The following is a 71,442-nucleotide window of genomic DNA, read 5'->3' on the forward strand; positions in this document are numbered from 1 at the left end:
GGCAATGTGATGCAGTGTCTATGGACTCGGGTTGGGGCAATGTGATGCAGTGCCTTTGGACTAGGTTTGGGGCAATGTGATGAAGTGTCTGTGGACTAGGTTTTGGGCAATGTGATGCAGTGTCTGTGGACTAGTTTTGGGGCAATGTGATGCAGTGTCTGTGGACTAGGGTTGGGGCAATGTGATGTAGTGTCTGTCGACTAGGGTTGGGGCAATGTGATGCAGTGTCTGTGGACTAGGGTTGGAGCAATGTGATGCAGTGTCTGTGGAGTAGGGTTGGGGCAATGTGATGCAGTGTCTGTGGAGTAGGGTTGGGGCAATGTGATGCAGGGTCTGTGGAGTATGGTTGGGGCAATGTGATGCAGTGTCTGTGGACTAGGGTTGGGGCAATGTGATGCTGTGTCTGTGGACTAGGGTTGGGGCAATGTGATGCAGTGTCTGTGGACTAGGGATGGAGCAATGTGATGCAGTGTCTGTGGACTAGGGTTGGGGCAATGTGATGCAGTGTCTGTGGACTAGGGTTGGGGCAATGTGATGTAGTGTCTGTCGACTAGTGTTGGGGCAATGTGATGCAGTGTCTGTGGACTAGGGTTGGAGCAATGTGATGCAGTGTCTGTGGACTCGGGTTGGTGCAATGTGATGCAGTGTCTGTGGACTAGGGATGGAGCAATGTGATGCAGTGTCTGTGGACTAGGGTTGGGGCAATGTGATGCAGTGTCTGTGGACTATGGTTGGGGCAATGTGATGCAGTGTCTGTGGACTCGGGTTGGGGCAATGTGATGCAGTGTCTGTGGACTAGGGTTGGGGCAATGTGATGCAGTGTCTGTGGATTAGGGTTGGGCAATGTGATGCAGTGTCTGTGGACTCGGTTTGGGGCAATGTGATGCAGTGTCTGTGGACTAGTGTTGGGGCAATGTGATGCAGTGTCTATGGAGACTCGGGTTGGGGCAATGTGATGCAGTGTCTGTGGAGACTCGGGTTGGTGCAATGTGATGCAGTGTCTGTGGACTAGGGATGGGGCAATGTGATGCACTGTCTGTGGACTCGGGTTGGAGCAATGTGATGCAGTGTCTGTGGAGACTCGGGTTGGGGCAATGTGATGCAGTGTCTGTGGAGACTCGGGTTGGGGCACTATGATGCAGTGTCTGAGGAGACTCGGGTTGGAGCAATGTAATGCAGTGTCTGTGGAGACTCCGGTTGGGGCAATGTGATGCAGTGTCTGTGGACTAGGTTTGGGGCAATGTGATGTAGTGTCTGTGGACTCGGGTTGGGGCAATGTGATGCAGTGTGTGTGGACTCGGGTTAGGGCAATGTGATGAAGTGTCTGTGGACTCGGGTTGGGGCAATGTGATGCAGTGTCTGTGGACTAGGGTTGGGGCAATGTGATGCAGTGTCTGTGGACTCGGGTTGGGGCAATGTGATGCAGTGTCTATGGAGACTCGGGTTGGAGCAATGTGATGCAGTGTCTGTGGACTAGGTTTGGGGCAATGTGATGCAGTGTCTGTGGACTAAGGTTGGGGCAATGTGATGTAGTGTCTGTGGACTAGGTTTGGGGCAATGTGATGCAGTCTCTGTGGACTAGGGTTGGGGCAATGCGATGTAGTGTCTGTGGACTCGGGTTGGAGCAATGTGATGCAGTGTGTGTGGACTCGGGTTGGGGCAATGAGATGCAGTGTCTGTGGACTAGGGTTGGTGCAATGTGATGCAGTGTCTGTGGACTAGGGTTGGGGCAATGTGATGCAGTGTCTGTGGAGACTCGGGTTGGGGCATTGTGATGCAGTGTCTGTGGACTAGGGTTGGGGGAATTTGATGTAGTGTCTGTGGACTCGGGTTGGGGCAATGTGATGCAGTGTCTGTGGAGTAGGTTTGGGGCTATGTGATGTAGTGTCTGTGGACTAGGGTTGGGGCAATGTGATGAAGTGTCTATGGACTAGGGTTGGGGCAATGTGATGCTGTGTCTGTGGATTAGGTTTGGGGCAATGTGTTGCAGTGTCTGTGGAGACTCGGGTTGGGGCAATGTGTTGCAGTTTCTGTGGACTCGGGTTGGGGCAATGTGTTGCAGTGTCTGTGGACTAGGGTTGGAGGAATGTGATACAGTGTCTGTGGACTAGGGTTGGGGCAATGTGATGCAGTGTCTGTGGAGACTCGGGTTGGGGGAATGTGATGCCATGTCTGTGGAGACTCGGGTTGGGGCAATGTGATGCAGTGTCTGTGGAGACTCGGGTTGGGGCAATGTGATGCTGTGTCTGTGGACTAGGGATGGAGCAATGTGATGCAGTGTCTGTGGACTCGGGTTGGGGCAATGTGATTCAGTGTCTGTGGAGACTCGGGTTGGGCAATGTGATGCAGTGTCTTTGGACTAGGGTTGGGGCTATGTGATGCAGTGTCTGTGGACGAGGGTTGGGGCAATGTGATGCAGTGTCTGTGTACTAGGGTTGGAGCAATGTGATGCAGTGTCTGTGGTCTCGGGTTGGGGTAATGTGATGTAGTGTGTGTGGAGACTCGGGTTGGGGCAATGTGATGCAGTGTCTGTGGACTAGGGTTGGGGCAATGTGATGCAGTTTCTGTGGACTAGCGTTGGGGCAATGTGATGCAGTGTCTGTGGACTAGGGTTGGGGCAATGTGATGCAGTGTCTGTGGACTAAAGTTGGAGCAATGTGATGCAGTGTCTGTGGACTCGGGTTGGGGCAATGTGATGCAGTGTCTGTGGACTAGGTTTGGGGCAATGTGATGCAGTGTCTGTGGACTCGGGTTGGAGCAATGTGATGCAGTGTCTGTGGACTCGGGTTGGGGCAATGTGATGCAGTGTCTGTGGACTCGGTTTGGGCCAATGTGATGCAGTGTCTGTGGACTCGGGTTGGGGCAATGTGATGCAGTGTCTGTGGGCTAGTGTTGGGGCAATGTGATGCAGTGTGTGTGGACTAGGGTTGGGGCAATGTGATGCAGTGTCTGTGGACTCGGGTTCGGGCAATGTGATGCAGTGTCTATGGACTAGGGTTGGGGCAATGTGATGCAGTGTCTGTGGAGACTCGGGTTGGGGCAATGTGATGCAGTGTCTGTGTACTAGGGTTGGGGCAATGTGATGCAGTGTCTGTGGACTAGGGTTGGGGCAATGTGATGCAGTGTCTGTGGACTAGGGTTGGGGCAATGTGATGCAGTGTCTGTGGAGACACTGGTTGGAGCAATGTGATGCAGTGTCTGTGGACTCGGGTTGGAGCAATGTGATGCAGTGTCTGTGGAGTCTCTGGTTGGAGCAATGTGATGCAGTGTCTGTGGACTAGTGTTGGGGCAATGTGATGCAGTGTCTGTGGACTAGTGTTGGGGCAATGTGATGCAGTGTCTGTGGACTAATGTTGGGGCAATGTGATGCAGTGTCTGTGGACTAGTGTTGGGGCAATGTGATGCAGTGTCTGTGGACTAGGGTTGGGGCAATGTGATGCAGTGTCTGTGGAGACTCTGGTTGGAGCAATGTGATGCAGTGTCTCTGGACTCGGGTTGGAGCAATGTGATGCAGTGTCTGTCGACTCGGGTTGGAGCAATGTGATGCAGTGTCTGTGGACTCGGGTTGGGGCAATGTGATGCAGTGTCCCTGGACTAGGGTTGGAGCAATGTGATGCAGTGTGTGTGAACTAAGATTGGGGTAATGTGATGCAGTGTCTGTGGACTAGGGTTTGGGCAATGTGATGCAGTGTGTGTGGACTAAGGTTGGGGCAATGTGATGCAGTGTCTGTGGACTAGGGTTGAGGCAATGTGATGCAGTGTCTATGGACTCGGGTTGGAGCAATGTGATGCAGTGTCTGTGGACTAGGGTTGGGGCAATGTGATGCAGTGCCTGTGGACTAGGATTGGGGCAATGTGATGCAGTTTCTGTGGACTAGCTTTTGGGCAATGTGATGCAGTGTCTGTGGACTAGGTTTGGGGCAATGTGATGCAGAGTCTGTGGACTCGGGTTGGGGCAACGTGATGCAGTGTCTGTGGAGACACTGGTTGGAGCAATGTGATGCAGTGTCTGTGGACTCGGGTTGGAGCAATGTGATGCAGTGTCTGTGGAGTCTCTGGTTGGAGCAATGTGATGCAGTGTCTGTGGACTAGTGTTGGGGCAATGTGATGCAGTGTCTGTGGACTAGTGTTGGGGCAATGTGATGCAGTGTCTGTGGACTAGTGTTGGGGCAATGTGATGCAGTGTCTGTGGACTAGTGTTGGGGCAATGTGATGCAGTGTCTGTGGACTAGGGTTGGGGCAATGTGATGCAGTGTCTGTGGAGACTCTGGTTGGAGCAATGTGATGCAGTGTCTCTGGACTCGGGTTGGAGCAATGTGATGCAGTGTCTGTCGACTCGGGTTGGAGCAATGTGATGCAGTGTCTGTGGACTCGGGTTGGGGCAATGTGATGCAGTGTCCCTGGACTAGGGTTGGAGCAATGTGATGCAGTGTGTGTGAACTAAGATTGGGGTAATGTGATGCAGTGTCTGTGGACTAGGGTTTGGGCAATGTGATGCAGTGTGTGTGGACTAAGGTTGGGGCAATGTGATGCAGTGTCTGTGGACTAGGGTTGAGGCAATGTGATGCAGTGTCTATGGACTCGGGTTGGAGCAATGTGATGCAGTGTCTGTGGACTAGGGTTGGGGCAATGTGATGCAGTGCCTGTGGACTAGGTTTGGGGCAATGTGATGCAGTTTCTGTGGACTAGCTTTTGGGCAATGTGATGCAGTGTCTGTGGACTAGGTTTGGGGCAATGTGATGCAGTGTCTGTGGACTAGGGTTGGGGCAATGTGATGTAGTGTCTGTCGACCAGGGTTGGCCAATGTGATGCAGTGTCTGTGGACTAGGGTTGGAGCAATGTGATGCAGTGTCTGTGGACTAGGGTTGGGGCAATGTGATGCAGTGTCTGTGGAGTAGGGTTGGGGCAATGTGATGCAGTGTCTGTGGAGACTCGGGTTGGGGCAATGTGATGCAGTGTCTGTGGACTAGGGTTGGAGCAATGTGATGCAGTGTCTGTGGACTAGGGTTGGGGCAATGTGATGCAGTGTCTGTGGACTAGGGTTGGGGCAATGTGATGCAGTGTCTGTGGACTAGGGTTGGGGCAATGTGATGCAGTGTCTGTGGACTAGGGTTGGGGCAATGTGATGCAGTGTCTGTGGATTAGGGTTGGGCAATGTGATGCAGTGTCTGTGGACTCGGTTTGGGGCAATGTGATGCAGTGTCTGTGGAGACTCGGGTTGGAGCAATGTGATGCAGTGTCTGTGGACTAGGGTTGAGACAATGTGATGCAGTGTCTTTGAACTCGGGTTGGAGCAATGTGATGCAGTGTCTGTGGACTCGGGTTGGAGCAATGTGATGCAGTGTCTATGGAGACTCGGGTTGGGGCAATGTGATGCAGTGTCTGTGGAGACTCGGGTTGGTGCAATGTGATGCAGTGTCTGTGGACTAGGTTTTGGGCAATGTGATGCAGTGTCTGTGGACTAGGTTTGGGGCAATGTAATGCAGTGTCTGTGGACTAGGTTTGGGCAATGTGATGTCGTGTCTGTCGACTAGGGTTGGGGCAATGTGATGCAGTGTCTGTGGACTAGGGTTGAGGCAATGTGATGCAGTGTCTATGGACTCGGGTTGGAGCAATGTGATGCAGTGTCTGTGGACTAGGTTTGGGGCAATGTGATGCAGTGTCTGTGGACTAGGTATGGGGCAATGTGATGCAGTGTCTGTGGACTAGGTTTGGGGCAATGTAATGCAGTGTCTGTGGACTAGGGTTGGGCAATGTGATGTCGTGTCTGTCGACTAGGGTTGGGGCAATGTGATGCAGTGTCTGTGGACTAGGGTTGGAGCAATGTGATGCAGTGTCTGTGGAGTAGGGTTGGGGCAATGTGATGCAGGGTCTGTGGAGTATGGTTGGGGCAATGTGATGCAGTGTCTGTGGACTAGGTTTGGGGCAATGTGATGCAGTGTCTGTGGACTAGTGTTGGGGCAATGTGATGCAGTGTCTGTGGACTAGGGTTGGAGCAATGTGATGCAGTGTCTGTGGACTAGGGTTGGGGCAATGTGATGCAGTGTCTGTGGACTAGGGTTGGGGCAATGTGATGCAGTGTCTGTGGACTCGGGTTGGGGCAATGTGATGCAGTGTCTGTGGAGACTCGGGTTGGTGCAATGTGATGCAGTGTCTGTGGACTAGGGATGGGGCAATGTGATGCACTGTCTGTGGACTCGGGTTGGAGCAATGTGATGCAGTGTCTGTGGAGACTCGGGTTGGGGCAATGTGATGCAGTGTCTGTGGAGACTCGGGTTGGGGCAATATGATGCAGTGTCTGTGGAGACTCGGGTTGGAGCAATGTAATGCAGTGTCTGTGGAGACTCCGGTTGGGGCAATGTGATGCAGTGTCTGTGGACTAGGTTTGGGGCAATGTGATGTAGTGTCTGTGGACTCGGGTTGGAGCAATGTGATGCAGTGTGTGTGGACTCGGGTTAGGGCAATGTGATGCAGTGTCTGTGGACTCGGGTTGGGGCAATGTGATGCAGTGTCTGTGGACTAGGGTTGGGGCAATGTGATGCAGTGTCTGTGGACTAGGGTTGGGGCAATGTGATGCAGTGTCTATGGAGACTCGGGTTGGAGCAATCTGATGCAGTGTCTGTGGACTAGGTTTGGGGCAATGTGATGCAGTGTCTGTGGACTAAGGTTGGGGCAATGTGATGTAGTGTCTGTGGACTAGGTTTTAGGGCAATGTGATGCAGTGTCTGTGGACTAGGGTTCGGGCAATGCGATGTAGTGTCTGTGGACTCGGGTTGGAGCAATGTGATGCAGTGTGTGTGGACTCGGGTTGGGGCAATGAGATGCAGTGTCTGTGGACTAGGGTTGGTGCAATGTGATGCAGTGTCTGTGGACTAGGGTTGGGGCAATGTGATGCAGTGTCTGTGGAGACTCGGGTTGGGGCATTGTGATGCAGTGTCTGTGGACTAGGGTTGGGGGAATTTGATGTAGTGTCTGTGGTCTCGGGTTGGGGCAATGTGATGCAGTGTCTGTGGAGTAGGGTTGGTGCAATGTGATGCAGTGTCTGTGGACGAGGGTTGGGGCAATGTGATGCAGTGTCTGTGGAGACTCGGGTTGGGACATTGTGATGCAGTGTCTGTGGACTAGGGTTGGGGGAATTTGATGTAGTGTCTGTGGTCTAGGGTTGGGGCAATGTGATGCAGTGTCTGTGGAGTAGGTTTGGGGCTATGTGATGTAGTGTCTGTGGACTAGGGTTGGGGCAATGTGATGCAGTGTCTATGGACTAGGGTTGGGGCAATGTGATGCTGTGTCTGTGGATTAGGTTTGGGGCAATGTGATGTACTGTCTGTGGAATAGGTTTCGGGCAATGTGATGCAGTGTCTGTGGACTAGGGTTGGGGCAATGTGATGCTGTGTCTGTGGACTAGGTTTGGGGCAATTTGATGCAGTGTCTGTGGACTCGGTTTGGGGCAATGTGATGCAGTGTCTGTGGACTAGGTTTGTGGCAATGTGATGCAGTGTCTGTGGACTCGGGTTGGGGCAATGTGATGCAGTGTCTGTGGACTAGGGTTGGGGCAAAGTGATGCAGTGTCTGTGGACTAGGGTTGGAGCAATGTGATGCAGTGTCTGTGGAGACTCCGGTTGGGGCAATGTGATGCAGTGTCTGTGGTTTAGTTTTGGGGCAATGTGATGCAGTGTCTGTGGACTAGGGTTGGGGCAATGTGATGTAGTGTCTGTGGACTCAGGTTGGAGCAATGTGATGCAGTGTCTGTGGACTCGGGTTGGAGCAATGTGATGCAGTGTCTGTGGACTAGGTTTGGGGCAATGTGATGCAGTGTCTGTAGACTAAGGTTGGGGCAATGTGATGTAGAGTCTGTGGACTAGGTATGGGGCAATGTGATGCAGTGTCTGTGGACTAGGGTTGGGGCAATGTGATGCAGTGTCTGTGGACTCGGGTTGGGGCAATGTGATGCAGTGTCTGTGGACTAGGGTTGGGGCAATGTGATGCAGTGTCTGTGGACTAGGGTTGGGGCAATGTGATGCAGTGTCTGTGGAGACTCGGGTTGGAGCAATGTGATGCAGTGTCTGTGGACTACAGTTGGAGCAATGTGATGCAGTGTCTGTGGAGACTCGGGTTGGGGCAATGTGATGCAGTGTCTGTGGACTCGGGTTGGGGCAATGTGATGCAGTGTCTGTGGACTAGGGTTGGGGCAATGTGATGCAGTGTCTGTGGAGACTCGGGTTGGAGCAATGTGATGCAGTGTCTGTGGACTAGGTTTGGGGCAATGTGATGCAGTGTCTGTGGACTAGTTTTGGGGCAATGTGATGCAGTGTCTGTGGACTAGGGTTGGGGCAATGTGATGCAGTGTCTGTGGACTCGGGTTGGGGCATTGTGATGCAGTGTCTGTGGACTAGGGTTGGGGCAATGTGATGCAGTGTCTGTGGAGACTCGGGTTGGGGCAATGTGATGCAGTGTCTGTGGAGTAGGTTTGGGGCTATGTGATGTAGTATCTGTGGACTAGGGTTGGGGCAATGTGATGCAGTGTCTATGGACTAGGGTTGGGGCAATGTGATGCTGTGTCTGTGGATTAAGTTTGGGGCAATGTGATGTTCTGTCTGTGGAATAGGTTTCGGGCAATGTGATGCAGTGTCTGTGGACTAGGGTTGGGGCAATGTGATGCTGTGTCTGTGGACTAGGTTTGGGGCAATTTGATGCAGTGTCTGTGTACTCGGTTTGGGGCAATGTGATGCAGTGTCTGTGGACTAGGTTTGTGGCAATGTGATGCAGTGTCTGTGGACTCGGGTTGGGGCAATGTGATGCAGTGTCTGTGGACTAGGGTTGGGGCAATGTGATGCAGTGTCTGTGGACTAGGTTTGGAGCAATGTGATGCAGTGTCTGTGGCGACTCCGGTGGGGGCAATGTGATGCAGTGTCTGTGGACTAGTTTTGGGGCAATGTGATGCAGTGTCTGTGGACTCGGGTTGGAGCAATGTGATGCAGTGTCTGTGGACTAGGTATGGGGCAATGTGATGCAGTGTCTGTGGACTAGGGTTGGGGCAATGTGAAGTCGTGTCTGTGGACTCGGGTTGGGGCAATGTGATGCAGTGTCTGTGGACTAGGGTTGGGGCAATGTGATGCAGTGTCTGTGGACTAGGGTTGGGGCAATGTGATGCAGTGTCTGTGGACTAGGGTTGGGGCAATGTGATGCAGTGTCTGTGGACTAGGGTTGGGGCAATGTGATGCAGTGTCTGTGGACTAGGGTTGGGGCAATGTGATGCAGTGTCTGTGGACTAGGGTTGGGGCAATGTGATGCAGTGTCTGTGGACTAGGGTTGGGGCAATGTGATGCAGTGTCTGTGGACTAGGGTTGGGGCAATGTGATGCAGTGTCTGTGGAGACTCGGGTTGGGGCAATGTGATGCAGTGTCTGTGGAGACTCGGGTTGGAGCAATGTGATGCAGTGTCTGTGGACTAGGTTTGGGGCAATGTGATGCAGTGTCTGTGGACTAGTTTTGGGGCAATATGATGCAGTGTCTGTGGACTAGGGTTGGGGCAATGTGATGTAGTGTCTGTGGACTCGGGTTGGGGCAATGTGATGCAGTGTCTGTGGACTAGGTTTGGGGCAATGTGATGCAGTGTCTGTGGACTATGGTTGGGGCAATGTGATGCAGTGTCTGTGGACTGGGATTGGGGCAATGTGATGCACTGTCTGTGGAGACTCTGGTTGGAGCAATGTGATGCAGTATCTGTGGACTAGGGTTGGGGCAAGGTGATGCAGTGTCTGTGGAGACTCTGGTTGGAGCATTGTGATGCAGTGTCTGTGGACTAGGGTTGGGGCAATGTGATGTAGTGTCTGTGGACTCGGGTTGGGGCAATGTGATGCAGTGTCTGTGGACTAGGTTTGGGGCAATGTGATGCAGTGTCTGTGGACTAGGTTTGGGGCAATGTGATGCAGTGTCTGTGGAGACTCGGGTTGGGGCAATGTGCTGCAGTGTCTGTGGACTATGGTTGGGGCAATGTGATGCAGTGTCTGTGGACTAGGGTTGGGGCAATGTGATGTAGTGTTTGTGGACTCGGGTTAGGGCAATGTGATGTAGTGTCTGTGGACTATGGTTGGGGCAATGTGATGCAGTGTCTGTGGACTGGGGTTGGGGCAATGTGATGCACTGTCTGTGGAGACTCTGGTTGGAGCAATGTGATGCAGTGTCTGTGGACGAGTGTTGGGGCAATGTGATGCAGTGTCTGTGGACTAGTGTTGGGGCAATGTGATGCAGTGTCTGTGGACTAGGATTGGGGCAATGTGAAGCAGTGTGTGTGGAGACTCTGGTTGGAGCAATGTGATGCAGTGTCTATGGACTCGGGTTGGGGCAATGTGATGCAGTGTCCGTGGACTCGGGTTGGAGCAATGTGATGCAGTGTGTGTGGACTAAGGTTGGGGCAATGTGATGCAGTGTCTGTGGACTAGGGTTGAGACAATGTGATGCAGTGTCTGTGGACTCGGGTTGGAGCAATGTGATGCAGTGTCTGTGGATTCGGGTTGGAGCAATGTGATGCAGTGTCTGTGGACTAGGGTTGGGGCAATGTGATGCAGTGTCTGTGGACTCGGGTTGGGGTAATGTGATGCAGTGTCTGTGGACTACAGTTGGAGCAATGTGATGCAGTATGTGTGGACTAAGGTTGGGGCAATGTGATGCAGTGTCTATGGACTCGGCTTGGTGCAATGTGATGCAGTGTCTGTGGACGAGGGTTGGGGCAATGTGATGCAGTGTCTGTGGAGACTCGGGTTGGGACATTGTGATGCAGTGTCTGTGGACTAGGGTTGGGGGAATTTGATGTAGTGTCTGTGGTCTAGGGTTGGGGCAATGTGATGCAGTGTCTGTGGAGTAGGTTTGGGGCTATGTGATGTAGTGTCTGTGGACTAGGGTTGGGGCAATGTGATGCAGTGTCTATGGACTAGGGTTGGGGCAATGTGATGCTGTGTCTGTGGATTAGGTTTGGGGCAATGTGATGTACTGTCTGTGGAATAGGTTTCGGGCAATGTGATGCAGTGTCTGTGGACTAGGGTTGGGGCAATGTGATGCTGTGTCTGTGGACTAGGTTTGGGGCAATTTGATGCAGTGTCTGTGGACTCGGTTTGGGGCAATGTGATGCAGTGTCTGTGGACTAGGTTTGTGGCAATGTGATGCAGTGTCTGTGGACTCGGGTTGGGGCAATGTGATGCAGTGTCTGTGGACTAGGGTTGGGGCAAAGTGATGCAGTGTCTGTGGACTAGGGTTGGAGCAATGTGATGCAGTGTCTGTGGAGACTCCGGTTGGGGCAATGTGATGCAGTGTCTGTGGTTTAGTTTTGGGGCAATGTGATGCAGTGTCTGTGGACTAGGGTTGGGGCAATGTGATGTAGTGTCTGTGGACTCAGGTTGGAGCAATGTGATGCAGTGTCTGTGGACTCGGGTTGGAGCAATGTGATGCAGTGTCTGTGGACTAGGTTTGGGGCAATGTGATGCAGTGTCTGTAGACTAAGGTTGGGGCAATGTGATGTAGAGTCTGTGGACTAGGTATGGGGCAATGTGATGCAGTGTCTGTGGACTAGGGTTGGGGCAATGTGATGCAGTGTCTGTGGACTCGGGTTGGGGCAATGTGATGCAGTGTCTGTGGACTAGGGTTGGGGCAATGTGATGCAGTGTCTGTGGACTAGGGTTGGGGCAATGTGATGCAGTGTCTGTGGAGACTCGGGTTGGAGCAATGTGATGCAGTGTCTGTGGACTACAGTTGGAGCAATGTGATGCAGTGTCTGTGGAGACTCGGGTTGGGGCAATGTGATGCAGTGTCTGTGGACTCGGGTTGGGGCAATGTGATGCAGTGTCTGTGGACTAGGGTTGGGGCAATGTGATGCAGTGTCTGTGGAGACTCGGGTTGGAGCAATGTGATGCAGTGTCTGTGGACTAGGTTTGGGGCAATGTGATGCAGTGTCTGTGGACTAGTTTTGGGGCAATGTGATGCAGTGTCTGTGGACTAGGGTTGGGGCAATGTGATGCAGTGTCTGTGGACTCGGGTTGGGGCATTGTGATGCAGTGTCTGTGGACTAGGGTTGGGGCAATGTGATGCAGTGTCTGTGGAGACTCGGGTTGGGGCAATGTGATGCAGTGTCTGTGGAGTAGGTTTGGGGCTATGTGATGTAGTATCTGTGGACTAGGGTTGGGGCAATGTGATGCAGTGTCTATGGACTAGGGTTGGGGCAATGTGATGCTGTGTCTGTGGATTAAGTTTGGGGCAATGTGATGTTCTGTCTGTGGAATAGGTTTCGGGCAATGTGATGCAGTGTCTGTGGACTAGGGTTGGGGCAATGTGATGCTGTGTCTGTGGACTAGGTTTGGGGCAATTTGATGCAGTGTCTGTGTACTCGGTTTGGGGCAATGTGATGCAGTGTCTGTGGACTAGGTTTGTGGCAATGTGATGCAGTGTCTGTGGACTCGGGTTGGGGCAATGTGATGCAGTGTCTGTGGACTAGGGTTGGGGCAATGTGATGCAGTGTCTGTGGACTAGGTTTGGAGCAATGTGATGCAGTGTCTGTGGCGACTCCGGTGGGGGCAATGTGATGCAGTGTCTGTGGACTAGTTTTGGGGCAATGTGATGCAGTGTCTGTGGACTCGGGTTGGAGCAATGTGATGCAGTGTCTGTGGACTAGGTATGGGGCAATGTGATGCAGTGTCTGTGGACTAGGGTTGGGGCAATGTGAAGTCGTGTCTGTGGACTCGGGTTGGGGCAATGTGATGCAGTGTCTGTGGACTAGGGTTGGGGCAATGTGATGCAGTGTCTGTGGACTAGGGTTGGGGCAATGTGATGCAGTGTCTGTGGACTAGGGTTGGGGCAATGTGATGCAGTGTCTGTGGACTAGGGTTGGGGCAATGTGATGCAGTGTCTGTGGACTAGGGTTGGGGCAATGTGATGCAGTGTCTGTGGACTAGGGTTGGGGCAATGTGATGCAGTGTCTGTGGACTAGGGTTGGGGCAATGTGATGCAGTGTCTGTGGACTAGGGTTGGGGCAATGTGATGCAGTGTCTGTGGAGACTCGGGTTGGGGCAATGTGATGCAGTGTCTGTGGAGACTCGGGTTGGAGCAATGTGATGCAGTGTCTGTGGACTAGGTTTGGGGCAATGTGATGCAGTGTCTGTGGACTAGTTTTGGGGCAATATGATGCAGTGTCTGTGGACTAGGGTTGGGGCAATGTGATGTAGTGTCTGTGGACTCGGGTTGGGGCAATGTGATGCAGTGTCTGTGGACTAGGTTTGGGGCAATGTGATGCAGTGTCTGTGGACTATGGTTGGGGCAATGTGATGCAGTGTCTGTGGACTGGGATTGGGGCAATGTGATGCACTGTCTGTGGAGACTCTGGTTGGAGCAATGTGATGCAGTATCTGTGGACTAGGGTTGGGGCAAGGTGATGCAGTGTCTGTGGAGACTCTGGTTGGAGCATTGTGATGCAGTGTCTGTGGACTAGGGTTGGGGCAATGTGATGTAGTGTCTGTGGACTCGGGTTGGGGCAATGTGATGCAGTGTCTGTGGACTAGGTTTGGGGCAATGTGATGCAGTGTCTGTGGACTAGGTTTGGGGCAATGTGATGCAGTGTCTGTGGAGACTCGGGTTGGGGCAATGTGCTGCAGTGTCTGTGGACTATGGTTGGGGCAATGTGATGCAGTGTCTGTGGACTAGGGTTGGGGCAATGTGATGTAGTGTTTGTGGACTCGGGTTAGGGCAATGTGATGTAGTGTCTGTGGACTATGGTTGGGGCAATGTGATGCAGTGTCTGTGGACTGGGGTTGGGGCAATGTGATGCACTGTCTGTGGAGACTCTGGTTGGAGCAATGTGATGCAGTGTCTGTGGACGAGTGTTGGGGCAATGTGATGCAGTGTCTGTGGACTAGTGTTGGGGCAATGTGATGCAGTGTCTGTGGACTAGGATTGGGGCAATGTGAAGCAGTGTGTGTGGAGACTCTGGTTGGAGCAATGTGATGCAGTGTCTATGGACTCGGGTTGGGGCAATGTGATGCAGTGTCCGTGGACTCGGGTTGGAGCAATGTGATGCAGTGTGTGTGGACTAAGGTTGGGGCAATGTGATGCAGTGTCTGTGGACTAGGGTTGAGACAATGTGATGCAGTGTCTGTGGACTCGGGTTGGAGCAATGTGATGCAGTGTCTGTGGATTCGGGTTGGAGCAATGTGATGCAGTGTCTGTGGACTCGGGTTGGGGCAATGTGATGCAGTGTCTGTGGACTAGGTTTGGGGCAATGTGATGCAGTGTCTGTGGACTAGGTTTGGGGCAATGTGATGCAGTGTCTGTGGACTAGTGTTGGGGCAATGTGATGCAGTGTCTGTTGACTAGGTTTGGGGCAATGTGATGCAGTGTCTGTGGAGACTCTGGTTGGAGCAGTGTGATGCAGTGTCCGTGGACTCGGGTTGGAGCAATGTGATGCAGTGTCTGTGGACTCGGGTTGGAGCAATGTGATGCAGTGTCCGTGGACTCGGGTTGGAGCAATGTGATGCAGTGTCTGTGGACTCGGGTTGGGGCAATGTGATGCAGTGTCTGTGGACTCGGGTTGGAGCAATGTGATGCAGTGTCTGTGGACTCGGGTTGGAGCAATGTGATGCAGTATGTGTGGACTAAGGTTGGAGCAATGTGATGCAGTGTCTGTGGACTCGGGTTGGAGCAATGTGATGCAGTATGTGTGGACTAAGGTTGGGGCAATGTGATGCAGTGTCTATGGACTCGGCTTGGAGCAATGTGATGCAGTGTCTGTGGACTCGGGTTGGGGCAATGTGATGTAGTGTCTGTGGACTAGGGTTGGAGCAACGTGATGCTGTGTCTGTGGAGTAGGGTTGGGGCAATGTGATGCAGTGTCTGTGGAGTAGGGTTGGGGCAATGTGATGCAGTGTCTGTGGACTAGGGTTGGAGCAATGTGATGCAGTGTCTGTGGACTAGGGTTGGGGCAATGTGATGCAGTGTCTGTGGACTAGGGTTGGGGCAATGTGATGCAGTGTCTGTGGAGACTCCGGTTGGGGCAATGTGATGCAGTGTCTGTGGACTAGGGTTGGAGCAATGTGATGCAGTGTCTGTGGACTAGGGTTGGGGCAATGTGATGCAGTGTCTGTGGACTAGGGTTGGGGCAATGTGATGCAGTGTCTGTGGACTAGGGTTGGGGCAATGTGATGCAGTGTCTGTGGACTAGGGTTGGGGCAATGTGATGCAGTGTCTGTGGACTAGGGTTGGGGCAATGTGATGCAGTGTCTGTGGACTAGGGTTGGGGCAATGTGATGCTGTGTCTGTGGACTAGGTTTGGGGCAATTTGATGCAGTGTCTGTGGACTCGGTTTGGGGCAATGTGATGCAGTGTCTGTGGACTCGGGTTGGGGCAATGTGATGCAGTGTCTGTGGACTAGGGTTGGGGCAATGTGATGCAGTGTCTGTGGACTAGGGTTGGAGCAATGTGATGCAGTGTCTGTGGAGACTCCGGTTGGGGCAATGTGATGTAGTGTCTGTGGACTAGTTTTGGGGCAATGTGATGCAGTGTCTGTGGACTAAGGTTGGGGCAATGTGATGTAGTGTCTGTGGACTCGGGTTGGAGCAATGTGAAGCAGTGTGTATGGACTCGGGTTGCGGCAATGTGATGCAGTGTATGTGGACTAGGGTTGGGGCAATGTGATGCAGTGTCTGTGGACTAGGGTTGGGGCAATGTGATGCAGTGTCTGTGGACTAGGGTCGGGGCAATGTGATGCAGTGTCTGTAGACTAAGTTTGGGGCAATGTGATGCGGTGTCTGTGGACTAGGGTTGGGGCAATGTGATGCAGTGTCTGTGGAGACTCGGGTTGGGGCAATGTGATGCAGTGTCTGTGGAATACATTTGGAGCAATGTGATGCAGTGTCTGTGGACTAGGGTTGGGGCAATGTGATGCAGTGTCTGTGGACTCGGGTTGGGGTAATGTGATGCAGTGTCTGTGGACTACAGTTGGAGCAATGTGATGCAGTATGTGTGGACTAAGGTTGGGGCAATGTGATGCAGTGTCTATGGACTCGGCTTGGAGCAATGTGATGCAGTGTCTGTGGAGACTCCGGTTGGGGCAATGGGATGCAGTGTCTGTGGACTAGGGTTGGAGCAATGTGATGCAGTGTCTGTGGAGACTCCGGTTGGGGCAATGTGATGCAGTGTCTGTGGACTAGGGTTGGGGCAATGTGATGTAGTGTCTGTGGACTCGGGTTGGAGCAATGTGAAGCAGTGTCTGTGGACTAGGGTTGGGGCAATGTGATGCAGTGTCTGTGGACTAAGGTTGGGGCAATGTGATGCAGTGTCTGTGGACTAGGGTTGGGGCAATGTGATGCAGTGTCTGTGGACTAGGGTTGGAGCAATGTGATGCAGTGTCTGTGGACTAAGGTTGGGGCAATGTGATGCAGTGTCTGTGGACTAAGGTTGGGGCAATGTGAAGCAGTGTCTGTGGACTAGGGTTGGGGCAATGTGATGCAGTGTCTGTGGACTAAGGTTGGGGCAATGTGATGCAGTGTCTGTGGACTAGGGTTGGAGCAATGTGATGCAGTGTCTGTGGAGACTCGGGTTGGGGCAATGTGATGCAGTGTCTGTGGAATACATTTGGAGCAATGTGATGCAGTGTCTGTGGACTAGGGTTGGGGCAATGTGATGTAGTGTCTGTGGACTCGGGTTGGGGCAATGTGATGCGGTGTCTGTGGACTAGGGTTGGGGCAATGTGATGCAGTGTCTGTGGACTACAGTTGGAGCAATGTGATGCAGTATGTGTGGACTAAGGTTGGGGCAATGTGATGCAGTGTCTGTGGAGACTCGGGTTGGGGCAATGTGATGCAGTGTCTGTGGACTAGGGTTGGGGCAATGTGATGTAGTGTCTGTGGACTAGGGTTGGAGCAATGTGATGCAGTGTCTGTGGAGTAGGGTTGGAGCAATGTGATGCAGTGTCTGTGGAGTAGGGTTGGGGCAATGTGATGCAGTGTCTGTGGACTAGGGTTGGAGCAATGTGATGCAGTGTCTGTGGAGTAGGGTTGGAGCAATGTGATGCAGTGTCTGTGGAGTAGGGTTGGGGCAATGTGATGCAGTGTCTGTGGACTAGGGTTGGAGCAATGTGATGCAGTGTCTGTGGAGTAGGGTTGGAGCAATGTGATGCAGTGTCTGTGGAGTAGGGTTGGGGCAATGTGATGCAGTGTCTGTGGACTAGGGTTGGAGCAATGTGATGCAGTGTCTGTGGACTAGGGTTGGGGCAATGTGATGCAGTGTCTGTGGACTCGGGTTGGGGCAATGTGATGCAGTGTCTGTGGACTACAGTTGGAGCAATGTGATGCAGTATGTGTGGACTAAGGTTGGGGCAATGTGATGCAGTGTCTGTGGAGACTCGGGTTGGGGCAATGTGATGCAGTGTCTGTGGACTAGGGTTGGGGCAATGTGATGTAGTGTCTGTGGACTAGGGTTGGAGCAATGTGATGCAGTGTCTGTGGAGTAGGGTTGGAGCAATGTGATGCAGTGTCTGTGGAGTAGGGTTGGGGCAATGTGATGCAGTGTCTGTGGACTAGGGTTGGAGCAATGTGATGCAGTGTCTGTGGAGTAGGGTTGGAGCAATGTGATGCAGTGTCTGTGGAGTAGGGTTGGGGCAATGTGATGCAGTGTCTGTGGACTAGGGTTGGAGCAATGTGATGCAGTGTCTGTGGACTAGGGTTGGGGCAATGTGATGCAGTGTCTGTGGACTCGGGTTGGGGCAATGTGATGCAGTGTCTGTGGAGACTCCGGTTGGGGCAATGGGATGCAGTGTCTGTGGACTAGGGTTGGGGCAATGTGATGCAGTGTCTGTGGATTAGGATTGGGCAATGTGATGCAGTGTCTGTGGACTAGGTTTGTGGCAATGTGATGCAGTGTCTGTGGACTCGGGTTGGGGCAATGTGATGCAGTGTCTGTGGACTAGGGTTCGGGCAATGTGATGCAGTGTCTGTGGACTAGGGTTGGAGCAATGTGATGCAGTGTCTGTGGAGACTCCGGTTGGGGCAATGTGATGCAGTGTCTGTGGACTAGTTTTGGGGCAATGTGATGCAGTGTCTGTGGACTAGGGTTGGGGCAATGTGATGCAGTGTCTGTGGACTAGGGTTGGGGCAATGTGATGCAGTGTCTGTGGACTAGGGTTGGGGCAATGTGATGCAGTGTCTGTGGACTAGGGTTGGGGCAATGTGATGCAGTGTCTGTGGACTAGGGTTGGGGCAATGTGATGCAGTGTCTGTGGACTAGGGTTGGGGCAATGTGATGAAGTGTCTGTGGAGACTCGGGTTGGAGCAATGTGATGCTGTGTCTGTGGACTAGGTTTGGGGCAATTTGATGCAGTGTCTGTGGACTCAGTTTGGGGCAATGTGATGCAGTGTCTGTGGACTAGGTTTGTGGCAATGTGATGCAGTGTCTGTGGACTCGGGTTGGGGCAATGTGATGCAGTGTCTGTGGACTAGGGTTGGGGCAATGTGATGCAGTGTCTGTGGACTAGGGTTGGAGCAATGTGATGCAGTGTCTGTGGAGACTCCGGTTGGGGCAATGTGATGTAGTGTCTGTGGACTAGTTTTGGGGCAATGTGATGCAGTGTCTGTGGACTAAGGTTGGGGCAATGTGATGTAGTGTCTGTGGACTCGGGTTGGAGCAATGTGAAGCAGTGTGTATGGACTCGGGTTGCGGCAATGTGATGCAGTGTCTGTGGACTAGGGTTGGGGCAATGTGATGCAGTGTCTGTGGACTAGGTTTGGGGCAATGTGATGCAGTGTCTGTGGAGACTCGGGTTGGAGCAATGTGATGCAGTGTCTGTGGACTAGGTTTGGGGCAATGTGAGGCAGTGTATGTGGACTCGGGTTGGAGCAATGTGATGCAGTGTCTATGGACTAGGGTTGGGGCAATGTGATGCTGTGTCTGTGGATTAGGTTTGGGGCAATGTGATGTACTGTCTGTGGAATAGGTTTCGGGCAATGTGATGCAGTGTCTGTGGACTAGGGTTGGGGCAATGTGATGCTGTGTCTGTGGACTAGGTTTGGGGCAATTTGATGCAGTGTCTGTGGACTCGGTTTGGGGCAATGTGATGCAGTGTCTGTGGACTAGGTTTGTGGCAATGTGATGCAGTGTCTGTGGACTCGGGTTGGGGCAATGTGATGCAGTGTCTGTGGACTAGGGTTGGGGCAAAGTGATGCAGTGTCTGTGGACTAGGGTTGGAGCAATGTGATGCAGTGTCTGTGGAGACTCCGGTTGGGGCAATGTGATGCAGTGTCTGTGGTTTAGTTTTGGGGCAATGTGATGCAGTGTCTGTGGACTAGGGTTGGGGCAATGTGATGTAGTGTCTGTGGACTCAGGTTGGAGCAATGTGATGCAGTGTCTGTGGACTCGGGTTGGAGCAATGTGATGCAGTGTCTGTGGACTAGGTTTGGGGCAATGTGATGCAGTGTCTGTAGACTAAGGTTGGGGCAATGTGATGTAGAGTCTGTGGACTAGGTATGGGGCAATGTGATGCAGTGTCTGTGGACTAGGGTTGGGGCAATGTGATGCAGTGTCTGTGGACTCGGGTTGGGGCAATGTGATGCAGTGTCTGTGGACTAGGGTTGGGGCAATGTGATGCAGTGTCTGTGGACTAGGGTTGGGGCAATGTGATGCAGTGTCTGTGGAGACTCGGGTTGGAGCAATGTGATGCAGTGTCTGTGGACTACAGTTGGAGCAATGTGATGCAGTGTCTGTGGAGACTCGGGTTGGGGCAATGTGATGCAGTGTCTGTGGACTCGGGTTGGGGCAATGTGATGCAGTGTCTGTGGACTAGGGTTGGGGCAATGTGATGCAGTGTCTGTGGAGACTCGGGTTGGAGCAATGTGATGCAGTGTCTGTGGACTAGGTTTGGGGCAATGTGATGCAGTGTCTGTGGACTAGTTTTGGGGCAATGTGATGCAGTGTCTGTGGACTAGGGTTGGGGCAATGTGATGCAGTGTCTGTGGACTCGGGTTGGGGCATTGTGATGCAGTGTCTGTGGACTAGGGTTGGGGCAATGTGATGCAGTGTCTGTGGAGACTCGGGTTGGGGCAATGTGATGCAGTGTCTGTGGAGTAGGTTTGGGGCTATGTGATGTAGTATCTGTGGACTAGGGTTGGGGCAATGTGATGCAGTGTCTATGGACTAGGGTTGGGGCAATGTGATGCTGTGTCTGTGGATTAAGTTTGGGGCAATGTGATGTTCTGTCTGTGGAATAGGTTTCGGGCAATGTGATGCAGTGTCTGTGGACTAGGGTTGGGGCAATGTGATGCTGTGTCTGTGGACTAGGTTTGGGGCAATTTGATGCAGTGTCTGTGTACTCGGTTTGGGGCAATGTGATGCAGTGTCTGTGGACTAGGTTTGTGGCAATGTGATGCAGTGTCTGTGGACTCGGGTTGGGGCAATGTGATGCAGTGTCTGTGGACTAGGGTTGGGGCAATGTGATGCAGTGTCTGTGGACTAGGTTTGGAGCAATGTGATGCAGTGTCTGTGGCGACTCCGGTGGGGGCAATGTGATGCAGTGTCTGTGGACTAGTTTTGGGGCAATGTGATGCAGTGTCTGTGGACTCGGGTTGGAGCAATGTGATGCAGTGTCTGTGGACTAGGTATGGGGCAATGTGATGCAGTGTCTGTGGACTAGGGTTGGGGCAATGTGAAGTCGTGTCTGTGGACTCGGGTTGGGGCAATGTGATGCAGTGTCTGTGGACTAGGGTTGGGGCAATGTGATGCAGTGTCTGTGGACTAGGGTTGGGGCAATGTGATGCAGTGTCTGTGGACTAGGGTTGGGGCAATGTGATGCAGTGTCTGTGGACTAGGGTTGGGGCAATGTGATGCAGTGTCTGTGGACTAGGGTTGGGGCAATGTGATGCAGTGTCTGTGGACTAGGGTTGGGGCAATGTGATGCAGTGTCTGTGGACTAGGGTTGGGGCAATGTGATGCAGTGTCTGTGGACTAGGGTTGGGGCAATGTGATGCAGTGTCTGTGGAGACTCGGGTTGGGGCAATGTGATGCAGTGTCTGTGGAGACTCGGGTTGGAGCAATGTGATGCAGTGTCTGTGGACTAGGTTTGGGGCAATGTGATGCAGTGTCTGTGGACTAGTTTTGGGGCAATATGATGCAGTGTCTGTGGACTAGGGTTGGGGCAATGTGATGTAGTGTCTGTGGACTCGGGTTGGGGCAATGTGATGCAGTGTCTGTGGACTAGGTTTGGGGCAATGTGATGCAGTGTCTGTGGACTATGGTTGGGGCAATGTGATGCAGTGTCTGTGGACTGGGATTGGGGCAATGTGATGCACTGTCTGTGGAGACTCTGGTTGGAGCAATGTGATGCAGTATCTGTGGACTAGGGTTGGGGCAAGGTGATGCAGTGTCTGTGGAGACTCTGGTTGGAGCATTGTGATGCAGTGTCTGTGGACTAGGGTTGGGGCAATGTGATGTAGTGTCTGTGGACTCGGGTTGGGGCAATGTGATGCAGTGTCTGTGGACTAGGTTTGGGGCAATGTGATGCAGTGTCTGTGGACTAGGTTTGGGGCAATGTGATGCAGTGTCTGTGGAGACTCGGGTTGGGGCAATGTGCTGCAGTGTCTGTGGACTATGGTTGGGGCAATGTGATGCAGTGTCTGTGGACTAGGGTTGGGGCAATGTGATGTAGTGTTTGTGGACTCGGGTTAGGGCAATGTGATGTAGTGTCTGTGGACTATGGTTGGGGCAATGTGATGCAGTGTCTGTGGACTGGGGTTGGGGCAATGTGATGCACTGTCTGTGGAGACTCTGGTTGGAGCAATGTGATGCAGTGTCTGTGGACGAGTGTTGGGGCAATGTGATGCAGTGTCTGTGGACTAGTGTTGGGGCAATGTGATGCAGTGTCTGTGGACTAGGATTGGGGCAATGTGAAGCAGTGTGTGTGGAGACTCTGGTTGGAGCAATGTGATGCAGTGTCTATGGACTCGGGTTGGGGCAATGTGATGCAGTGTCCGTGGACTCGGGTTGGAGCAATGTGATGCAGTGTGTGTGGACTAAGGTTGGGGCAATGTGATGCAGTGTCTGTGGACTAGGGTTGAGACAATGTGATGCAGTGTCTGTGGACTCGGGTTGGAGCAATGTGATGCAGTGTCTGTGGATTCGGGTTGGAGCAATGTGATGCAGTGTCTGTGGACTCGGGTTGGGGCAATGTGATGCAGTGTCTGTGGACTAGGTTTGGGGCAATGTGATGCAGTGTCTGTGGACTAGGTTTGGGGCAATGTGATGCAGTGTCTGTGGACTAGTGTTGGGGCAATGTGATGCAGTGTCTGTTGACTAGGTTTGGGGCAATGTGATGCAGTGTCTGTGGAGACTCTGGTTGGAGCAGTGTGATGCAGTGTCCGTGGACTCGGGTTGGAGCAATGTGATGCAGTGTCTGTGGACTCGGGTTGGAGCAATGTGATGCAGTGTCCGTGGACTCGGGTTGGAGCAATGTGATGCAGTGTCTGTGGACTCGGGTTGGGGCAATGTGATGCAGTGTCTGTGGACTCGGGTTGGAGCAATGTGATGCAGTGTCTGTGGACTCGGGTTGGAGCAATGTGATGCAGTATGTGTGGACTAAGGTTGGAGCAATGTGATGCAGTGTCTGTGGACTCGGGTTGGAGCAATGTGATGCAGTATGTGTGGACTAAGGTTGGGGCAATGTGATGCAGTGTCTATGGACTCGGCTTGGAGCAATGTGATGCAGTGTCTGTGGACTCGGGTTGGGGCAATGTGATGTAGTGTCTGTGGACTAGGGTTGGAGCAACGTGATGCTGTGTCTGTGGAGTAGGGTTGGGGCAATGTGATGCAGTGTCTGTGGAGTAGGGTTGGGGCAATGTGATGCAGTGTCTGTGGACTAGGGTTGGAGCAATGTGATGCAGTGTCTGTGGACTAGGGTTGGGGCAATGTGATGCAGTGTCTGTGGACTAGGGTTGGGGCAATGTGATGCAGTGTCTGTGGAGACTCCGGTTGGGGCAATGTGATGCAGTGTCTGTGGACTAGGGTTGGAGCAATGTGATGCAGTGTCTGTGGACTAGGGTTGGGGCAATGTGATGCAGTGTCTGTGGACTAGGGTTGGGGCAATGTGATGCAGTGTCTGTGGACTAGGGTTGGGGCAATGTGATGCAGTGTCTGTGGACTAGGGTTGGGGCAATGTGATGCAGTGTCTGTGGACTAGGGTTGGGGCAATGTGATGCAGTGTCTGTGGACTAGGGTTGGGGCAATGTGATGCTGTGTCTGTGGACTAGGTTTGGGGCAATTTGATGCAGTGTCTGTGGACTCGGTTTGGGGCAATGTGATGCAGTGTCTGTGGACTCGGGTTGGGGCAATGTGATGCAGTGTCTGTGGACTAGGGTTGGGGCAATGTGATGCAGTGTCTGTGGACTAGGGTTGGAGCAATGTGATGCAGTGTCTGTGGAGACTCCGGTTGGGGCAATGTGATGTAGTGTCTGTGGACTAGTTTTGGGGCAATGTGATGCAGTGTCTGTGGACTAAGGTTGGGGCAATGTGATGTAGTGTCTGTGGACTCGGGTTGGAGCAATGTGAAGCAGTGTGTATGGACTCGGGTTGCGGCAATGTGATGCAGTGTATGTGGACTAGGGTTGGGGCAATGTGATGCAGTGTCTGTGGACTAGGGTTGGGGCAATGTGATGCAGTGTCTGTGGACTAGGGTCGGGGCAATGTGATGCAGTGTCTGTAGACTAAGTTTGGGGCAATGTGATGCGGTGTCTGTGGACTAGGGTTGGGGCAATGTGATGCAGTGTCTGTGGAGACTCGGGTTGGGGCAATGTGATGCAGTGTCTGTGGAATACATTTGGAGCAATGTGATGCAGTGTCTGTGGACTAGGGTTGGGGCAATGTGATGCAGTGTCTGTGGACTCGGGTTGGGGTAATGTGATGCAGTGTCTGTGGACTACAGTTGGAGCAATGTGATGCAGTATGTGTGGACTAAGGTTGGGGCAATGTGATGCAGTGTCTATGGACTCGGCTTGGAGCAATGTGATGCAGTGTCTGTGGAGACTCCGGTTGGGGCAATGGGATGCAGTGTCTGTGGACTAGGGTTGGAGCAATGTGATGCAGTGTCTGTGGAGACTCCGGTTGGGGCAATGTGATGCAGTGTCTGTGGACTAGGGTTGGGGCAATGTGATGTAGTGTCTGTGGACTCGGGTTGGAGCAATGTGAAGCAGTGTCTGTGGACTAGGGTTGGGGCAATGTGATGCAGTGTCTGTGGACTAAGGTTGGGGCAATGTGATGCAGTGTCTGTGGACTAGGGTTGGGGCAATGTGATGCAGTGTCTGTGGACTAGGGTTGGAGCAATGTGATGCAGTGTCTGTGGACTAAGGTTGGGGCAATGTGATGCAGTGTCTGTGGACTAAGGTTGGGGCAATGTGAAGCAGTGTCTGTGGACTAGGGTTGGGGCAATGTGATGCAGTGTCTGTGGACTAAGGTTGGGGCAATGTGATGCAGTGTCTGTGGACTAGGGTTGGAGCAATGTGATGCAGTGTCTGTGGAGACTCGGGTTGGGGCAATGTGATGCAGTGTCTGTGGAATACATTTGGAGCAATGTGATGCAGTGTCTGTGGACTAGGGTTGGGGCAATGTGATGTAGTGTCTGTGGACTCGGGTTGGGGCAATGTGATGCGGTGTCTGTGGACTAGGGTTGGGGCAATGTGATGCAGTGTCTGTGGACTACAGTTGGAGCAATGTGATGCAGTATGTGTGGACTAAGGTTGGGGCAATGTGATGCAGTGTCTGTGGAGACTCGGGTTGGGGCAATGTGATGCAGTGTCTGTGGACTAGGGTTGGGGCAATGTGATGTAGTGTCTGTGGACTAGGGTTGGAGCAATGTGATGCAGTGTCTGTGGAGTAGGGTTGGAGCAATGTGATGCAGTGTCTGTGGAGTAGGGTTGGGGCAATGTGATGCAGTGTCTGTGGACTAGGGTTGGAGCAATGTGATGCAGTGTCTGTGGAGTAGGGTTGGAGCAATGTGATGCAGTGTCTGTGGAGTAGGGTTGGGGCAATGTGATGCAGTGTCTGTGGACTAGGGTTGGAGCAATGTGATGCAGTGTCTGTGGAGTAGGGTTGGAGCAATGTGATGCAGTGTCTGTGGAGTAGGGTTGGGGCAATGTGATGCAGTGTCTGTGGACTAGGGTTGGAGCAATGTGATGCAGTGTCTGTGGACTAGGGTTGGGGCAATGTGATGCAGTGTCTGTGGACTCGGGTTGGGGCAATGTGATGCAGTGTCTGTGGACTACAGTTGGAGCAATGTGATGCAGTATGTGTGGACTAAGGTTGGGGCAATGTGATGCAGTGTCTGTGGAGACTCGGGTTGGGGCAATGTGATGCAGTGTCTGTGGACTAGGGTTGGGGCAATGTGATGTAGTGTCTGTGGACTAGGGTTGGAGCAATGTGATGCAGTGTCTGTGGAGTAGGGTTGGAGCAATGTGATGCAGTGTCTGTGGAGTAGGGTTGGGGCAATGTGATGCAGTGTCTGTGGACTAGGGTTGGAGCAATGTGATGCAGTGTCTGTGGAGTAGGGTTGGAGCAATGTGATGCAGTGTCTGTGGAGTAGGGTTGGGGCAATGTGATGCAGTGTCTGTGGACTAGGGTTGGAGCAATGTGATGCAGTGTCTGTGGACTAGGGTTGGGGCAATGTGATGCAGTGTCTGTGGACTCGGGTTGGGGCAATGTGATGCAGTGTCTGTGGAGACTCCGGTTGGGGCAATGGGATGCAGTGTCTGTGGACTAGGGTTGGGGCAATGTGATGCAGTGTCTGTGGATTAGGATTGGGCAATGTGATGCAGTGTCTGTGGACTAGGTTTGTGGCAATGTGATGCAGTGTCTGTGGACTCGGGTTGGGGCAATGTGATGCAGTGTCTGTGGACTAGGGTTCGGGCAATGTGATGCAGTGTCTGTGGACTAGGGTTGGAGCAATGTGATGCAGTGTCTGTGGAGACTCCGGTTGGGGCAATGTGATGCAGTGTCTGTGGACTAGTTTTGGGGCAATGTGATGCAGTGTCTGTGGACTAGGGTTGGGGCAATGTGATGCAGTGTCTGTGGACTAGGGTTGGGGCAATGTGATGCAGTGTCTGTGGACTAGGGTTGGGGCAATGTGATGCAGTGTCTGTGGACTAGGGTTGGGGCAATGTGATGCAGTGTCTGTGGACTAGGGTTGGGGCAATGTGATGCAGTGTCTGTGGACTAGGGTTGGGGCAATGTGATGAAGTGTCTGTGGAGACTCGGGTTGGAGCAATGTGATGCTGTGTCTGTGGACTAGGTTTGGGGCAATTTGATGCAGTGTCTGTGGACTCAGTTTGGGGCAATGTGATGCAGTGTCTGTGGACTAGGTTTGTGGCAATGTGATGCAGTGTCTGTGGACTCGGGTTGGGGCAATGTGATGCAGTGTCTGTGGACTAGGGTTGGGGCAATGTGATGCAGTGTCTGTGGACTAGGGTTGGAGCAATGTGATGCAGTGTCTGTGGAGACTCCGGTTGGGGCAATGTGATGTAGTGTCTGTGGACTAGTTTTGGGGCAATGTGATGCAGTGTCTGTGGACTAAGGTTGGGGCAATGTGATGTAGTGTCTGTGGACTCGGGTTGGAGCAATGTGAAGCAGTGTGTATGGACTCGGGTTGCGGCAATGTGATGCAGTGTCTGTGGACTAGGGTTGGGGCAATGTGATGCAGTGTCTGTGGACTAGGTTTGGGGCAATGTGATGCAGTGTCTGTGGAGACTCGGGTTGGAGCAATGTGATGCAGTGTCTGTGGACTAGGTTTGGGGCAATGTGAGGCAGTGTATGTGGACTCGGGTTGGAGCAATGTGATGCAGTGTCTGTGGACTAGGGTTGGGGCAATGTGATGCAGTGTCTGTGGACTAGGTTTGGGGCAATGTGATGCAGTGTCTGTGGAGACTCGGGTTGGAGCAATGTGATGCGGTGTCTGTGGACTAGGGTTGGGGCAATGTGATGCAGTGTCTGTGGACTAGGGTTGGGGCAATGTGATGCAGTGTCTGTGGAATACATTTGGAGCAATGTGATGCAGTGTCTGTGGACTAGGGTTGGGGCAATGTGATGTAGTGTCTGTGGACTCGGGTTGGGGCAATGTGATGCGGTGTCTGTGGACTAGGGTTGGGGCAATGTGATGCAGTGTCTGTGGACTAGGGTTGGGGCAATGTGATGCAGTGTCTGTCGACTACAGTTGGAGCAATGTGATGCAGTGTCTGTGGACTAGGGTTGGGGCAATGTGATGCAGTGTCTGTGGAGACTCGGGTTGGGGCAATGTGATGCAGTGTCTGTGGACTACAGTTGGAGCAATGTGATGCAGTGTCTGTGGACTCGGGTTGGGGCAATGTGATGCAGTGTCTGTGGACTAGGGTTGGGGCAATGTAATGCAGTGTCTGTGGACTAGGTATGGGGCAATGTGATGCAGTGTCTGTGGACTAGGGTTGGGGCAATGTGATGTAGTGTCTGTGGACTCGGGTTGGGGCAATGTGATGCGGTGTCTGTGGACTAGGTTTGGGGCAATGTGATGCAGTGTCTGTGGACTAGGGTTGGGGCAATGTGATTCAGTGTCTGTGGACTAGGGTTGGGGCAATGTGATGCAGTGTCTGTGGAGACTCGGGTTGGGGCAATGTGATGCAGTGTCTGTGGACTACAGTTGGAGCAATGTGATGCAGTGTCTGTGGACTAGGGTTGGGGCAATGTGATGCAGTGTCTGTGGACTAGGGTTGGGGCAATGTGATGCAGTGTCTGTGGTCTAGGGTTGGGGCAATGTGATGTAGTGTCTGTGGACTCGGGTTGGAGCAATGTGATGCAGTGTGTGTGGACTCGGGTTAGGGCAATGTGATGTAGTGTCTGTGGACTATGGTTGGGGCAATGTGATGCAGTGTCTGTGGAGACTCTCGTTGGAGCAATGTGATGCAGTGTCTGTGGACTAGGGTTGGGGGAATGTGATGCAGTGTCTGTGGAATAGGGTTGGGGCAATGTGATGCAGTGTCTGTGCAGACTCTGGTTGGAGCAATCTGATGCAGTGTCTGTTAACTCGGGTTGGAGCAATGTGATGCAGTTTCTGTGGACTAGTGTTGGGGCAATGTGATGCAGTGTCTGTGGAGACTCTGGTTGGAGCATTGTGATGCAGTGTCTGTGGACTAGTGTTGGGGCAATGTGATGCAGTGTCTGTGGACTAGTGTTGGGGCAATGTGATGCATTGTCTGTGGACTAGTGTTGGGGCAATGTGATGCAGTGTCTGTGGACTAGTGTTGGGGCAATGTGATGCAGTGTCTGTGGAGACTCTGGTTGGAGCAATGTGATGCAGTGTCTGTGGACTCGGGTTGGGGCAATGTGATGCAGTGTCCGTGGACTAGGGTTGGAGCAATGTGATGCAGTGTGTGTGGACTAAGGTTGGGGCAATGTGATGCAGTGTTTGTGGACTAGGGTTGAGACAATGTGATGCAGTGTCTGTGGACTCGGGTTGGAGCAATGTGATGCAGTGTCTGTGGACTCGGGTTGGAGCAATGTGATGCAGTGTCTGTGGACTCGGGTTGGGGCAATGTGATGCAGTGTCTGTGGACTAGGATTGTGGCAATGTGATGCAGTGTGTGTGGACTAAGGTTGGGGCAATGTGATGCAGTGTCTGTGGACTCGGGTTGAGGCAATGTGATGCAGTGTCTCTGGACTAGGGTTGGGGCAATGTGATGCAGTGTCTGTGGACTAGTGTTGGGGCAATATGATGCAGTGTCTGTGGACTAGGGTTGGGGCAATGTGATGCAGTGTGTGTGGAGACTTGGGTTGGGGCAATGTGATGCAGTGTCTGTGGACTAGAGTTGGGGCAATGTGATGCAGTGTCTGTGGACTAAGGTTGTGGCAATGTGATGTAGTGTCTGTGGACTAGGTTTGGGGCAATGTGATGCAGTGTCTGTGGACTAGGGTTGGGGCAATGCGATGTAGTGTCTGTGGACTCGGGTTGGAGCAATGCGATGCAGTGTGTGTGGACTCGGGTTGGGGCAATGAGATGCAGTGTCTGTGGAGACTCGGGTTGGGGCAATGTGATGCAGTGTCTGTGGACTAGGGTTGGGGCAATGTGATGCAGTGTGTGTGGAGACTTGGGTTAGGGCAATGTGATGTAGTGTCTGTCGTCTCGGGTTGGGGCAATGTGATGCAGTGTCTGTGGAGTAGGGTTGTTGCAATGTGATGCAGTGTCTGTGGACTAGGGTTGGGGCAATGTGATGCAGTGTCTGTGGAGACTCGGGTTGGGGCATTGTGATGCAGTGTCTGTGGACTAGGGTTGGGGGAATTTGATGTAGTGTCTGTGGTCTCGGTTTGGGGCAATGTGATGCAGTGTCTGTGGAGTAGGTTTGGGGCTATGTGATGTAGTGTCTGTGGACTAGGGTTGGCGCAATATGATGCAGTGTCTATCGACTAGGGTTGGGGCAATGTGATGCTGTGTCTGTGGATTAGGTTTGGGGCAATGTGATGTACTGTCTGTGGAATAGGTTTCGGGCAATGTGATGCAGTGTCTGTGGACTAGGGTTGGGGCAATGTGATGCTGTGTCTGTGGACTAGGTTTGGGGCAATTTGATGCAGTGTCTGTGGACTCGGTTTGGGGCAATGTGATGCAGTGTCTGTGGACTAGGTTTGTGGCAATGTGATGCAGTGTCTGTGGACTCGGGTTGGGGCAATGTGATGCAGTGTCTGTGGACTAGGGTTGGGGCAATGTGATGCAGTGTCTGTGGACTAGGGTTGGAGCAATGTGATGCAGTGTCTGTGGAGACTCCGGTTGGGGCAATGTGATGCAGTGTCTGTGGACTCGGGTTGGGGCAATGTGATGCAGTGTCTGTGGACTAGTTTTGGGGCAATGTGATGCAGTGTCTGTGGACTAGGGTTGGGGCAATGTGAAGTAGTGTCTGTGGAGACTCGGGTTGGAGCAATGTGATGCAGTGTCTGTGGACTAGGGTTGGAGCAATGTGATGCAGTGTCTGTGGAGACTCGGGTTGGAGCAATGTGATGCAGTGTCTGTGGACTAGGGTTGGGGCAATGTGATGCAGTGTCTGTGGACTAGGGTTGGGGCAATGTGAAGTAGTGTCTGTGGACTCGGGTTGGGGCAATGTGATGCAGTGTCTGTAGACTAAGGTTGGGGCAATGTGATGTAGAGTCTGTGGACTAGGTATGGGGCAATGTGATGCAGTGTCTGTGGACTAGGGTTGGGGCAATGTGAAGTAGTGTCTGTGGACTCGGGTTGGGGCAATGTGATGCAGTGTCTGTGGACTAGGGTTGGGGCAATGTGATGCAGTGTCTGTGGACTAGGGTTGGGGCAATGTGATGCAGTGTCTGTGGACTACAGTTGGAGCAATGTGATGCAGTGTCTGTGGACCAGGGTTGGGGCAATGTGATGCAGTGTCTGTGGACTACAGTTGGAGCAATGTGATGCAGTGTCTGTGGACTAGGGTTGGGGCAATGTGATGCAGTGTCTGTGGACTAGGGTTGGGGCAATGTGATGCAGTGTCTGTGGACTAGGGTTGGGGCAATGTGATGCAGTGTCTGTGGAGACTCGGGTTGGGGCAATGTGATGCAGTGTCTGTGGACTAGGGTTGGGGCAATGTGATGTAGTGTCTGTGGACTCGGGTTGGGGCAATGTGATGCAGTGTCTGTGGACTTGGGTTGGGGCAATGTGATGCAGTGTCTGTGGACTAGGTTTGGGGCAATGTGATGCAGTGTCTGTGGAGACTCGGGTTGGGGCAATGTGATGCAGTGTCTGTGGACTATGGTTGGGGCAATGTGATGCAGTGTCTGTGGACTAGGGTTGGGGCAATGTGATGTAGTGTTTGTGGACTCGGGTTAGGGCAATGTGATGTAGTGTCTGTGGACTATGGTTGGGGCAATGTGATGCAGTGTCTGTGGACTGGGGTTGGGGCAATGTGATGCACTGTCTGTGGAGACTCTGGTTGGAGCAATGTGAATGCAGTGTCTGTGGACTAGGGTTGGGGCAAGGTGATGCAGTGTCTGTGGAGACTCGGGTTGGAGCAATGTGATGCAGTGTCTGTGGACTAGGTTTGGGGCAATGTGATGCAGTGTCTGTAGACTAAGGTTGGGGCAATGTGATGTAGAGTCTGTGGACTAGGTATGGGGCAATGTGATGCAGTGTCTGTGGACTAGGGTTGGGGCAATGTGAAGTAGTGTCTGTGGACTCGGGTTGGGGCAATGTGATGCAGTGTCTGTGGACTAGGGTTGGGGCAATGTGATGCAGTGTCTGTGGACTAGGGTTGGGGCAATGTGATGCAGTGTCTGTGGACTAGGGTTGGGGCAATGTGATGCAGTGTCTGTGGAGACTCGGGTTGGAGCAATGTGATGCAGTGTCTGTGGACTACAGTTGGAGCAATGTGATGCAATGTCTGTGGACTAGGGTTGGGGCAATGTGATGCAGTGTCTGTGGACTAGGGTTGGGGCAATGAGATGCAGTGTCTGTGGACTAGGGTTGGGGCAATGTGATGCAGTGTCTGTGGAGACTCGGGTTGGAGCAATGTGATGCAGTGTCTGTGGACTAGGTTTGGGGCAATGTGATGCAGTGTCTGTGGACTAGTTTTGGGGCAATGTGATGCAGTGTCTGTGGGCTAGGGTTGGGGCAATGTGATGTAGTGTCTGTGGACTCGGGTTGGGGCAATGTGATGCAGTGTCTGTGGACTAGGGTTGGGGCAATGTGATGCAGTGTCTGTGGACTAGGTTTGGGGCAATGTGATGCAGTGTCTGTGGAGACTCGGGTTGGGGCAATGTGATGCAGTGTCTGTGGACTATGGTTGGGGCAATGTGATGCAGTGTCTGTGGACTAGGGTTGGGGCAATGTGATGTAGTGTTTGTGGACTCGGGTTAGGGCAATGTGATGTAGTGTCTGTGGACTATGGTTGGGGCAATGTGATGCAGTGTCTGTGGACTGGGGTTGGGGCAATGTGATGCACTGTCTGTGGAGACTCTGGTTGGAGCAATGTGATGCAGTGTCTGTGGACTAGGGTTGGGGCAAGGTGATGCAGTGTCTGTGGAGACTCTGGTTGGAGCATTGTGATGCAGTGTCTGTGGACGAGTGTTGGGGCAATGTGATGCAGTGTCTGTGGACTAGTGTTGGGGCAATGTGATGCAGTGTCTGTGGACTAGTGTTGGGGCAATGTGATGCAGTGTCTGTGGACTAGTGTTGGGGCAATGTGATGCAGTGTCTGTGGACTAGGATTGGGGCAATGTGAAGCAGTGTGTGTGGAGACTCTGGTTGGAGCAATGTGATGCAGTGTCTGTGGACTCGGGTTGGGGCAATGTGATGCAGTGTCCGTGGACTCGGGTTGGAGCAATGTGATGCAGTGTGTGTGGACTAAGGTTGGGGCAATGTGATGCAGTGTCTGTGGACTAGGGTTGAGACAATGTGATGCAGTGTCTGTGGACTCGGGTTGGAGCAATGTGATGCAGTGTCTGTGGACTCGGGTTGGGGCAATGTGATGCAGTGTCTGTGGACTCGGGTTGGGGCAATGTGATGCAGTGTGTGTGGACTAAGGTTGGGGCAATGTGATGCAGTGTCTGTGGACTAGAGTTGGGGCAATGTGATGCAGTGTCTGTGGACTAGGTTTGGGGCAATGTGATGCAGTGTCTGTGGACTAGTGTTGGGGCAATGTGATGCAGTGTCTGTGGACTAGGGTTGGGGCAATGTGATGCAGTGTCTGTGGAGACTCTGGTTGGAGCAGTGTGATGCAGTGTCCGTGGACTCGGGTTGGAGCAATGTGATGCAGTGTCTGTGGACTCGGGTTGGAGCAATGTGATGCAGTGTCCGTGGACTCGGGTTGGAGCAATGTGATGCAGTATGTGTGGACTAAGGTTGGGGCAATGTGATGCAGTGTCTGTGGACTAGGGTTGAGGCAATGTGATGCAGTGTCTATGGACTCGGGTTGGAGCAATGTGATGCAGTGTCTGTGGACTAGGGTTGGGGCAATGTGATGTAGTGTCTGTGGACTAGGGTTGGAGCAATGTGATGCAGTGTCTGTGGACTAGGGTTGGGGCAATGTGATGCAGTGTCTGTGGACTAGGTTTGGGGCAATGTGATGCAGTGTCTGTGGACTAGTGTTGGGGCAATGTGATGCAGTTTCTGTGGACTAGGGTTGGGGCAATGTGATGCAGTGTCTGTGGAGACTCTGGTTGGAGCAGTGTGATGCAGTGTCCGTGGACTCGGGTTGGGGCAATGTGATGCAGTGTCCGTGGACTCGGGTTGGAGCAATGTGATGCAGTATGTGTGGACTAAGGTTGGGGCAATGTGATGCAGTGTCTGTGGACTAGGGTTGAGGCAATGTGATGCAGTGTCTATGGACTCGGGTTGGAGCAATGTGATGCAGTGTCTGTGGACTAGGGTTGGGGCAATGTGATGCAGTGTCTGTGGAGTAGGGTTGGGGCAATGTGATGCAGTGTCTGTGGACTAGGGTTGGAGCAATGTGATGCAGTGTCTGTGGACTAGGGTTGGGGCAATGTGATGCAGTGTCTGTGGACTAGGGTTGGGGCAATGTGATGCAGTGTCTGTGGACTCGGGTTGGGGCAATGTGATGCAGTGTCTGTGGACTAGGGTTGGGGCAATGTGATGCAGTGTCTGTGGATTAGGGTTGGGCAATGTGATGCAGTGTCTGTGGACTAGGTTTGTGGCAATGTGATGCAGTGTCTGTGGACTCGGGTTGGGGCAATGTGATGCAGTGTCTGTGGACTAGGGTTGGGGCAATGTGATGCAGTGTCTGTGGACTAGGGTTGGGGCAATGTGATGCAGTGTCTGTGGAGACTCCGGTTGGGGCAATGTGATGCAGTGTCTGTGGACTAGGGTTGGGGCAATGTGATGCAGTGTCTGTGGACTAGGGTTGGGGCAATGTGATGCAGTGTCTGTGGAGACTCCGGTTGGGGCAATGTGATGCAGTGTCTGTGGAGACTCGGGTTGGAGCAATGTGATGCAGTGTCTGTGGACTAGGTTTGGGGCAATGTGATGCTGTGTCTGTGGACTAGGTTTGGGGCAATTTGATGCAGTGTCTGTGGACTCGGTTTGGGGCAATGTGATGCAGTGTCTGTGGAGACTCCGGTTGGGGCAATGTGATGTAGTGACTGTGGACTTGTTTTGGGGCAATGTGATGCAGTGTCTGTGGACTAGGGTTGGGGCAATGTGATGCAGTGTCTGTGGACTAGGGTTGGGGCAATGTGATGCAGTGTCTGTGGACTAGGGTTGGGGCAATGTGATGCAGTGTCTGTGGACTAGGTTTGGGGCAATGTGATGCAGTGTCTGTGGAGACTCGGGTTGGAGCAATGTGATGCAGTGTCTGTGGACTAGGTTTGGGGCAATGTGATGCAGTGTCTGTAACTAAGGTTGGGGCAATGTGATGCGGTGTCTGTGGACTAGGGTTGGGGCAATGTGATGCAGTGTCTGTGGACTAGCGTTGGGGCAATGTGATGCAGTGTCTGTGGAGACTCGGGTTGGGGCAATGTGATGCAGTGTCTGTGGACTACAGTTGGAGCAATGTGATGCAGTGTCTGTGGACTAGGGTTGGGGCAATGTGATGTAGTGTCTGTGGACTAGGGTTGGGGCAATGTGATGCAGTGTCTGTGGACTAAGGTTGGGGCAATGTGATGCGGTGTCTGTGGACTAGGGTTGGGGCAATGTGATGCAGTGTCTGTGGACTAGGGTTGGGGCAATGTGATGCAGTGTCTGTGGACTACAGTTGGAGCAATGTGATGCAGTGTCTGTGGACTAGGGTTGGGGCAATGTGATGCAGTGTCTGTGGAGACTCGGGTTGGGGCAATGTGATGCAGTGTCTGTGGACTACAGTTGGAGCAATGTGATGCAGTGTCTGTGGACTAGGGTTGGGGCAATGTGATGCAGTGTCTGCGGACTAGGGTTGGGGCAATGTGATGCAGTGTCTGTGGAGACTCGGGTTGGAGCAATGTGATGCAGTGTCTGTGGACTAGGGTTGGGGCAATGTGATGTAGTGTCTGTGGACTCGGGTTGGGGCAATGTGATGCAGTGTCTGTGGACTAGGGTTGGGGCAATGTGATGCAGTGTCTGTGGACTAGGTTTGGGGCAATGTGATGCAGTGTCTGTGGAGACTCGGGTTGGGGCAATGTGATGCAGTGTCTGTGGACTATGGTTGGGGCAATGTGATGCAGTGTCTGTGGACTAGGGTTGGGGCAATGTGATGTAGTGTTTGTGGACTCGGGTTAGGGCAATGTGATGTAGTGTCTGTGGACTATGGTTGGGGCAATGTGATGCAGTGTCTGTGGACTGGGGTTGGGGCAATGTGATGCACTGTCTGTGGAGACTCTGGTTGGAGCAATGTGATGCAGTGTCTGTGGACTAGGGTTGGGGCAAGGTGATGCAGTGTCTGTGGAGACTCTGGTTGGAGCATTGTGATGCAGTGTCTGTGGACGAGTGTTGGGGCAATGTGATGCAGTGTATGTGGACTAGTGTTGGAGCAATGTGATGCAGTGTCTGTGGACTAGGATTGGGGCAATGTGAAGCAGTGTGTGTGGAGACTCTGGTTGGAGCAATGTGATGCAGTGTCTGTGGACTCGGGTTGGAGCAATGTGATGCAGTGTCTGTGGACTCGGGTTGGGGCAATGTGATGCAGTGTCTGTGGACTCGGGTTGGGGCAATGTGATGCAGTGTGTGTGGACTAAGGTTGGGGCAATGTGATGCAGTGTCTGTGGACTAGAGTTGGGGCAATGTGATGCAGTGTCTGTGGACTAGGTTTGGGGCAATGTGATGCAGTGTCTGTGGACTAGTGTTGGGGCAATGTGATGCAGTGTCTGTGGACTAGGGTTGGGGCAATGTGATGCAGTGTGTGTGGAGACTCTGGTTGGAGCAGTGTGATGCAGTGTCCGTGGACTCGGGTTGGAGCAATGTGATGCAGTGTCTGTGGACTCGGGTTGGAGCAATGTGATGCAGTGTCCGTGGACTCGGGTTGGAGCAATGTGATGCAGTATGTGTGGACTAAGTTTGGGGCAATGTGATGCAGTGTCTGTGGACTAGGGTTGAGGCAATGTGATGCAGTGTCTATGGACTCGGGTTGGAGCAATGTGATGCAGTGTCTGTGGACTAGGGTTGGGGCAATGTGATGTAGTGTCTGTGGACTAGGGTTGGAGCAATGTGATGCAGTGTCCGTGGACTCGGGTTGGGGCAATGTGATGCAGTGTCCGTGGACTCGGGTTGGAGCAATGTGATGCAGTATGTGTGGACTAAGGTTGGGGCAATGTGATGCAGTGTCTGTGGACTAGGGTTGAGGCAATGTGATGCAGTGTCTATGGACTCGGGTTGATGCAATGTGATGCAGTGTCTATGGACTCGGGTTGGAGTAATGTGATGCAGTGTCTGTGGACTAGGGTTGGGGCAATGTGATGCAGTGTCTATGGACTCGGGTTGGAGCAATGTGATGCAGTGTCTGTGGACTAGGGTTGGGGCAATGTGATGCAGTGTCTGTGGACTAGGGTTGGAGCAATGTGATGCAGTGTCTGTTGTCTAGGGTTGGGGCAATGTGATGCAGTGTCTGTGGACTAGGGTTGGGGCAATGTGATGCAGTGTCTGTGGACTCGGGTTGGGGCAATGTGATGCAGTGTCTGTGGACTAGGGTTGGGGCAATGTGATGCAGTGTCTGTGGATTAGGGTTGGGCAATGTGATGCAGTGTCTGTGGACTAGGTTTGTGGCAATGTGATGCAGTGTCTGTGGACTCGGGTTGGGGCAATGTGATGCAGTGTCTGTGGACTAGGGTTGGGGCAATGTGATGCAGTGTCTGTGGACTAGGGTTGGAGCAATGTGATGCAGTGTCTGTGGAGACTCCCGTTGGGGCAATGTGATGCAGTGTCTGTGGACTAGTTTTGGGGCAATGTGATGCAGTGTCTGTGGACTAGGGTTGGGGCAATGTGATGCAGTGTCTATGGACTCGGGTTGGAGCAATGTGATGCAGTGTCTGTGGACTAGGTTTGGGGCAATGTGATGCTGTGTCTGTGGACTAGGTTTGGGGCAATTTGATGCAGTGTCTGTGGACTCGGTTTGGGGCAATGTGATGCAGTGTCTGTGGACTAGGTTTGTGGCAATGTGATGCAGTGTCTGTGGAGACTCCGGTTGGGGCAATGTGATGTAGTGACTGTGGACTAGTTTTGGGGCAATGTGATGCAGTGTCTGTGGACTAGGGTTGGGGCAATGTGATGCAGTGTCTGTGGACTCGGGTTGGAGCAATGTGAAGCAGTGTGTATGGACTCGGGTTGCGGCAATGTGATGTAGTGACTGTGGACTAGTTTTGGGGCAATGTGATGCAGTGTCTGTGGACTAGGGTTGGGGCAATGTGATGCAGTGTCTGTGGACTAGGTTTGGGGCAATGTGATGCAGTGTCTGTGGAGACTCGGGTTGGAGCAATGTGATGCAGTGTCTGTGGACTAGGTTTGGGGCAATGTGATGCAGTGTCTGTAACTAAGGTTGGGGCAATGTGATGCGGTGTCTGTGGACTAGGGTTGGGGCAATGTGATGCAGTGTCTGTGGACTAGGGTTGGGGCAATGTGATGCAGTGTCTGTGGACTAGGGTTGGGGCAATGTGATGCAGTGTCTGTGGACTAAGGTTGGGGCAATGTGATGCGGTGTCTGTGGACTAGGGTTGGGGCAATGTGATGCAGTGTCTGTGGACTAAGGTTGGGGCAATGTGATGCAGTGTCTGTGGACTAGGGTTGGGGCAATGTGATGCAGTGTCTGTGGACTCGGGTTGGAGCAATGTGAAGCAGTGTGTGTGGACTAGGGTTGGGGCAATGTGATGCAGTGTCTGTGGACTAAGGTTGGGGCAATGTGATGTAGTGACTGTGGACTAGTTTTGGGGCAATGTGATGCAGTGTCTGTGGACTAGGGTTGGGGCAATGTGATGTAGTGACTGTGGACTAGTTTTGGGGCAATGTGATGCAGTGTCTGTGGACTAGGGTTGGGGCAATGTGATGCAGTGTCTGTGGACTAGGGTTGGGGCAATGTGATGCAGTGTCTGTGGACTAGGTTTGGGGCAATGTGATGCAGTGTCTGTGGAGACTCGGGTTGGAGCAATGTGATGCAGTGTCTGTGGACTAGGTTTGGGGCAATGTGATGCAGTGTCTGTAACTAAGGTTGGGGCAATGTGATGCGGTGTCTGTGGACTAGGGTTGGGGCAATGTGATGCAGTGTCTGTGGACTAGGGTTGGGGCAATGTGATGCAGTGTCTGTGGAGACTCGGGTTGGGGCAATGTGATGCAGTGTCTGTGGACTACAGTTGGAGCAATGTGATGCAGTGTCTGTGGACTAGGGTTGGGGCAATGTGATGTAGTGTCTGTGGACTAGGGTTGGGGCAATGTGATGCAGTGTCTGTGGACTAAGGTTGGGGCAATGTGATGCGGTGTCTGTGGACTAGGGTTGGGGCAATGTGATGCAGTGTCTGTGGACTAGGGTTGGGGCAATGTGATGCAGTGTCTGTGGACTACAGTTGGAGCAATGTGATGCAGTGTCTGTGGACTAGGGTTGGGGCAATGTGATGCAGTGTCTGTGGAGACTCGGGTTGGGGCAATGTGATGCAGTGTCTGTGGACTACAGTTGGAGCAATGTGATGCAGTGTCTGTGGACTAGGGTTGGGGCAATGTGATGCAGTGTCTGTGGACTAGGGTTGGGGCAATGTAATGCAGTGTCTGTGGACTAGGTATGGGGCAATGTGATGCAGTGTCTGTGGACTAGGGTTGGGGCAATGTGATGCAGTGTCTGTGGAGACTCGGGTTGGGGCAATGTGATGCAGTGTCTGTGGACTAGGGTTGGGGCAATGTAATGCAGTGTCTGTGGACTAGGTATGGGGCAATGTGATGCAGTGTCTGTGGACTAGGGTTGGGGCAATGTGATGTAGTGTCTGTGGACTCGGGTTGGGGCAATGTGATGCGGTTTCTGTGGACTAGGGTTGGGGCAATGTGATGCAGTGTCTGTGGACTAGGTATGGGGCAATGTGATGCAGTGTCTGTGGACTAGGGTTGGGGCAATGTGATGTAGTGTCTGTGGACTCGGGTTGGGGCAATGTGATGCGGTTTCTGTGGACTAGGGTTGGGGCAATGTGATGCAGTGTCTGTGGACTAGGGTTGGGGCAATGTGATTCAGTGTCTGTGGACTAGGGTTGGGGCAATGTGATGCAGTGTCTGTGGTCTAGGGTTGGGGCAATGTGATGTAGTGTCTGTGGACTCGGGTTGGAGCAATGTGATGCAGTGTGTGTGGACTCGGGTTAGGGCAATGTGATGTAGTGTCTGTGGACTATGGTTGGGGCAATGTGATGCAGTGTCTGTGGACTAGGGTTGGGGCAATGTGATGCAGTGTCTGTGCAGACTCTGGTTGGAGCAATCTGATGCAGTGTCTGTGGACTCGGGTTGGAGCAATATGATGCAGTTTCTGTGGACTAGTGTTGGGGCAATGTGATGCAGTGTCTGTGGAGACTCTGGTTGGAGCATTGTGATGCAGTGTCTGTGGACTAGTGTTGGGGCAATGTGATGCAGTGTCTGTGGACTAGTGTTGGGGCAATGTGATGCAGTGTCTGTGGACTAGTGTTGGGGCAATGTGATGCAGTGTCTGTGGACTAGTGTTGGGGCACTGTGATGCAGTGTCTGTGGACTCGGGTTGGGGCAATGTGATGCAGTGTCCGTGGACTAGGGTTGGAGCAATGTGATGCAGTGTATGTGGACTAAGTATGGGGCAATGTGATGCAGTGTTTGTGGACTAGGGTTGAGACAACGTGATGCAGTGTCTGTGGACTCGGGTTGGAGCAATGTGATGCAGTGTCTGTAGACTCGGGTTGGAGCAATGTGATGCAGTGTCTGTGGACTCGGGTTGGGGCAATGTGATGCAGTGTCTGTGGACTAGGGTTGTGGCAATGTGATGCAGTGTGTGTGGACTAAGGTTGGGGCAATGTGATGCAGTGTCTGTGGACTCGGGTTGGGGCAATGTGATGCAGTGTCTGTGGACTAGGGTTGGGGCAATGTGATGCAGTGTGTGTGGACTAAGGTTGGGGCAATGTGATGCAGTGTCTGTGGAATCGGGTTGGGGCAATGTGATGCAGTGTCTATGGACTAGTGTTTGGGCAATGTGATGCAGTGTCTGTGGACTAGTGTTGGGGCAATGTGATGCAGTGTCTGTGGACTAGGGTTGGGGCAATGTGATGCAGTGTCTGTGGACTAGTGTTGGGGCAATGTGATGCAGTGTCTGTGGACTAGGGTTGGAGCAATGTGATGCAGTGTGTGTGGACTAAGGTTGGGGCAATGTGATGCAGTGTCTCTGGACTCGGTTTGGGGCAATGTGATGCAGTGTTTGTGGACTAGGGTTGAGACAATGTGATGCAGTGTCTGTGGACTCGGGTTGGAGCAATGTGATGCAGTGTCTGTGGACTCGGGTTGGAGCAATGTGATGCAGTGTCTGTGGACTCGGGTTGGGGCAATGTGATGCAGTGTCTGTGGACTAGGGTTGGGGCAATGTGATGCAGTGTCTGTGGACTAGAGTTGGGGCAATGTGATGCAGTGTCTGTGGACTAGGTTTGGGGCAATGTGATGCAGTGTCTGTGGACACGGGTTGAGGCAATGTGATGCAGTGTCTCTGGACTAGGGTTGGGGCAATGTGATGCAGTGTCTGTGGACTAGTGTTGGGGCAATGTGATGCAGTGTCTGTGCACTAGGGTTGGGGCAATGTGATGCAGTGTGTGTGGAGACTTGGGTTGGGGCAATGTGATGCAGTGTCTGTGGACTAGGGTTGGGGCAATGTGATGCAGTGTCTGTGGAATAGGGTTGGAGCAATGTGATGCAGTGTCTGTGGACTAGGGTTGTGGCAATGTGTTGCAGGGTCTGTGGACTATGGTTGGGACAATGTTATGCAGTGTCTGTGGACTAGGGTTGGGGCAATGTGATGCAGTGTCTGACTAGGGTTGGGGCAATGTGATGCAGTGTCTGTGGAGACTCGGGTTGGGGCAATGTGTTGCAGTGTCTGTGGAGACTCTGGTTGGAGCAATGTGATGCAGTGTCTGTGTACTCGGGTTGGGGCAATGTGATGCAGAGTCTGTGGACTAGGTTTGGGGCAATGTGATGCAGTGTCTGTGGACTAGTGTTGGGGCAATGTGATGCAGTGTCTGTGGACTAGGGTTGGGGCAATGTGATGCAGTGTCTGTGGACTAGTTTTGGGGCAATGTGATGTAGTGTCTGTGGACTAGGGTTGGGGCAATGTGAAGCAGTGTCTGTGGAGACTCTGGTTGGAGCAATGTGATGCAGTGTCTGTGGACTCGGGTTGGGGCAATGTGATGCAGTGTCCATGGACTAGGGTTGGAGCAATGTGATGCAGTGTGTGTGGACTAAGGTTGGGGCAATGTGATGCAGTGTCTGTGGACTAGGGTTGGGGCAATGTGATGCAGTGTTTGTGGACTAGGGTTGAGACAATGTGATGCAGTGTCTGTGGACTCGGGTTGGAGCAATGTGATGCAGTGTCTGTGGACTCGGGTTGGAGCAATGTGATGCAGTGTCTGTGGACTAGGGTTGGAGCAATGTGATGCAGTGTTTGTGGACTAGGGTTGAGACAATGTGATGCAGTGTCTGTGGACTCGGGTTGGAGCAATGTGATGCAGTGTCTGTGGACTCGGGTTGGAGCAATGTGATGCAGTGTCTGTGGACTCGGGTTGGGGCAATGTGATGCAGTGTGTGTGGACGAAGGTTGGGGCAATGTGATGCAGTGTCTGTGGACTAGAGTTGGGGCAATGTGATGCAGTATCTGTGGACTCGGGTTGGAGCAATGTGATGCAGTGTCTGTGGACTCGGGTTGAGGCAATGTGATGCAGTGTCTGTGGACTAGGGTTGGGGCAATGTGATGCAGTGTGTGTGGACGAAGGTTGGGGCAATGTGATGCAGTGTCTGTGGACTAGATTTGGGGCAATGTGATGCAGTATCTGTGGACTCGGGTTGGAGCAATGTGATGCAGTGTCTGTGGACTCGGGTTGAGGCAATGTGATGCAGTGTCTGTGGACTAGGGTTGGAGCAATGTGATGCAGTGTCTGTGGAATAGGTTTGGGGCAATGTGATGCAGTATCTGTGGACTAGGTTTGGAGCAATGTGATGCAGTGTCTGTGGACTCGGGTTGAGGCAATGTGATGCAGTGTCTCTGGACTAGGGTTGGGGCAATGTGATGCAGTGTCTGTGGACTAGTGTTTGGGCAATGTGATGCAGTGTCTGTGGACTAGGGTTGGGGCAATGTGATGCAGTGTGTGTGGAGACTTGGGTTGGGGCAATGTGATGCAGTGTCTGTGGACTAGGGTTGGGGCAATGTGATGCAGTGTCTGTGGAATAGGGTTGGAGCAATGTGATGCAGTGTCTGTGGACTAGGGTTGTGGCAATGTGTTGCAGGGTCTGTGGACTATGGTTGGGACAATGTTATGCAGTGTCTGTAGACTAGGGTTGGGGCAATGTGATGCAGTGTCTGACTAGGGTTGGGGCAATGTGATGCAGTGTCTGTGGAGACTCGGGTTGGGGCAATGTGTTGCAGTGTCTGTGGAGACTCTGGTTGGAGCAATGTGATGCAGTGTCTGTGTACTCGGGTTGGGGCAATGTGATGCAGAGTCTGTGGACTAGGTTTGGGGCAATGTGATGCAGTGTCTGCGGACTAGTGTTGGGGCAATGTGATGCAGTGTCTGTGGACTAGGGTTGGGGCAATGTGATGCAGTGTCTGTGGACTCGGGTTGGGGCAATGTGATGCAGTGTCCGTGGACTAGGGTTGGAGCAATGTGATGCAGTGTGTGTGGACTAAGGTTGGGGCAATGTGATGCAGTGTCTGTGGACTAGGGTTGGGGCAATGTGATGCAGTGTTTGTGGACTAGGGTTGAGACAATGTGATGCAGTGTCTGTGGACTCGGGTTGGAGCAATGTGATGCAGTGTCTGTGGACTCGGGTTGGAGCAATGTGATGCAGTGTCTGTGGACTCGGGTTGGGGCAATGTGATGCAGTGTGTTTGGACGAAGGTTGGGGCAATGTGATGCAGTGTCTGTGGACTAGAGTTGGGGCAATGTGATGCAGTGTCTGTGGACTCGGGTTGAGGCAATGTGATGCAGTGTCTGTGGACTAGGGTTGGGGCAATGTGATGCAGTGTGTGTGGACGAAGGTTGGGGCAATGTGATGCAGTGTCTGTGGACTAGATTTGGGGCAATGTGATGCAGTATCTGTGGACTCGGGTTGGAGCAATGTGATGCAGTGTCTGTGGACTCGGGTTGAGGCAATGTGATGCAGTGTCTGTGGACTAGGGTTGGAGCAATGTGATGCAGTGTCTGTGGAATAGGTTTGGGGCAATGTGATGCAGTATCTGTGGACTAGGTTTGGAGCAATGTGATGCAGTGTCTGTGGACTCGGGTTGAGGCAATGTGATGCAGTGTCTCTGGACTAGGGTTGGGGCAATGTGATGCAGTGTCTGTGGACTAGTGTTTGGGCAATGTGATGCAGTGTCTGTGGACTAGGGTTGGGGCAATGTGATGCAGTGTGTGTGGAGACTTGGGTTGGGGCAATGTGATGCAGTGTCTCTGGACTAGGGTTGGGGCAATGTGATGCAGTGTCTGTGGACTAGGGTTGGGGCAATGTGATGCAGTGTCTGTGGACTAGTGTTCGGGCAATGTGATGCAGTGTCTGTGGACTAGGGTTGTGGCAATGTGATGCAGTGTCTGTGGAATAGGGTTGGAGCAATGTGATGCAGTGTCTGTGGACTCGGGTTGTGGCAATGTGTTGCAGGGTCTGTGGACTTTGGTTGGGACAATGTTATGCAGTGTCTGTGGACTAGGGTTGGGGCAATGTGATGCAGTGTCTGTGGACTAGGGTTGGGGCAATGTGATGCAGTGTCTGTGGAGACTCGGGTTGGGGCAATGTGTTGCAGTGTCTGTGTACTCGGGTTGGGGCAATGTGATGCAGAGTCTGTGGACTAGGGTTGGGGCAATGTGATGCAGTGTCTGTGGAGACACTGGTTGGAGCAATGTGATGCAGTGTCTGTGGACTCGGGTTGGAGCAATGTGATGCAGTGTCTGTGGACTCGGGTTGGAGCAATGTGATGCAGTGTCTGTGGACTCGGGTTGGGTCAATGTGATGCAGTGTCTCTGGATTGGGTTGGAGCAATGTGATGCAGTGTGTGTGGACTTAGGTTGGGGCAATGTGATGCAGTGTCTGTGGACTAGGGTTGGGGCAATGTGATGCATTGTCTGTGGACTAGGGTTGAGGCAATGTGATGCAGTGTCTATGGACTCGGGTTGGAGCAATGTGATGCAGTGTCTGTGGACTCGGGTTGGAGCAATGTGATGCAGTGTGTGTGGACTTAGGTTGGGGCAATGTGATGCAGTGTCTGTGTACTAGGGTTGGGGCAATGTGATGCAGTGTCTGTGGACTAGGGTTGAGGCAATGTGATGCAGTGTCTATGGACTCGGGTTGGAGCAATGTGATGCAGTGTCTGTGGACTCGGGTTGGGGCAATGTGATGCAGTGTCTGTGGACTAGGGTTGGGGCAATGTGATGCAGTGTCTGTGGACTAAGGTTGGGGCAATGTGATGCAGTGTCTGTGGAATCGGGTTGGGGCAATGTGATGCAGTGTCTATGGACTAGTGTTTGGGCAATGTGATGCAGTGTCTGTGGACTAGTGTTGGGGCAATGTGATGCAGTGTCTGTGGACTAGGGTTGGGGCAATGTGAAGCAGTGTCTGTGGAGACTCTGGTTGGAGCAATGTGATGCAGTGTCTGTGGACTCGGGTTGGGGCAATGTGATGCAGTGTCCGTGGACTCGGGTTGAGACAATGTGATGCAGTGTCTGTGGACTAGGGTTGGGGCAATGTGATGCAGTGTCTGTGGACTCGGGTTGGAGCAATGTGATGCCGTGTCTGTGGACTAGGGTTGGAGCAATGTGATGCATTGTCTGTGGACTAGGGTTGGGGCAATGTGATGCAGTGTCTGTGGACTAGGGTTGGGGCAATGTGATGCAGTGTCTGTGGACTCGGGTTGGGGCAATGTGATGCAGTGTCTGTGGACTAGGGTTGGGGCAATATGATGCAGTGTCTGTGGACTAGGGTTGGGGCAATGTGATGCAGTGTCTGTTGACTAGGGTTGGGGCAATATGATGCAGTGTCTGTGGACTAGGGTTGGGGCAATGTGATGCAGTGTCTGTGGACTTGTGTTGAGGCAATGTGATGCAGTGTCTGTGGAGACTCGGGTTGGGTCAATGTGATGCAGTGTCTGTGGAGACTCGGGTTGGGGCAATGTGATGCAGTGTCTGTGGACTAGCGTTGGGGCAATGTGATGCAGTGTCTGTGGACTAGGTTTGGAGCAATGTGATGCAGTGTCTGTGGACAAGGGTTGGGGCAATGTGATGCAGTGTCTGTGGACTCGGGTTGGGGCAATGTGATGCAGTGTCTGTGGACTAGGGTTGGGGCAATGTGATGCAGTGTGTGTGGACTAAGGTTGGGGCAATGTGATGCAGTGTCTGTGGACTAGGGTTGGGGCAATATGATGCAGTGTCTGTGGACTAGGGTTGGGGCAATGTGATGCAGTGTCTGTTGACTAGGGTTGGGGCAATGTGATGCAGTGTCTGTGGACTCGGGTTGAGGCAATGTGATGCAGTGTCTCTGGACTAGGGTTGGGGCAATGTGATGCAGTGTCTGTGGATTTGTGTTCGGGCAATGTGATGCAGTGTCTGTGGAGACTCGGGTTGGGTCAATGTGATGCAGTGTCTGTGGACTAGTGTTGGGGCAATGTGATGCAGTGTCTGTGGAGACTCGAGTTGGGGCAATGTGATGCAGTGTCTGTGGAGACTCGGGTTGGGGCAATGTGATGCAGTGTCTGTGGAGACTCGGGTTGGGGCAATGTGATGCAGTGTCTGTGGACTAGGGTTGGGGCAATGTGATGCAGTGTGTGTGGACGAAGGTTGGGGCAATGTGATGCAGTGTCTGTGGACTAGATTTGGGGCAATGTGATGCAGTATCTGTGGACTCGGGTTGGAGCAATGTGATGCAGTGTCTGTGGACTCGGGTTGAGGCAATGTGATGCAGTGTCTGTGGACTAGGGTTGGAGCAATGTGATGCAGTGTCTGTGGAATAGGTTTGGGGCAATGTGATGCAGTATCTGTGGACTAGGTTTGGAGCAATGTGATGCAGTGTCTGTGGACTCGGGTTGAGGCAATGTGATGCAGTGTCTCTGGACTAGGGTTGGGGCAATGTGATGCAGTGTCTGTGGACTAGTGTTTGGGCAATGTGATGCAGTGTCTGTGGACTAGGGTTGGGGCAATGTGATGCAGTGTGTGTGGAGACTTGGGTTGGGGCAATGTGATGCAGTGTCTGTGGACTAGGGTTGGGGCAATGTGATGCAGTGTCTGTGGAATAGGGTTGGAGCAATGTGATGCAGTGTCTGTGGACTAGGGTTGTGGCAATGTGTTGCAGGGTCTGTGGACTATGGTTGGGACAATGTTATGCAGTGTCTGTGGACTAGGGTTGGGGCAATGTGATGCAGTGTCTGACTAGGGTTGGGGCAATGTGATGCAGTGTCTGTGGAGACTCGGGTTGGGGCAATGTGTTGCAGTGTCTGTGGAGACTCTGGTTGGAGCAATGTGATGCAGTGTCTGTGTACTCGGGTTGGGGCAATGTGATGCAGAGTCTGTGGACTAGGTTTGGGGCAATGTGATGCAGTGTCTGTGGACTAGTGTTGGGGCAATGTGATGCAGTGTCTGTGGACTAGGGTTGGGGCAATGTGATGCAGTGTCTGACTAGGGTTGGGGCAATGTGATGCAGTGTCTGTGGAGACTCGGGTTGGGGCAATGTGTTGCAGTGTCTGTGGAGACTCTGGTTGGAGCAATGTGATGCAGTGTCTGTGTACTCGGGTTGGGGCAATGTGATGCAGAGTCTGTGGACTAGGTTTGGGGCAATGTGATGCAGTGTCTGTGGACTAGTGTTGGGGCAATGTGATGCAGTGTCTGTGGACTAGGGTTGGGGCAATGTGATGCAGTGTCTGTGGACTAGTTTTGGGGCAATGTGATGCAGTGTCTGTGGACTAGGGTTGGGGCAATGTGAAGCAGTGTCTGTGGAGACTCTGGTTGGAGCAATGTGATGCAGTGTCTGTGGACTCGGGTTGGGGCAATGTGATGCAGTGTCCGTGGACTAGGGTTGGAGCAATGTGATGCAGTGTGTGTGGACTAAGGTTGGGGCAATGTGATGCAGTGTCTGTGGACTAGGGTTGGGGCAATGTGATGCAGTGTTTGTGGACTAGGGTTGAGACAATGTGATGCAGTGTCTGTGGACTCGGGTTGGAGCAATGTGATGCAGTGTCTGTGGACTCGGGTTGGAGCAATGTGATGCAGTGTCTGTGGACTCGGGTTGGGGCAATGTGATGCAGTGTGTTTGGACGAAGGTTGGGGCAATGTGATGCAGTGTCTGTGGACTCGGGTTGGAGCAATGTGATGCAGTGTCTGTGGAGACTCGGGTTGGGGCAATGTGATGCAGTGTCTGTGGAGACTCGGGTTGGGGCAATGTGATGCAGTGTCTGTGGACTCGGGTTGGGGCAATGTGATGCAGTGTCTGTGGAATCGGGTTGGGGCAATGTGATGCAGTGTCTATGGACTAGTGTTTGGGCAATGTGATGCAGTGTCTGTGGACTAGTGTTGGGGCAATGTGATGCAGTGTCTGTGGACTAGGGTTGGGGCAATGTGAAGCAGTGTCTGTGGAGACTCTGGTTGGAGCAATGTGATGCAGTGTCTGTGGACTCGGGTTGAGACAATGTGATGCAGTGTCTGTGGACTAGGGTTGGGGCAATGTGATGCAGTGTCTGTGGACTCGGGTTGGAGCAATGTGATGCCGTGTCTGTGGACTAGGGTTGGAGCAATGTGATGCATTGTCTGTGGACTAGGGTTGGGGCAATGTGATGCAGTGTCTGTGGACTAGGGTTGGGGCAATATGATGCAGTGTCTGTGGACTAGGGTTGGGACAATGTGATGCAGTGTCTGTGGACTCGGGTTGGGGCAATGTGATGCAGTGTCTGTGGACTAGGGTTGGGGCAATATGATGCAGTGTCTGTGGACTAGGGTTGGGGCAATGTGATGCAGTGTCTGTTGACTAGGGTTGGGGCAATATGATGCAGTGTCTGTGGACTAGGGTTGGGGCAATGTGATGCAGTGTCTGTGGACTTGTGTTGGGGCAATGTGATGCAGTGTCTGTGGAGACTCGGGTTGGGTCAATGTGATGCAGTGTCTGTGGACTAGTGTTGGGGCAATGTGATGCAGTGTCTGTGGAGACTCGGGTTGGGGCAATGTGATGCAGTGTCTGTGGAGACTCGGGTTGGGGCAATGTGATGCAGTGTCTGTGGACTAGCGTTGGGGCAATGTGATGCAGTGTCTGTGGACTAGGTTTGGAGCAATGTGATGCAGTGTCTGTGGACAAGGGTTGGGGCAATGTGATGCAGTGTCTGTGGACTCGGGTTGGGGCAATGTGATGCAGTGTCTGTGGACTAGGGTTGGGGCAATGTGATGCAGTGTGTGTGGACTAAGGTTGGGGCAATGTGATGCAGTGTCTGTGGACTAGGGTTGGGGCAATATGATGCAGTGTCTGTGGACTAGGGTTGGGGCAATGTGATGCAGTGTCTGTTGACTAGGGTTGGGGCAATGTGATGCAGTGTCTGTGGACTCGGGTTGAGGCAATGTGATGCAGTGTCTCTGGACTAGGGTTGGGGCAATGTGATGCAGTGTCTGTGGATTTGTGTTCGGGCAATGTGATGCAGTGTCTGTGGAGACTCGGGTTGGGTCAATGTGATGCAGTGTCTGTGGACTAGTGTTGGGGCAATGTGATGCAGTGTCTGTGGAGACTCGAGTTGGGGCAATGTGATGCAGTGTCTGTGGAGACTCGGGTTGGGGCAATGTGATGCAGTGTCTGTGGAGACTCGGGTTGGGGCAATGTGATGCAGTGTCTGTGGACTAGGGTTGGGGCAATGTGATGCAGTGTGTGTGGACGAAGGTTGGGGCAATGTGATGCAGTGTCTGTGGACTAGATTTGGGGCAATGTGATGCAGTATCTGTGGACTCGGGTTGGAGCAATGTGATGCAGTGTCTGTGGACTCGGGTTGAGGCAATGTGATGCAGTGTCTGTGGACTAGGGTTGGAGCAATGTGATGCAGTGTCTGTGGAATAGGTTTGGGGCAATGTGATGCAGTATCTGTGGACTAGGTTTGGAGCAATGTGATGCAGTGTCTGTGGACTCGGGTTGAGGCAATGTGATGCAGTGTCTCTGGACTAGGGTTGGGGCAATGTGATGCAGTGTCTGTGGACTAGTGTTTGGGCAATGTGATGCAGTGTCTGTGGACTAGGGTTGGGGCAATGTGATGCAGTGTGTGTGGAGACTTGGGTTGGGGCAATGTGATGCAGTGTCTGTGGACTAGGGTTGGGGCAATGTGATGCAGTGTCTGTGGAATAGGGTTGGAGCAATGTGATGCAGTGTCTGTGGACTAGGGTTGTGGCAATGTGTTGCAGGGTCTGTGGACTATGGTTGGGACAATGTTATGCAGTGTCTGTGGACTAGGGTTGGGGCAATGTGATGCAGTGTCTGACTAGGGTTGGGGCAATGTGATGCAGTGTCTGTGGAGACTCGGGTTGGGGCAATGTGTTGCAGTGTCTGTGGAGACTCTGGTTGGAGCAATGTGATGCAGTGTCTGTGTACTCGGGTTGGGGCAATGTGATGCAGAGTCTGTGCACTAGGTTTGGGGCAATGTGATGCAGTGTCTGTGGACTAGTGTTGGGGCAATGTGATGCAGTGTCTGTGGACTAGGGTTGGGGCAATGTGATGCAGTGTCTGACTAGGGTTGGGGCAATGTGATGCAGTGTCTGTGGAGACTCGGGTTGGGGCAATGTGTTGCAGTGTCTGTGGAGACTCTGGTTGGAGCAATGTGATGCAGTGTCTGTGTACTCGGGTTGGGGCAATGTGATGCAGAGTCTGTGGACTAGGTTTGGGGCAATGTGATGCAGTGTCTGTGGACTAGTGTTGGGGCAATGTGATGCAGTGTCTGTGGACTAGGGTTGGGGCAATGTGATGCAGTGTCTGTGGACTAGTTTTGGGGCAATGTGATGCAGTGTCTGTGGACTAGGGTTGGGGCAATGTGAAGCAGTGTCTGTGGAGACTCTGGTTGGAGCAATGTGATGCAGTGTCTGTGGACTCGGGTTGGGGCAATGTGATGCAGTGTCCGTGGACTAGGGTTGGAGCAATGTGATGCAGTGTGTGTGGACTAAGGTTGGGGCAATGTGATGCAGTGTCTGTGGACTAGGGTTGGGGCAATGTGATGCAGTGTTTGTGGACTAGGGTTGAGACAATGTGATGCAGTGTCTGTGGACTCGGGTTGGAGCAATGTGATGCAGTGTCTGTGGACTCGGGTTGGAGCAATGTGATGCAGTGTCTGTGGACTCGGGTTGGGGCAATGTGATGCAGTATGTTTGGACGAAGGTTGGGGCAATGTGATGCAGTGTCTGTGGACTAGAGTTGGGGCAATGTGATGCAGTATCTGTGGACTCGGGTTGGAGCAATGTGATGCAGTGTCTGTGGACTCGGGTTGAGGCAATGTGATGCAGTGTCTGTGGACTAGGGTTGGGGCAATGTGATGCAGTGTGTGTGGACGAAGGTTGGGGCAATGTGATGCAGTGTCTGTGGACTAGATTTGGGGCAATGTGATGCAGTATCTGTGGACTCGGGTTGGAGCAATGTGATGCAGTGTCTGTGGACTCGGGTTGAGGCAATGTGATGCAGTGTCTGTGGACTAGGGTTGGAGCAATGTGATGCAGTGTCTGTGGAATAGGTTTGGGGCAATGTGATGCAGTATCTGTGGACTAGGTTTGGAGCAATGTGATGTAGTGTCTGTGGACTCGGGTTGAGGCAATGTGATGCAGTGTCTCTGGACTAGGGTTGGGGCAATGTGATGCAGTGTCTGTGGACTAGTGTTTGGGCAATGTGATGCAGTGTCTGTGGACTAGGGTTGGGGCAATGTGATGCAGTGTGTGTGGAGACTTGGGTTGGGGCAATGTGATGCAGTGTCTCTGGACTAGGGTTGGGGCAATGTGATGCAGTGTCTGTGGACTAGGGTTGGGGCAATGTGATGCAGTGTCTGTGGACTAGTGTTCGGGCAATGTGATGCAGTGTCTGTGGACTAGGGTTGTGGCAATGTGATGCAGTGTCTGTGGAATAGGGTTGGAGCAATGTGATGCAGTGTCTGTGGACTCGGGTTGTGGCAATGTGTTGCAGGGTCTGTGGACTTTGGTTGGGACAATGTTATGCAGTGTCTGTGGACTAGGGTTGGGGCAATGTGATGCAGTGTCTGTGGACTAGGGTTGGGGCAATGTGATGCAGTGTCTGTGGAGACTCGGGTTGGGGCAATGTGTTGCAGTGTCTGTGTACTCGGGTTGGGGCAATGTGATGCAGAGTCTGTGGACTAGGGTTGGGGCAATGTGATGCAGTGTCTGTGGAGACACTGGTTGGAGCAATGTGATGCAGTGTCTGTGGACTCGGGTTGGAGCAATGTGATGCAGTGTCTGTGGACTCGGGTTGGAGCAATGTGATGCAGTGTCTGTGGACTCGGGTTGGGGCAATGTGATGCAGTGTCTCTGGATTGGGTTGGAGCAATGTGATGCAGTGTGTGTGGACTTAGGTTGGGGCAATGTGATGCAGTGTCTGTGGACTAGGGTTGGGGCAATGTGATGCATTGTCTGTGGACTAGGGTTGAGGCAATGTGATGCAGTGTCTATGGACTCGGGTTGGAGCAATGTGATGCAGTGTCTGTGGACTCGGGTTGGAGCAATGTGATGCAGTGTGTGTGGACTTAGGTTGGGGCAATGTGATGCAGTGTCTGTGTACTTGGGTTGGGGCAATGTGATGCAGTGTCTGTGGACTAGGGTTGAGGCAATGTGATGCAGTGTCTATGGACTCGGGTTGGAGCAATGTGATGCAGTGTCTGTGGACTCGGGTTGGGGCAATGTGATGCAGTGTCTGTGGACTAGGGTTGGGGCAATGTGATGCAGTGTCTGTGGACTAAGGTTGGGGCAATGTGATGCAGTGTCTGTGGAATCGGGTTGGGGCAATGTGATGCAGTGTCTGTGGACTAAGGTTGGGGCAATGTGATGCAGTGTCTGTGGAATCGGGTTGGGGCAATGTGATGCAGTGTCTGTGGACTAGTGTTGGGGCAATGTGATGCAGTGTCTGTGGACTAGGGTTGGGGCAATGTGAAGCAGTGTCTGTGGAGACTCTGGTTGGAGCAATGTGATGCAGTGTCTGTGGACTCGGGTTGGGGCAATGTGATGCAGTGTCCGTGGACTCGGGTTGAGACAATGTGATGCAGTGTCTGTGGACTAGGGTTGGGGCAATGTGATGCAGTGTCTGTGGACTCGGGTTGGAGCAATGTGATGCAGTGTCTGTGGACTTGTGTTGGGGCAATGTGATGCAGTGTCTGTGGACTCGGGTTGGAGCAATGTGATGCCGTGTCTGTGGACTTGTGTTGGGGCAATGTGATGCAGTGTCTGTGGACTAGGGTTGGAGCAATGTGATGCAGTGTCTGTGGACTCGGGTTGGGGCAATGTGATGCAGTGTCTGTGGACTAGGGTTGGGGCAATATGATGCAGTGTCTGTGGACTAGGGTTGGGGCAATGTGATGCAGTGTCTGTTGACTAGGGTTGGGGCAATATGATGCAGTGTCTGTGGACTAGGGTTGGGGCAATGTGATGCAGTGTCTGTGGACTTGTGTTGGGGCAATGTGATGCAGTGTCTGTGGAGACTCGGGTTGGGTCAATGTGATGCAGTGTCTGTGGACTAGGGTTGGGGCAATGTGATGCAGTGTCTGTGGACTTGTGTTGGGGCAATGTGATGCAGTGTCTGTGGAGACTCGGGTTGGGGCAATGTGATGCAGTGTCTGTGGAGACTCGGGTTCGGGCAATGTGATGCAGTGTCTGTGGACTAGCGTTGGGGCAATGTGATGCAGTGTCTGTGGACTAGGTTTGGAGCAATGTGATGCAGTGTCTGTGGACAAGGGTTGGGGCAATGTGATGCAGTGTCTGTGGACTCGGGTTGGGGCAATGTGATGCAGTGTCTGTGGACTAGGGTTGGGGCAATGTGATGCAGTGTGTGTGGACTAAGGTTGGGGCAATGTGATGCAGTGTCTGTGGACTAGGGTTGGGGCAATATGATGCAGTGTCTGTGGACTAGGGTTGGGGCAATGTGATGCAGTGTCTGTTGACTAGGGTTGGGGCAATGTGATGCAGTGTCTGTGGACTCGGGTTGAGGCAATGTGATGCAGTGTCTCTGGACTAGGGTTGGGGCAATGTGATGCAGTGTCTGTGGACTTGTGTTCGGGCAATGTGATGCAGTGTCTGTGGAGACTCGGGTTGGGTCAATGTGATGCAGTGTCTGTGGACTAGTGTTGGGGCAATGTGATGCAGTGTCTGTGGAGACTCGAGTTGGGGCAATGTGATGCAGTGTCTGTGGAGACTCGGGTTGGGGCAATGTGATGCAGTGTCTGTGGACTAGGGTTGGGGCAATGTGATGCAGTGTCTGTGGACTCGGGTTGGAGCAATGTGATGCAGTGTCTGTGGAGACTCGGGTTGTGGCAATGTGATGCAGTGTCTGTGGAGACTCGGGTTGGGGCAATGTGATGCAGTGTCTGTGGAGACTCGGGTTGGAGCAATGTGATGCAGTGTCTGTGGAGACTCCGGTTGGGGCAATGTGATGCAGTGTCTGTGGACTAGGTTTGGGGCAATGTGATGCAGTGTCTGTGGACTAGTGTTGGGGCAATGTGATGCAGTGTCTGTGGACTAGGTTTGGAGCAATGTGATGTAGTGTCTGTGGACTAGTGTTGGGGCAATGTGATGCAGTGTCTGTGGATTAGGTTTGGGGCAATGTGATGCAGTGTCTGTGGACTAGGGTTTGGGCAATGTGATGTTGTGTCTGTGGACTCGGGTTGGGGCAATGTGATGCAATGTCTCTGGACTAGCTATAATGGAGTAGCGGCGGTCCTTCAAATGAGCCTGTGCTATGTGACCTTCCTCATGTCACCCTGCCTCCTCACCTGCTGCTAACCACTTGCCTGTTGTTTTCTACTTCCAGGTGACCAGTCACAGGCCCCTCAGATCAACCCTCCATGTCGGGCCATCATGTGGAGGAGGAGGAGGAAGAGGAGGAGGAGATCACAGAGCAGCCGACTCCAGCGGGGCAGATGCACTCCACACATCTTTTTCCACCGGCAAACATCTCATCCGAGGATGATGCAACTTTTTTGGGCTTTGAGACCTCCGAGGCCCCTGGGACTAGTGGCGTGCAGCAACACATTTCTGGGGTCGAATCACGTATGCCAACTCTCCGGAGGGTGAGTCGATAAAGTCGGTCTGCTGACAGACAGGCAGACGTGGAACTGGACATGGTGGGACTGTCCAGGGGGAGCATCCAGCTCACCCGTCAGCTCCTTGGATTACCGCGACCATCGAGAATCTCACTGAGACCATTACGGAGGTAGGGTCGCGATTGTCAGTGTGAGCCGTGAAACCTGCGAGGCCATCAGTGCCCACACGAGGCTGGTGACCTCCAGCAGTGACACTGGAATCCCGGAGAGTGTGGAGAGAAGCTTTACTGAGTTCCCCAGTGTGACACCCAGACACACACCACCTGTGACTGGCAATGCCGATGAAGAGGCTCGCCAGTCAAAAGGCAGGCCTTCCCTATCATGAACTTGTCCAGTGTCTCCCCAGGCAGCGTCTCCATTGTCTCACCTCCCCCACCCCTCCCTCCCGCCCCAACACAGCAGCACTCTGACAACGTTGCTGCACTCTATCGTGGTGCCACTTTGTGTACAAGGAGCAGGCAAGGGAAAGAGATAAGGGTAAAAGGGGGGGAAAGCCAGTGGTAAAAGACAGTGGGGCAGGGGTGTTGGTTATAATGTTGTTGTTGTTGTAGTTTAATCACACTGCTGGATGCAGATAATTTGTTATTTTATTAAAGTTTCAACGTTTGCAAATTATGTTAACAAAGTTATAACAGTTTACAATGTTTTATAAATTCTTTTGTTCACCTTAACCATTCCTGTGTCGTGTCTCATTTGCAGAGTGAGAAGGGGAATAGTCAAATTGGTGGGATAGAGTGGCCAGGCAACAGTCAAACGTGACGTTCACTCTTCAAGCAAAGTGTTCAATTATGAGCTGTCAACGTAAGGCTTTTGCAGCAACAAAATTTCCACGATGCTTCCCCTGTGGTTGTGGTGGGGGTGGTGTTGGCATGGGTTCCTCGCCAGGCTCCTCTTCCTCGTCCTCCTCATCTTCCTCCTCCCCCCACCCCCCCCTTTCTCCTGAGGTGGTCCTGCAGTCCCCAGTGGCAAATCCTGGCCTCTCATGATGGCTAAGTTGTGTAGCATGCAGCACACCACAATGAACTCAGAGACCTGCTGAGGGGAGTATTGCAGGCGGCCTCCAGAATGGTCCAGGCATCGGAAGCGCTGCTTGAGCACGCCAATTGTCTGCTCGATGATGTTGCATGTGGCTGCATGGTTGTCATTATAGCGATGCTCGAGGGTAGCACAGGCCAGCCCACACTGCGATATGTGTGCGTGCAGGCATCTTCCACTCTTCAACATGTAGTTCGGGATCTGGAATATTAATTTGGATCTGGAACATTGAAACATCTGTGAACTCATCCCTTTTTGGTGTGGAAGCAAGTCATCCTCGCTTCGAGGGACTGCCTATGATGATGATGATGATGAAGCTCTGCTTCAGTCTGAGGGTTCTGGAAGGGGGTCATGAGTCAGGTGGCAAGGCCATAACCTTTGTCCTCGAGCATCCAGCTCTGGCCTTGTGGTTGACATTAGAACATGCGTGAGGCAGTGCTCTCACGCAGATGAAAGCGTCATGGATGCTTCCTGGATATTGGGCATTGACTGCCATGATGCGCTGAGTATGGTCACAGACGATCTGTACGTTCATGGAGTGGGATCCCTTTTGGTTTCGGAAAACTTCTGGATTCTGTAAAGGTGCTCACAGGGTGATGTGCATACTGTTAAGGCACCCTGAACATTGGGGAACTCAGCAAATTATCCAAAACCTACAGCCCTCTCATTTTGGGTCTCCTTGGTCATTGGGAAGTTTTTGAAGTCCATCCTGCGTGTGTACAGTGCAGTAGTCACCTGGTGAATGCAGCAATGTGTAGCATGCTGTAAGATGGAGCATATATCCCCCACTGATGCCTGAAAGGAGCCGGAGGCATAGAAGGCAAGTGCCACAGTCACCTTCACCTCGAGGGGCAGTGCAGTCTTGTTGCCGTTAGTAGGCTGTAGGTCTGCCTGTATGAGCTGGCATGTCTCTGTCAGCACTTCTTTTCGGAAGCACAACCTTCTAACACACTGTGCCTCAGAGAGCTGCAGGTATGAGCGATGTTCCCTGTAAAGTCTTTGGGGGTAAGGCCTCCTCCCCATACATCTGCGACCTCTTTGATTACGTTGAAAATGATCATCAAGAGCCTTCTTCCAACTTGACACCATATAAATATAGCAGCCAGGGTTAATGGCTGACATAGTATAGCCCCCATCTTTTAAAATGTCCTTAAATGTCCTTTAAAGCAAACGATAAATTCATGTAAACTTCACAATGAAAAGTATGCAGTAACGCAACATTCTTCTCCCAATGCTTTTAATCACTCAGATGGCACCGTTAGCACCTGGTCCACCCTGGGTCCGACTGGTTTTTCTTGGCGGGTTCCCGGGCAGACGTTAAATCGGGCAATATGCTTGAAAGTTCCGCCCGGGGTATTAGCGCAGCGATGCACGATGATTTACGTTATCCAAACGGTGAAAACAGTGGGTGGGCGCTGAGTTTTAGCGCCACCGCAATACCATTGCCGAAAGTTCCGCCCGGGCGCAAAATCTTGTGTGCCTCGTTTCACGCCAAAAAAATCTTTTTGCGCCCGCCCAGGCGCTAAACGGGCCGCAAATTAGCCGAAAATCCAGCCCAAACAATGCATTTATGGTGAGGCTAGATAAGCATATGAGGGAGAAGGGAATAGAGGGTTCTGTTGATCGAGTTAGATGAGGAGAGACGGGAGAAGGCTCGAGAGGAGCATAAATGCCGACATGGACTGGTAGGGCCGAATGGCCTGTTTCTGTGCTGTATATCCTGTGTAATCCTGTGTAATCGCTGCTATTCCTGTCCTGAGAGTGCCTGGTATCTGCTCTATTTTTAACATTGATGCATGTGTAGTGAACTTCTATGTGGATCATTTTTTTTTTTAGCAGAGTCATCAACTGCTTTAAAACATAGGTGGTTGCCCATGGTAGAGACTATACCAGACTGCCAGCCCTTAAGTTGCAAGTTCAAAGCTCACTATATCAAGTTAGGAAATTGAATTTAATATTTTTTAAGATACCGAAATTGCCAAAAAAAAAATGCCAGGGGAAATGAGGAGATTTCTTTTGTTAATTCAGTGAGTGGTTATGACCTTGAATGCACTGCTTGAAAGGGTGGTGGAAGCAGCTTCAATAGTAATTCTCAAAAGAGAACTGGATATATACTTAAAAAGGAAACATTTGCAGAGCTATGGGGAAGGAACAGGGAGTGAGACTAATTGGTAACACTTTCAGAGAGGCAGCACAGACATGATGGGCCGAATGGCTTCCTTTTGTGCTGTATGATTCTATGAAATCTGGTCATCTTTGGACTAGCACCAGAAAGAAATGGCGATGAAAGTTGCCGGATTATTGCAACCAATCACCCTTCCTAGCCTACAGGTGACTTGTGGTAGACTTGTAATGTACTCAGGGCAACAAAGGGTGGGCAATAAAGGCCCCCATCCCAAGAGCATTTGAAAACAAATGGTCATATAATCAGTTTTTGCTCTTTGAATAGTGCCATAAAACAACTTTATTGCAGCTGCATGGCGCCTCAGTGATCTAAGGCCTTAGAGCTTTTTAATCCTCTTTTTCCGACAGTATCAATCACCCATTAGTGACCCGAAGTCATCTCCAAAGATATCACAATGTGTCAGCAGTCTGTTCCCAAAAGGCAATTATAAATCAGCAAAGGGATAACAAGCAAAATGCTCGGAGGGCAGAATGACCCCAACATCTGAAGGTTCATTGAAGCATTCCATGTGCACAGGAGTCTGACCATTATGTTGGCAGGTCAGCTATTATTTTTATATTATTAAAGTGAATACTGATTTATAAAACATTTAGAACATCAGACACTCTGCATTCTGCTAATTAACTGCTGCCGGAAAAAGAACCATGGTCTGTCTCTTTACATAGGCAATAATTGAACCCCGATATCATATGATGCTTCACATTACAAACATGGGGATATTGATAGTGCACTGGAATAGCACGTTTGTGTAAAATTTCTTTATATGCTACTTTAATGCAGTCGTTGACCTGTTTAGAATAAAGAAAGTAAGACATGTATTTAAATAGCGCCTTCCAAGACCTCAGCACGTCCCAAAGTATATTACACCCAATGAAGTACTTTTGAAATGCAGTCACTGTTGTAATGTGGAAGATGCGGCAGCCAATATACGCACAGCAAGGTTCCACAAACAACAATGTGAGAATAACCAGATTATCTGTTTTAGTGATGTTGTTTGAGGGATAAATATTGACCAGGATACTGGGAATGGGACAGCCATTTAGGACTGAGATGGGGAGAAATTTCTTCACTCAGAGGATTGCAAATCTTTAGAATTCTCTACCCCAGAGAGCGGTGGATACTCAGTCATTGAGTATATTCAATACAGAGATCGATGGATTTTTGGATACTAAGGAAATCAAGGTATATGGGGATAGGGCAAATTCTGGAGTGGTGGAGTTGAGGAAGAAGATCAGCCATGATCTTATTGAATGGCAGAGCAGGCTTGAATGGCCATATGGCCTACTCCTGCTTCTATTTCTTATGTTGCTATATTCTTAACTCACCTGCTGTTCTTTGAAATAGTGCCATGCGATCTTTCACATCCACCTTACATCGCTAGGTTTAATATTTTACTCGAAAGACGGCATCTCGAACAGTACTGCCCTGAAGTGACAGTATAGACTATTATCAAGTGTTACAAAGTATTTACAGCACAGAAACAGGAAATTTGGCCCAACAGGTACATGCTCCACACAAGCCTCCTCCCACCCCTGCTCATCTCACCCCATTAACATATCCTTCCATTCCTTTCTCCCTCTTGTGCTTATCTAGTTTTCCCGTGAATGCATCTTTGCTGCACGCCTTAACTACACCCTGTGGTAGCAAATTCCACATTCTAACCATTCTCCTGAATTCTCTAATGGATTTATTAGTGATTATCTTATATTTATGGCCCACAAGTGGAAAATCTTCTCTACATCCACCCTATCAAACCCTTTCATAATCTTGAAGACTTCTATCAGGTCACATCTCAGTCTTCTCTTTTCTAGTTTAAAGAGCTCTAGTCTGTTCAATCACTCAGATCTGGAATCATTCCAGTAAATCTTTTTTGCACCTTGTCCAGTGCCTCTCTAACCTTTTTATAATATGGCAACCAGAACTGCTCACAGTATTCCAAGTGTGGCCTAACTAAGAGTCTTCATGAGCTTAACATAACTTCTCTGCTTTTCAATTCTAGAAATGAATCCCAGTGCTTTGTGTTTTTTGTGGCCTTATTAACCCATGTCGCAACTTTTAGTGATCTGTGTAACTGATCCCTCTGTCCCTCTACCCCATTTAGATGCTTATTTTCCAAGGTGTATGTGACCTCCTTATTCTTCCTACCAAAATGTAGTACCTCACACTTATCTATATTGAAGTTCATTTGCCAATTACACGCCCATTCTGCAAGTATATTAACGTCTTATAATTTGTTGCAATCGTCCTCTGTATTAACGATACAACCCAATTGGGTGTCATCCGCAAATTCTGAAATTGTACTTCCCATTTCCGAGTCCAAATCACTTATGTAAATGGTGAACAACAGTGGTCCCACACCGATCCTTGTGGAACACCACTTCCCACCATTTGCCAATCTGAGTAACTACCTTTAACTTCTACTCTCTGTTTTCTGTTTTGTAGCCAGCCTGCTATCCATTCTGCTACTTATCTCCTGATTCCACATGTTCTGACCTTAGTTATGAGTCTACTATGCGGTACCTTATTGAAGGCTTTTTGGAAATCCAAATATATTACATCTACTACATTATCCTTATCTTTCTGTAACTTCTTCAAAGAATTCAATAAGGTGGTCATTAACCTGCTTAAAATAAACAGATTAGTTACTGTTACAACAATGCACAAAACAATGTTACACAAGCAAAAAGAGCCACATTACACCATAATTTTAAAGGGACAAAGAGTGTTAAAAAGAGTGTTAAAAAGACTAGCCTGAAGGCTCTGTGTCTCAATTTAGGACCGAGATGAGGAGAAACTTCTTCACCCAGAGAGTGGTGAACCTGTGGAATTCTCTACCACAGAAAGTTGTTGAGGCCAATTCACTAAATATATTCAAAAAGGAGTTAGATGAAGTCCTTACTACTAGGGGGATCAAGGGGTATGGCGAGAAAGCAGGAATGGGGTACTGAAGTTGCATGTTCAGCCATGAACTCATTGAATGGCGGTGCAGGCTCGAAGGGCCGAATGGCCTACTCCTGCACCTATTTTCTATGTTTCTATGTCTATGTTTCAATGCAAGGAGTATTCATAATAAGGTGGAAGAATTAACTTCGCGGGCAACTGTTAACGAATATGATATAATTGGGATTATGGAGACATGGCTGCAGGGTGACCAAGGCTGGGAACTCAACATCCAGGGGTATTCAACATTCAGGAAGGATACATAGAAACATAGAAAATAACTGCAGGAGTAGGTCATTTGGCCCTTGGAGCCCGTACCACCATTCAATAAGATTATGGCTGATAATTTCCTCAGTATCCCTTTCCTGCTCTCTCTCCATACCCCTTGATCCCATTAGCCATAAGGGTCATATCTAACTCCCTCGTGATTATGTCCAATGAACTGGCATTAACAATTCTCTGCAGTAGGGAATTCCACAGGTTAACAACTCTCTGTGAAGAAGTTTCTCCTCATCTCAGTCCTAAAAGGCCTTATCAGAAGACTGGTTCTGGACTTCCCCAACATCAGGAACATTCTTCCCGCCTCTAACCTGTCCAGTCCCATCAGAATCTTATATGTTTCTATGAGATCCCCTCTCATCCTTCTAAACTCCAGTGTATAAAGGCCCAGTTGATCCAGTCTCTCCTCATAGGTCAGTCCTGCCATCCCGGTAATCAGTCTGCTGAACCTTCGCTGCACTCCCTCGATAGCAAGAATGTTCTTCCTCAGATTAGGAGACCAAAACTCAACACAATATTCCAGGTGAAGCCTCACGAAGGCCCTGTACAACTGCAGTAAGATCTCCCTGCTCCTATACTCAAATCCCCTAGCTATGAAGGCCAACATACCATTTGCCTTCTTCACCGCCTGCTGCACCTGCATGCCAACTTTCAATGACTGATGAACCATGACACCCAGGTCTCGTTGCACATCCCCTTTTCCTAATCTGCCACCATTCAGATAATATTCTGCCTTCCTGTTTTTGCCCCCAAAGTGGATAACCTCACATTTACCTACATTATACTGCATGCATTTGCCCACTCACCTAACCTGTCCAAATCACCCTCTTAGCATCCTCCTCAGTTTACACCGCCACCCAGTTTAGTATCATCTGAAAACTTGGAGATATTACACTCAATTCCTTCATCTAAATCATTGATGTATATTGTAAAGAGCTGGGGTCCCAGCACTGAGCCCTGCGGCACTCCACTAGTCACTGCCTGCCATTCTGAAAAGGACCCGTTTATCCCGACTCTCTGCTTCCTGTCTGCCAACCAGTTCTCTATCCACGTCAGTACATTACCCCCAATACCATGTGCTTTGATTTTGCACACCAATCTCTTGCGTGGGACCTTGTCAAAAGCCTTTTGAAAGTCCAAATACACCACATCCACTGGTTCTCCCTTGTCCACTCTACCAGTTACATCCTCAAAAAATTCCAGAATATTTGTCAAGCATGATTTGCCTTTCATAAATCCATGCTGACTTGGACCAATCCTGTCACTGCTTTCCAAATGCGTCGCTATTTCATCTTTAATAACTGATTCCAACATTTTCGCCACTACTGATGTCAGGCTAACCGGTCTATAATTACCTGTTTTCTCTCGCCCTCCTTTTTTTAAAAAGTGGTGTTACATTAGCTACTCTCCAGTCCATAGGAACTGATCCAGAGTCAATAGACTGTTGGAAAATGATCACCAATGCATCCACTATTTCTAGGGCCACTTCCTTAAGTACTCTGGGATGCAGACTATCAGGCCCCGGGGATTAATCGGCCTTCAATCCCATCAAATTTCCTAACACAATTTCCCGCCTAATAAGGAGATCCTTCAGTTCCTCCTTCTCACTAGACCCTCGGTCCCCTAGTACTTCCAGAAGGTTATTTGTGTCTTCCTTCGTAAAGACAGAACCAAAGTATTTGTTCAACTGGTCTGCCATTTCATTGTTCCCCATTATAAATTCACCTGAATCTGACTGCAAGGGACCTACATTTGTCTTCACTAATCTTTTTCTCTTCACATATCTATAGACGCTTCTGCAGTCAGGTTTTATGTTCCTGGCAAGCTTCCTCTAAACTCTATTTTCCTCCTCCTAATTAAACCCTTTGTCCTCCTCTGCTGAATTCTAAATTTCTCCCAGTCCTCAGGTTTGCTGCTTTTTCTGGCCAATTTATGTGCTTCTTCCTTGGATTTAACACTATCCTTAATTTCACTTGTTAGCCACGGTTGAGCCACCTTCCGCTTTTTATTTTTACTCCACACAGGGATGTACAATTGTTGAAGTTCATCCATGTGATCCTTAAATGTTTGCCATTACCTATCCACCGTCAACCCTTTAAGTATCATTTGCCAGTCTATTCTAGCCAATTCATACCATCGAAGTTACCTTTCCTTAAGTTCAGGGCCCTAGTCTCTGAATTAACTGTGTCACTCTCTATCTTAATAAAGAATTCTACCATATTATGGTCACTCTTCCCCAAGGGGCTTCGCACAACAAAATTGCTAATTAGTCCTTTCTCATTACACATCACCCAGTCTAGGATGGCCAGCCCTCTAGTTGGTTCCTCATCTGGAAAACCATCCCTAATACACTCCAGGAAATCCTCCTCCACCGTATTGCTACCAGTTTGGTTAGCCCAATCTATATGTAGATTAAAGTCGCTGTAGCTTTAATGCATGCGTCCCTAATTTCTTGTTTGATGCTGTCCCCGACCTCTCTACTATTGTTTGGTGGTCTGTACACAACTCCCACTAGCGTTTTCTGCCCTTTGGTATTCTGCAGCTCCACCCATACAGATTCCACATCATTCAAGAATTTATAATGGGGAACACAGAAATGGCAGACCAATTGAACAAATACTTTGGATCTGTCTTCACTAAGGAAGATGCAAATAACCTTCTGGAAGTACTAGGGGTCCGAGGGTCTAGCGAGAAGGAGGAACTGAATGGAAGCCATATTAGTCAGAAAATTGTGCTCGGGAAATTGATGAGATTGAAGGCCGATAAATCCCCAGGGCCTGATAGGCTGCATCCCAGAGTACATAAGGAAGTGGCCCTAGAAATAGTGGATGCATTGGTGATCATTTTCCAACATTCTATTGACTCTGGATCAGTTCCTATGGACTGCAGGATAGTTAATGTAATACCACTTTTTAAAAAAGGAGGGAGAGAGAAAGCAGGGAATTATAGACCGGTTAGCCTGACATCGGTGTTGGGGAAAATGTCGGAATCAATTATTAAAGATAAAATAGCAGAGCTTTTGGAAAGCAGTGACAGGATTGGTCCAAGTCAGCATGGATTTATGAAAGGGAAATTATGCTTGACAAATATTCTGGAATCTTTTGAGGATGTAACTAGTAGAGTGGACAAGGGAGAACCAGTGGATGTGGTGTATTTGGACTTTCAAAAGACTTTTGACAAGGTCCCACACAAGAGATTGGTGTGCAAAATCAAAGCACATGGTATTGGGGATAATATATTGACGTGGATAGAGAACTGGTTGGCAGACAGGAAGCAGAGAGTCAGAATACATGGGCCCTTTTCAGAATGGCAGGCAGTGACCAGTGGAGTGCCATGGGGTTCCGTGCTGAGACCCCAGCTCTTTGCAATATACATTAATGATTTAGATGAAGGAATTGAATGTAATATCTCCAAGTTTGCAGATGACACTAAACTGGGTGGCGGTGTGAGCTGTGCGGAGGATGCTAAGAGGCTGTAGAGTGACTTGGACAGGTTAGACGAGTGGGCAAATGCATGGCACTTGCAGTATAATGTGGATAAATGTGAGGTTATCCACTTTGGGGGCAAAAACAGAAAGGCAGAATATTATCTGAATGGTGACAGATTAGGAAAAGAGGAGGTGTAACGAGACCTGAGTGTCATGGTACATCAGTCATTGAAAGTTGGCAAGCAGGTACAGCAGGCGGTGAAGAAGGCAAATGGAATGTTGGCCTTCAAAACTCGAGGATTTGAGTATAGAAGCAGGGAGGTCTTATTGCAGTTGTACAGGGCCTTGGTGTTCAGTTGTGTTCAGTTTTGGTCTCCTAATCTGAGGAAGGACGTTCTTGCTATTGAGGGAGTGCAGCGAAGGTTCACCAGATTGATTTCCGGGATGGCAGCACTGACATATGAGGAGAGACTGGATCGACTGGGCTTGTAGTCACTGGAGTTTAGAAGAATTAGAGGGGATCTCATAGAAACATACAAAATTCTGACGGGATTGGACAGGTTAGAGGCAGGAAGAATGTTCCCGATGTTGGGGTCACAGTCTAAGGATAAGGGGTAAGCCATTTAGGACCGCGATGAGGAGAAACTTCTTCACTCAGTGAGTTGTTAACCTGTGGAATTCTCTCCCGCAGAAAGTTGTTGAGGCCAGTTTGTTAGATATATTCAGAAGAGAGTTAGATGTGGCCCTTACGGCTAAAGGGATCAAGGGGTATGGATAGAAAGCAGGAAAAGGTTACTGAGGTTGAATGATCAGCCATGATCTTATTGAATGGTGGTGCAGGCTCAAAGGGCCGAATGGCCTGCACCGATTGTCTATGTTTCTCTGTCTAAGTTTCTAAGTAAGTTGACCAGTGCACTACATGAGGGAAGCAGGCATAAAGGGAATGACAAAATTACATAGATAACAGCACACCAACAGGCCATTCGGCCGAACTAGTCTGTGCTGGTGTTTATACACCACATGAATCTCCTTCCATTCCATCTACCTCTTCTCAGCCTTTGAGTATATTTTTCTATTCCTTTTTCTCTCATGTACTCATCTAGTTTCCTTTTAAATGAATCTAAGCTATTTACCTCAACCATAGATACATAGAAACATAGAAACATAGAAAAATAGGTGCAGGAGTAGGCCATTCGGCCGTTCGAGCCTGCACCGCCATTCAATGAGTTCATGGCTGAACATGCAACTTCAGTACCCAATTCCTGCTTTCTCGCCATACCCCTTGATCCCCCTAGTAGTAAGGACTACATCTAATTTCTTTTTGAATATATTTCGTGAATTGGCCTCAACAACTTTCTGTGGTGGAGAATTCCACAGGTTCACCACTCTCTGGGTGAAGAAGTTTCTCCTCATCTCGGTCCTAAATGGCTTACCCCTTATCCTTGGACTGTGATCCCTGGTTCTGGACTTTCCCAACATTGGGAACATTCTTCCTGCATCTAACCTGTCTAAACCCGTCAGAATTTTAAACGTTTCTATGAGGTCCCCTCTCATTCTTCTGAACTCCAGTGAATACAAGCCCAGTTGATCCAGTCTTTCTTGATATGTCAGTCCCGCCATCCCGGGTATCAGTCTGGTGAATCTTCGCTGCACTCCCTCAATAGCAAGAATGTCCTTCCTCAAGTTAGGAGACCAAAACTGTACACAATACTCCAGGTGTGGCCTCACCAAGGCCCTATACAACTGTAGTAACACCTCCCTGCCCCTGTACTTGAATCCCCTTGCTATGAAGGCCAACATGCCATTTGCTTTCTTAACCGCCTGCTGTACCTGCATGCCAACCTTCAATGACTGATGTACCATGACACCCAGGTCTCGTTGCACCTCCCCTGTGGTAGCGAGCTCTACATTCTAACCACTCTCTGAGTAAAGATATTTCTTCACATTTTCCAAGTGGATTTATTACTATCTTGTATTTATGTCCTTAGTTTTGCATTCTCCCGAAAATGGAAACTTTCCCTCCACATCTGCCCTGTCCAACCCATTCATAATTTTAAAGACCTCCATCAGGTCACCTCTAAGTCTCTTTTTTAAAAAATAAACCCCAACCTGTTCAATCTTTCCCAATAACTGGAATCTCTCAGTTCTGGTACCATATTTGTAAATCTTTTTCCACTTTCTCCAGTGCTTCTATGTCCTTTTCATCGTATGGAGACCAGAACTCTGCACAGTGCTCTAAGTGGGCCTGATCAGGGTCCTATACAAGTTTAAAATAACTTCACCACTTTTGAATTCTGTAGCCCTAGAAATAATTTCAGCACCTTATTAGCATTTTAACTGCTTTGCTGACCTGTAATGCTGCTTTTAAGGATTTATTACCTGTATCCCTTAGATCGCTTTGCTCTTCTACTCTATTCAATTTCTTATTTTCTAAAGGTATAGGTGATGTTTCTATTTTCCCTACCAAAGTGCATCACCTCATATTTATCTATTTATTTCATAAAACATTTACAATTCATCTGCCACTTAACTGCTCAGCCTGCAAGTTTTCTAATGTCTTCATGCATGAAGTTGCATTTTTGCTCAGTGTTGGTGTACCCCCACCCCGAGTTTGGGAGCAGGAGGATAAATTCTAACTGAAACAAAAGTAAGGACTGCAATGTGCAAAGTTTGCCCATTGATATACTTTACTGTCTGTGAATATATCTTTAAGGGTGTAATTCAAAAACTGCACATACATGAGTCATCTCACATTAAATCACATAAAAAGGGCAGACAGCTATATTGAACTAGTACACAGTTTAAAACATAAAGGAGAGGGTCAGCAGGATAGTAGACATTTGATGGGACATCATGGGCCACCCCAACATGTGAGAGGACACCACTGCAGCTTCCAGCGCGAGCTACTACAAGTGTGCAACGGCTTCGAAGTGGGCGACTGGGTGACGTCATCAAAACCCAGGCCGCTGTTTGGAACATGGACAGGAACATCGGCGGGGCCCAGGTATAGCGGAGGAACGGGAAGGTCGGGGCGGATGAGTGGTGAGAGATCGTGGCGGAGGGGCGGAGAATGTTTTTGTGGTAGAGGAGCGGCGAAAGATCATGATGGAGGAGCGGTGAGAGATCGTGGCGGAGATGCGGCAAATGTTTGTGGTGGAGGAGCGGCGAGAAATGGTGGCGGAGATGCGACAAATGAGGGTACGGAGCCCAGAAGAGCCGAGGGCCCAGGGGCAGCACGGACCAGCCCACACTGCGATATGTGTGCGCACTAGGTCGCTAGTCGCCTTGGTTCATCCTTGCCACTTGATAAAGGCCTAGCTCTGTCAAGCCCATATGTTGGCTGATGTACAATGGTCACCACACATTTAAAAAATCCACGCACAGGCATCTTCCATCCCCTTCAATTGGAGTTCAGGACTGGAATATTGGGTCCTTCATTGAAACATCTGTGAACCCATGTGGAAGCAAGTCATCTTCGTTGAACGGATCGCCTATGATGATGAGACATTTGATGGTGTAAATTTAGTGAGCCCACAATATTGTGAGTTATGGTCCAGAATTTGTTGCAATGATGATATTGGCGACAAATGCTATAAGTTAGACCGTTGGGCTCCCCCTTCCTCCAATACCGAAGTTAAGCCGCAATTTGCTGGCGAACTGGTTAGAATGCTCCTCTTTTGTTATCTAGTTATCTAAGGGAAACTGGCATTTAGGAATATCTAAGAAGTTTTCCCTCTAGATACACGCATAATAAATTATCTACTTTTAATGGGAAACACTAGTATTGGCAGGGATTGCTATCATTTTCACCTATGAATGTTTTACCTGGCACCAAGAGGACTTTCACATTAGAAATGATTTTAATTGTTAAGATAATATCCACTGGGTACTTTTTTGTTGATGCAACATGACATTCTGATGCCATAAACTTCTCTTGTTTAACGAGGTTTAAGTTTTAACAAGAAAATGTACAATTGATGGTCAATTCTTCATTTACTGCCGCTGTTTAATCGCAATTCTCAAAGCTCCAAAAACATTCCAAACTGGACAAACCCAAAATGTGAATGCAACGAACTCCAACGTCTAACTGCATCTGGTGTATTATTTTACTGAGGGAATGTTTTTTTCATGTTATCTCCAGTTGTATAATTTGACTCTTGTCTACGTTATTACTCAACGATTTTAAATACAAGTGGGGTTGTTGATTATAACATTTAGAAGCACAATCACGGAGTCTCTCGGGAACATCCCATGGTGCTTTGAATATGGTTTATGTGAATGGGTCTGGGATTAATCTTGTCTGCGCTAAGTGTGGATAGTGAAGCATCAGAAGCAACCATCTTGAAAAAATTCTTAATGTATGCAGTCTAACTGACAGAGGAGTGAACACTGGTTTAAATTCCACAATCACTGTAGACTTTAATAGGAGGGCGGAACTATGATAATTAACTTCAAGCTTTTCGACAAGCTGTTTTTTTTTAAATTAATTCTCGGGATGTGGACGTCACTGGCAACAACGGCATTTATTGCCCAACCCTAGTTGTTCTTGAGCAGGTGGTGGTGAACCATCTTCTTGAACCACTGCAGTCCCCGTGGTGAAGGCACTCCCACAATGTTAGGTAAGGAGTTCCATGATATACATGTAGCTTATAAAAGACCGTGGGCCAAAGCCTGTTTTCTTGCCTAGATTTTTAGTTCCATAGTCTCCGTTTGGGAAGTATCTAGAAGCATGCTAAATATGTTAAACATATGTATCGGAAGCAAAAACCAAATGTTCCCAAGTCTGAAAATTGAGTGTTACCGAGAAATGGCCAAAAACAAAGAAAAACATAAAAATGGTTGCAATGGGCTTTCTTTTCCCTAGCAATGGTGATATATCAGTGCTACTGCTAAATTTTAAGCATGGATAGTGTATGAATTGGTAAAAAGAAATATCACTTAGGACATATGAGATCTGCACACATCATGTAGTGCAGTTATTCATAAATCTAAGTTTTGTTTTCATATCCGTTGCTAAGAAAGAAATCTACCATAGCAACCGTTTATTTCATACACACTTATTGACTGATGGACACCTGCACTCATTTGTTAACCATATAATTTCATTAATAATTATAATAAAAGTAATAGTACTGATTTTTTTTAAAGATAGAAGTACTGAAAAAACAAAATAGATCTGAAAAGAAAGATAGAGGCTGAAAAGGAACGCAGATCTGTGAATCATCATCAGAATCAAGGGTATCTGTTTCCTCACCCTAGAAGTCTCGGACAAAGATGCAACATTCTCACAACTTACACATAGGCAGATGTCGGTGCAGGGTAGCTTGTTGAGAAGACAAGAGCACCTTCCTTGGGTCTTTTTGCATGGACAATGTGCAAGTTCCATTACACTTGTTGGTCCAATCTGTGACAAGTACATCATCTTCAAGTGTTGTGTGTACGTTGGGCTTGATATTGAATCTGAAGCTGAGCCAGTGCTGTGTAATGTTCTAGTATTGAGAATTTGAAGAGCTGTGCCCAAGACTATTCAGAAGGCCAATCAGCTGTGCTGAGCCAGTCATATGTCTGACAGACATGACCAAAGCTGAATGTTTTGGCATGAGCCTCCTCCCTTCCAATCCGAGATTCATGACATCTTGGCAAACAGAAATAATCTTGCGCGTTGATGTCATTTACTGCTACCTGTAAGTTGTCTACCGGAAGCTCACGTGTGATTCCCATTGTCCAGGCCAGGAAATTTAAAAGCTCATCTGGTACCAAATTCTTTGCTGCATCCAGAGTTAGTTCCTTAGTTGGTGGCCATCTCAGCAGAGAAACGACACCAGGCTGCTCTTTCATTAAATGCTTCAGTGCCAGAGCAGCATGGTACAAGGGTCTGCAGTTTAGGAGTTGAGGCCAAGATCAGATAGCCATGATCTTATTGAATAGCGGAGCAGGCTCGAGGGGCAAAATGGTCTATTCCTGCTCCTATTTCTTATGTTCTTATGTTCTTATCAGGTCTTAAATCCAATCCTCTGATGGGAACTTTGGCTCCAGGATCCATGCTGGTATCTATGTTTATGTCGGTCTCATTTGTACTTGTTTCCAAAAGCAAATTTCTGACTGCCTCTGGTACACTCATAATAAAGGATGAAACTGAGTACTGTGTACAATGAGCAAATGTGACCTTAGCTCCTTTAATAAGACTCGAGAGTGCAGGTACCTCGTGGGTGGCCTGCTTATATACCGTGCTCCCAAGGGATGCTGGGATCCCTTGGGACTCCAACAGGTGAGCCCTCTGGTGGTCAGGTGTTATACAGGTTACAAGGGGTTAAATACATAACATCACTCCCCCATGAAGTCAACAATACATTCATTTACAAGGTGAGACGATCTGGGGCTTTTCGCTCCCTTGTCAATCGTCTCGGTACAAATGCGGGTGTGGGTGAGTTGGTTAGTTCTTCACTGGGCTGTTGGGCAGCCAGCCTTGCCGGGTTGCTGGGGATGGTGAGTTCGGCTTCATGGTCAACCATGATGTCAATTGCCACTTTGTGTGTGTTGGAGGGTCAAAATTGGTGGTGTCTTCTTCGGGCTGTTCATAGCTGTTGGTGAACCACAATTTGATTTGGTCCAAATGTTTTCTGTACATTTGTCCATTGGTCAATTTGACCTGAAACACCCTACACCCCACTTTGGCTGTGACCGAGCCATTTGGGGGCCATGTCCATAGTTGAGCACAAACACAGGATCATTGATCTCAATATTGCGTGACAAATTTGCGTGACAAAGTACACACTTTGTTGATGCCGTTTGCCCTCCACGTGATCATGGAGATCAGGGTGGACAAGAGAGAGCCTTGTTTTGAGCGCCCTTTTCATGAGCAGCTCGGCTGGGAGAACCCCGGTGAGTGAGTGGGGTCTGGTGTGGTAGCTGAGCGGCACTCGGGACAGCCGGTTCTGCAGGGAGCCTTCTGACACACGTTTCAAGCTTTGCTTGATGGTCTGAGCTGCCTGTTCTGCGGGCTTGAACGGGGCAGTTGTGACGTGTTTGATCCCGTTGCGGGTCATGAATTCCTTGAATTCAGCACTGGTGAAGCACGGCCCATTGTCGCTGACTAGGACATCAGGCAAGCCGTGCGTGGCAAACATGACACGTAGGCCTTCAATAGTG

Source organism: Pristiophorus japonicus, chromosome 7 (genome assembly GCF_044704955.1).
Source record: "Pristiophorus japonicus isolate sPriJap1 chromosome 7, sPriJap1.hap1, whole genome shotgun sequence".
Lineage (NCBI taxonomy): Eukaryota > Metazoa > Chordata > Chondrichthyes > Pristiophoridae > Pristiophorus > Pristiophorus japonicus.